General features: G+C 42.5%; 2 protein-coding genes across 3 annotated transcripts in view; both read left to right on the plus strand.

Annotated features, from left to right (window-relative positions):
• Positions 1-789, plus strand: part of SERPINB11 (serpin family B member 11) — a 14487-nt gene extending 13698 nt beyond the window's left edge. Inside the window, exon 8 of the mRNA XM_037035497.1 lies at positions 1-789. This exon is cut by the window's left edge and continues 120 nt beyond it. Within this exon, the coding sequence (XP_036891392.1) occupies positions 1-285 (285 nt within the window). The 3' untranslated portion in view covers positions 286-789.
• A 9929-nt stretch (positions 790-10718) lies between these two features.
• On the plus strand, positions 10719-53735 carry SERPINB7 (serpin family B member 7). Of its 2 annotated transcripts, none has more exons than XM_037035515.1 (8): positions 10719-10866; positions 34853-35038; positions 39642-39692; positions 40257-40373; positions 45376-45493; positions 47635-47777; positions 50608-50754; positions 52813-53735. In XM_037035515.1, the coding sequence occupies exons 1-8, from the start codon at positions 10783-10785 to the stop codon at positions 53209-53211; spliced, it is 1245 nt and encodes a 414-aa protein (XP_036891410.1). In that variant the 5' UTR covers positions 10719-10782; the 3' UTR covers positions 53212-53735. The 2 variants fall into 2 exon arrangements, with proteins under 2 accessions (XP_036891410.1, XP_036891403.1); XM_037035508.1 differs by lacking the exon at positions 10719-10866 and adding an exon at positions 30216-30369.
• Positions 53736-72089: the final 18354 nt, after the last annotated feature.

The following is a 72089-nucleotide window of genomic DNA, read 5'->3' on the forward strand; positions in this document are numbered from 1 at the left end:
TCTCTGCTAAAATCCCTCGGGATGACAGATGTCTTCAACCAGGTCAAAGCTGATCTGTCTGGAATATCACCAGCCAAGGGCCTGCATTTATCAAAGGTCATCCACAAGTCCTATGTGGATGTCAATGAAGAGGGCACCGAGGCAGCATCGGCCACTGGGGACAACCTCACGGTGAAAAGACTCCCCATCCGAGCCCAGTTCATGGCAAACCGCCCTTTCCTGTTCTTCATAAGGCACAGAGACACCAACACCATTCTCTTCTGTGGGAAGCTTGCCTCTCCCTAAGCGCAGGGGTGTGAGCGAGGCTCAGCATTGCAGAGGAGGTCCAGGGACGAGCCTGTGACTCAGAGCAGCTCACACCTCTCACGCATCTGCACCTCAGGTTGCTTGTCTGCAAAATGGGTCCGGGGTCTCTCCCAACTTATTCCATGAGTTGGTGAACCTTAAGATCATGGTAAATGGGGAAGAAGGTATATTTACAAAAAAAAGCTTTTCTAGCTCTCTTATTTTGGGGGCCTCCTCTGAGTGCTGTCTGGGTGACATAATCACGTCACTGAGGAAAAGCATAGAGAATTACAATCTCTTGACTTGTGTGTATCTATCTATCTTGAGCTCCCGAGTAAGGGGCTGCTCAGCCTTTGGACAACCAACCGAAGGACTTCCGCTTCGGTTGGATGTTTCAACGGTATGATTTGCCTTGCATGGGTAAATGTACCATTATGAATTTCAGTTCAAAATTCTGTACTGACTCTAATAAACGCATGAAATGCCTTAAGTTCTTTGAAGCCATTTTAGTGGAGTTTTTGGCCAAATTTCTGCCAAGCCCTAAATTGAATAATAGACTCCCCTTTTATCTCTTTCCACTGGTGGCACACGCTTCTCCTTGGTGTCAGCAGAGACAGCAGAGTACCTTTCCAGGGTGACTGACTTTAAAAGATTCTGGCCATTTCAGTAGTCACTGATGCTCTGGTTCATTTCTCGCAGAAATATTTCTGGAGCACCTACTAAGTTCCAACATCATGCTAACCCATAGGTATACACAGTGAATAACAAAGGGCCTCAGCCTTTGTCTTCCTAAGCTTGTACGTCAGCAGAGAAGGCAGACTTGGGAACAGCCTTGACCATGGCTGCTGTGCTAAGTCTGTCATCAGCAAGGAGCCACAAGGATAGAGTGATGGGCATGGGGTGGTTCCTCTCAGGGATGAGCCCTGTTCGCCATTTCAGAGCGTGAGGGCTCTGTTCTGAGGAAGGTGACTTGATTAGATTTGTATTCTAGAAAGATCACTTGGGCTTCCAAATGGCCATCGTTATGGGAAGGATGCATTATAAACTTTATGCAATAAATCACCGACGAGCATTTTCCATGTCAGTAATCACTTCGGTGGGCCTGGAGCAGTTTGGCAGTGGGGGTACGACGCCCGTTCATGGTTTATTTTGGTTACACGTAGATAGCATCTTTGACAGTTTAGGTGTGATCGCGGAAGGCGCCATTAGGATGTTTAATTGGGTGATGGAATTGTTCGGTAATGTGGACATGAGTCAGTCACCCTCAGCAGCTCTGATGCATTTATGCCAAGAATTTCCCAGTCCGGTCCCCGAGCACCTTTGACCATCCATGTTGAAAAGATCCTTTGTTAAGACGTAATAAGGCTGTTGGCTGACATTTACCAGACTGGGATTTGGCAGGGTTTCCAAATTCTCTATGCAATCTACAGATTTATTTTTACAATAGTGCTTTCTGTTAATAAAAATCTTTGCATGACTTTGTATAGTCTATGTCTCCCAGACTGCATGGAACTAGCAGTCTGCCTGTTGGATCTCACTGGTTATTGTGGGTCCTTCCGAGTCCCATGCTTCACTCCCCTAGTTCCACAAATTCTGTCTGGGGCTCCCCACCCTTCCCCAGCTCGGGGCTGGCTTGGTGTGGAATCTGCGGCCGCCCCCTGGTGCCACAGAGGGGTGCTAAAGCCTGTGACTTTGCCACCAGGTGCATGCAAGTATCACCCTCTGTGGGTGCTGCGCCCAGAACTGCGTTGGGCCAAGATGCCCTGGGTCCCTGGAGTTTGCTCTTCCTGCCCAGAGGGCCCACGGATTTGGTGTGGGAGGCCGTTCAGTGCTGGAAGTGGAGGCGGGGATGGGAAATCTCCCCCCGCCTGTTGGCTATATCCTATCCCATCGTTCTCAGGCAGGCCTCCAGTCTTGTTCAAGGTTGAGGGAGCAGCGAGCTGAACTGTCCCAGGAAGGCTTTCCTCTCTCGGGCCCAGGCTTGAACACGCAGGTGGGCTGTGTGCACAGATGTCCTTTGTCTCCAAACCTGAATCCTAATCCTTCGGTCATGGACACGCTGAATCCCCTCTTGCTGAACTCTTACCGGGATGGTCCTTGGTTCCGCACGCAGACAGGCTCCAATGGGCTTCCTTCCTACCCCTTCACACTCGCCACGCCACCCACATTTCTGCATGACTCCGCCCTGTTTCTTCTCCTTAGTGCTTGGTGCTCTCATTATGCATTTTGTTTATTTTGTTTATGGGGAATCTCTCCCCATCAGCATGTGAACTTGATGAGGTGAGGACTCAAAAAAATCTCTTTTTGCTGCTGTTGCCCCAGTGCCAAAAGTGCCTGGAGCATGATATATACTCAATAGATATCATAATAAATAAATAATTAAGAAATTAATTCCTTCAATACTTCAATGTTTTGAGTGCCTACTATGTTCTAGAGTTGGAAAGTGAAGATCATTGGTCTGAATAAGACATGCTGGAGGTAAAGCAGTGAACTTGACCCATGCCAGAGTTCAGCTGACAACTCTTTTTTTCTTTTTAAATATATTTTATTGATTATGCTATTACAATTATCCCATTTCCCCTGTTTATTCCACTCCACCCTGCATGCTTCCTCCCACCAGCATTCCCCCCACTTAGTTCATGTTCACGGGTTGTTCATATAAGTTCTTTGGCTTCTACATTTCCCATACTATTCTTAACCTCCCCCTGTCTATACCTACCATTTATATTTCTTATACCCTGTACCTTTTCCCCCATTCTCCCCGCTCCAACTCCCCACTGATAACCCTCCATGTGATCTCCATTTCTGTGATTCTGTTCCTGTTGTACTTGTTTCCTTAGTTAGGTTTTTTTTTAGGTTTGGTTGTTGATAGTTGTGAGTTTGTTGTCATTTTACTATTTTTTTATCTTTTTCTTAGATAAGTCCTTTTAATATTCCATATAATAAGGATTTGATGATGATGAACTCCTTTAACTTGACCTTATCACAGAAGCACTTTATCTGCCTTTCCATTCTAAATGAAAGCTTTGCTGGATAGAGCAATCTTGGATGTAGGTCCTCACTTTTCATGAGTTAGAATACTTCTTTCTAGCCATTTATTGCCTGCAAGGTTCCTTTTTAAGAAATCAGCTGATATTCTTATGGGAATTCCTTTGTAGGTAACTCTCTGATTTTCCCTTGCTGCTTTTAATATTCTCTCCTTATGTTTACTCTTAGGTAATGTAATTCTGATATGCCTTGCTGTGTGCTTCCTGGGACTTCTTTGGGTCCAACTTCCTTGGGACTCTCTGAGCTTCCTGGACTTCCTAGAAATCTATTTCCTTTACTAGATCAGGGAAGTTCTCCTTCATTATTTTGTCAGATGAGTTTTCAATTTCTTGCTCTTCCTCTCCTCTTTCTAGCACCCTTATGATTTGGATGTTGGAACATTTAAAGTTTTCCAGGCAGTTCCTAGGCCTCCCCTCATTTTTTTGAATTCTTATTTCTTTATTCTGTTCTGGTTGAATATTCATTTCTCCCTTCTGGTCCAAACCATTGATTTGAGTCCTGGTTTCCTTTCCATTGTTCTTGGTTCCCTGTGCATTTTCCTTTATTTTACTTTTCATAGCCTTCACTTTTTCCTCTATTTTGTGACCATACTCAACCAATTCTGTGAGTATCCTGATTACCAGTGTTTTGAACTGTATATCAGATAGGTTGTCTATCTCTCCATCACTTAGTTGAATATTTTCGGAAACTTTGATCTGTTCTTCTATTTGGGCCATTTTTTTTTGTCTCAGTGAACCTGTTAGTAGTAAGGGGCAGAGCCTTAGATATTCACCAGGGTGGGGCAACCCACGTCACTGTGTCGTGATGCTGTGTGGTGGGGGAGGGGTACCAGAGGAAATGATGCTGCTTGCTCTGCTCTTTGCCAGTTTTCAGTCACTTCCCCTACTACCCACAAGCAAATTGGGCCCCTTGGGTGCTGATTCCCAGGTGGGTGGGTTTGTATACATTCTTACACCCTGTGGGTCTCTCCAGCGAACTTTCCTGTGAGGCTGTGAGTTTCTCCTGGTGCCACCTCAACCCCTGCAGGTGTTTTCAGTCAGAGATTTTGAGGCTTTATTTCCCCACTTGGAACCCTGGGTTGTGTGGTCTGTCTCACTCCCCAGTTGTTCCTCCTGGTTCATCCACATGCAAATGTGGGGCTTCCCGCTCTGCCAACTGCCGCTCATCCTGGTCCTCCAGCTACCACCTCGCTGTGGGTCTTCCCTGTCCCGGTTTCCCATCCTCGCCCCTCCTTCCAGTCCGGATGAAGGTTTCTTCTTTAACGCCTTGGTTGTCAGACTCCATACAGTTTGACTTTCTGGCAGTTCTGGTTGTTTTTATTTTTAAATTTATTGTTGTTGTTTTTGTTGTCCTTCTTTTGGTTATGCAAGAAGGCACAGTGTATCTACCTACGCCTCCATCTTGGCCAGAAGTCCTCACTGGCTACTCTAATGGGATCATTCCATAATTAAATTAAGATGGTCTCAGGCTGTGCTGTTGAAAACAATGTTTTATTTCTACATACATAGTCTTTTCTGATGAAGGAGATGAGTGAATCCATATACTCCCACATACATCAGATGACTTATGATCTACCTTGTATGGAGCTAGGTTCCCAGGACATCTAAGCTACAGTTTAGGAGAGTCAGTGACCACTGTGGTCAGATGGCCCATTGCCATGATGGTCACAAGAGCAAGCGGAATTCCACGCTGTCTAACAGACTGCAAGGTGTTGATAACAAGGAGCTGAGCTGTTCAGTGTTTGCTGGTTTGTTTGGACACCATCAAATCAAGTACAATTGTTAGGGATGGTCAAGGGATTTTGGCATCTCCAAATCAAAGCTTCGTTGCATTAAATAAGGTAACCAATTTGGCCAGTTATTCAGTTAAATCTTATTCCAGTTTTTCACTGATGTTACCACCTCTGTGTTGATCAGTGTGTCTTGAGCTCCCCCTAGTGGGTGAGACGGTAACAGAGATGTTTGTAATAAGGTAATCTGGGCTGTGGGAGACTGTGACCCCCTTAGCAATTAGAAGTACCAGCGCTTGAGGTATTACCACACGCCACAAACCATGTTAAGCATTTTACCAATTTGATCCCCATGACTGTATGTGATGCCACCTGGTCGCTGCGACTGAGACTTAGAGAATGTCAGTAACTTCCCCAAGGCCACACTGTTAGCTGCAGAGCCAGACAAGATTTGAGCCCAAGCAGCTCGGCTTTGGAGTCCATGATTAATCCTCTGCGGTGTTGCTATAATGCTACTTCGCACATTTGTGGACCTCGGAGGGCAGATTCGAGTGGCAATTTAGAGACTTGGGCTCTAACTCTGCTTCTGCCACAGCTGCTTTTAAAATCCTATGGTAAACATTTTGAGCTGATTGAACGCTAGTTTGGAGCCTGATATATTACTGCAGTTCCTTATCCTATCACTAGATGGCAGGCTTGATGGCAGGCGGCGGATGGAGGGTATGTAATTTGTAAATCTCATCTGGAATCTTACTGGTAAAATCTGTATTTTCTTCCTTGTATAATGCGCACTCACGTTTTTGGCACAAACTTCCAGGAAAAAAATCTTTTAATTTTTTAATTGAATTTTAATTTATTTACATTTAGATTCTTGCTTTTTGTATTATAAAGGAATTTCAGCATTTATTTTTTAACATATTATGGTACAAGAAATGTTATGGAACAAGTAATTACAAAGCACAAGAACAGGTACAGGATATTTCAGGTACTACCCTGGTATGATGCACACCCTTATGTTTCCCTCAAAAATCTGGGAAAAAAATGTGCATTATACACTGCCAAATATCGTAGTTCATGGGCTATTTCAATCGGGCATTATAAATATCTATTAAATTTATACTCATTAAAGTACTTCTACTTTGTACTTAACAGCTCAGTTTTGTCTTTTTTATTTGTTCAATGTATACATGCAATATTTGCAAAAAGAGTGTAAGTCAGACAGTGGGGAATTTGCTTCATTCATGATTACGTCTAGAACAGTATCTGGCCAATAGGGACTCAAAAAATATTCGATAATTGCTTTTCTTTCATGTTCTAAGCACCTACTTTTGAAAATTCCTTATATTTTGAACAAATTTTGGTCTTACAGAAAATTCACACAGTGAAATTTCCTTTCTGTCTTTCACCCCATTTCCAGTAATGTTAACATCTTACATAAACACAATACAGATGTCAAGAATAAAAAACAAACATTGGCAGAGTCTTACTAGTGAAATTACGGACTGGTTGTTTTTAATTTCTACCCATTTTTTCTTATTAATATCCTCTTTCTGTTCTGGGGTCAGACCCAGGGGTTCATGTTGCCTTTAGTTATTATTTCTACTTGGTCTGTGAAAGTCCCTTGGTCTTTCCTAGTCTTTCATGACCTTGACAGCTGTGAGGAGGCTGACCCATTATTTACAGAGCACCCACTGCTCTGGCTCTGGGCGATGCATTCCAGGTGCAGGGGGTGATGACCTTTGGGCAAGAAAACCAGACGTGTGACGTGGTGTTTTCAGTTTGCCATGTCAGCGACATTCACCTCACTTGGATAATTCAGTGATTGCCAGCTTTCTCCACTATCAGTTGCTTTTTCCCCCTTTGTAGTAAATAAATACACTTAAGGAAATTTTTTTAGATTTTATTTATTTATTTATTTATCTTTAGAGGGGAAGGGAAGGAGAGAAGGAGAGAAACATCAATGTATGGTTGCCTCTCGTGAGTCCCCTGCTAGGAACTGGCCTGCAAACCAGGCATGTGCCTTGACTGGGAATCGAACTGCGATCGTGTGGTTCTCAGGCCCGCGCTCAATCCACTGAGCTACATCAGCCAGGGCTTAAGGAGATTTTTAAGGTTATGCAAATCCTGTACCCCCTCAAACTTTTATCCACAAACTTTAGCATATATTGTACATCTATCACCTGTTGACTGTTTTCCAATAAATATTTTTTTACTGACATGTAATTGTATCTCTTGACTGGATATTTCATCACATATTTTTAAAGTGAGAAGCTATATTCTAAAAATAAATTGGAAACAAAATGTCAACAATAGTCAATGGAATAGGACCTACATTCTTGAATCTGCTGAAAATATAAAGAGACTTGGTATTTACAAAAATTTACCCAATGGTATAATCATTACAAATTATAAAGCATAAATCATAAAAAAATAACTCATTACTAATTTTCCCCTTAAATGTTATCTTGTTAAAATTATGCCAATATCCTTCCATAATTTTTCTATGTATATATTTTGCATATATTTAAATTTCTATTTTAGAAAAGGTCATATTACATATACCAGGTTAAGCTTGATTTTTGGTCTTAACATATTTCGGACATATTTTTGTGTGCATAACTATTCTCTACAAAATAATTCTTAAAAGTCACACAGTATTCATTTGCAGGATACAGCGGGATTTATTTAAATAATTTTCATTATATATTTTTCCAGTTAGTTTATTTTTAAAGTTTTAAATGCATGAGATGATAGTTTGAGGTAATAGTCACGGGGTTACTCTCCCCCTCGGTTCCTCCCCCCAACCCTTGGGACTTTCTATTCACCTGCCTTCCTGAGAGAAGTCTACACTTGTGGGACAAAGACATTGATGAGGGGTTTCGAGGAATTTCCTAGACCACATCCCTGAGATTCAAACTTGAACTTGCATATACCTGAATTTGAAAGAGAGTAGGGTCTTTGAATTTACCCAGTGTGGCACTGAATAGGCAGGGGTGAGCGGTCAGAGGAGCAGAGTTTGTGGTCAGCTTGGTACGTGTTTCTGTTGAGCACATATACGGAAGGGTGACGCACTTTCAGAATGGTCTGGGAATCAGCGTTAGTAGACACAGCCAGAAAGTGTCATTCCGAACTGGGCTTTCCAATGGATGCTTCACGAGCAACACAGGAGAATTTCCTGTCCAGATTCTTTGCACACCTTTCTATTGGGTTGTCTTTCCTTTTGCTACTGATGTGTAGAATTCCTTTACACATTCAGATGATGGATCTTTGTCAAACATTTATTGCAATATGTTCTACCAGTCCATGGACTGTCTTTCCACTTTCTCGAAGGTGTCTCTTTGATGACTAGAAGTTCTTAATTTTAAATGAAGTCAGTCTATCCATCCTTTTCTTTATAACTCGTGTTTTTTGTGATCGGTCAAGAAATTTTTGTCTATGTCAACTTAACGGAGATATTCTACTTTGTTATCTTCTAGAAGTTTTAGTGTTTGTTTTCCATAAGATCTGCAATCCATCTGGAATACGTTTATATAAATGCTGTGAATTATGGTTTAAACTTCATTTTGAAAGAAAAGTATGGATATTCAGTTGGTCCAGAGCCATTTGTTAAAAAGATTCTTTCTCTCCTCTTCCCCCGCAAAATGGTGCCTTTGTTTTAAGTCAAGATCAGATCGATTGATCTGTTCCTGGCTTTTCTCCTCTGTTTTACTGGTCTATTTGTCTATCCTGCCGTCTTCTCATTCTGTTAATTTAGATTTTGGCATCTGCTAATGTGAGGCTGCAGCTTTATTTTTATGCTTCAATATTTTTCTCTTCCCTTTCATATAAATTTTAGAATTGACTTGTCAATTTACAAATACACACATATAAAAACTTGCTGGATTTTGTTTGGCATAACAAAAAGATCTGTGGAAAAAACTTGGGGCAATTGACATATTTAAAATAGTTTTTCAATGCATAGACATAATACATCTTGCCATGTAAGTTTTCTTTTATTTCTCTCAATTATATTCCTCAGTCTTCTATGAGGAGGCCTTACATGTACTCTGATTTTTGGATCCCTTTATAAATATCATCAATACTGACATTTGCTAAGTTAGCAGTACAAATGTCAGGGCTGGAGATGCGATTCGGAGTCATGGACAGAGCTGGTGGGGAGAACTCACGCCTGTGTTTTGATTGTGTGTGTGTGTGTGTGTGTGTGTGTTTGTCTTGTGGCATTGGTCGTTTTCCAAATCCTTGAGCTGATTCAGAATACTAGGTGGCCAGGCACCAAATCCACTTTTAACTAGAATAACTGTTTTATTCACCAATTTATAACACAGACTCTTTGGGAAATGGAGTCTTCTAAAATGTTGCCAATGGTGTATGTATCTTGGAATAAGTTCTAGTACCTTTGGTTTTCAAGACCATTTTGTCAGGCAACTACTGACTCGAAAGATGTGTTTCATCGTCTCTGGAAATCCGCCTTCAGGGCTTTCTGTCCTGATTGTCCAAGTGAGTTTCTAGGTCCCGCTCTGCTAGGGGTCTGCAGCCACAGTGGAGCATCGTAGAGAGGCACCCTTGGGCAGTCTTGCTGCTTCCCTCCGTTTCCGCCCTCTTTTTCATGTCTAGGAGTGAAGAGTAGGGTCACCATGCCTCCCACCCTCAAGGTCACTGCTCATGTGATTGATGGATTGGTGGATCTTTGTAAGTAAACTATTAGTAGTTAAGTTTTGGGGTTATCAAAAGCTATAGGAGGATTTTTGACTGCAGGAGTGAGTGCCCTAATCCTGTCAATGTTCAGAGGTCAACCGTGTATCCTGAGTGCTTTCCACAGATTGCCCATGACCCTCTCAACCACAAATGCACTGACATTCTCTCCATTTTTCAAACGAGGAGAGTAAGTCAGGGAGAGGCTGAGCGGCTTGCCTCGGGTCAGCCGGGTGACAAGGCGAGGAGCTGGGATTTCCCACCACCCCACACCTGCTGTGTTATGCAAGCAAAATGCACTTCCCAGAAGACATGTCCTGATGTTTGGTTCAGGGGACGTGGCCTGCGTACCTGTGTACCTGGCCTGTCAGCCCTTCTCCAAGCAGCACACTGCCATGTGTTATGGACAAAACCATCCTTATGTCACCAGCTCATTGTGAGATCTGGAACTGGAGTCACTTCATCTTTCAGGGACACTCTTTGAACCCTAACGGCAGCCTGGGAAGGGATAAGACCCAGGCATGGACCTCTGTTCTGGACGGAGGACAGGACCGGCTGACTTCTCCACCTGCCCCTTGGCCTCTCCTGGCTCTGGCTCACCCTCAGGGTTGCCTTCTCCCTGCATTCTGTTCTGCTGGCTCTGATTTCCGACTCTTAACCTATAATTGCCCCTTTGTCCAGATACACACAGTGTAGATGGGCGTGTGAAAGGAGAGTCTTTCGAATGCTTGGCTTCTGTGGGCTATTGGGTTTGCTTCTTCATGAACTGGTAGCAGGACGACTAACACCCACCACGGCACTGCTGTCTGCTTGCGGCTGAGCAGGGAGGCACCACGAGCCCCCCACAGCTGGACACTGAAGCCACCTGGTGCCTCTTCCCTGATTTGCCTCTGAGTGCCGTCTAGGAGAGGGGCGGAACTTCCACGGGTTGCTGTCACTGCTGCTGCTGTGGCTGCGGCCAACCTCTCCCTTGGGGTTGAGCCAATGGGACGCCTGGGACATTTTTCCTGAACCTTGGCAGGGGTGAGATGGGAGGGGTGAGGAGTCTTAGGAGGGAGGAGGCAGAACCCCTGAAGTCAGCAGTGAAGGCCTCCGAAGCGCTGTGGGAAGAGGTAAGTGGCATTCTCGCACAGGCTGGGTTATTCTTACATCTTCTAGGCTTCTGAGTGTTCTCAGGCTCCCCAGGGTTACTGAGCAGCCCCTGGAGCTGTCTGAGGGAGCATTCAGCTGCCTTCAGTAACAGCGTTGCCCCTAATGGCATGGCTACAGCCCCCACCTCGCTGTCAGTCTCTGCCCCTCTTCTCTCCTGGTGGCTCCTGGGTGGGGAGGAGCCGGCTCTTGACGGTCAGATACCCCCTTGCTTGGTGAGACCACAGCCTCCTGCACTTCCCAATCCCACTGCTCTTCTCTACACACTTGTTGTAGAGTGATCTTCGAGGCCAGAGAGAAAGTGGGTGGCAGCATCTATCACGACGGGCAACACATCGGATATGGGAAACCAGCACTGTTCTTTGCCTTAGGTGAAATACGCCTGCCAAGTGCTGAACAAATCCTGATGCTGATGAAAGATAACTTGCACGCTGAACACATTCAGGGCTTCTGTCTGAGGTTTCTATTGCTGGGAGTCACAGCAATGCTGAATCAACATGCATGGATGAATGAAATGAATGGAATTTTACAAGCGAGTCTTTTCTATTTTTTTAAATAGTAAATGAGACCTAAAACCCTGGTGACAAGTTATATGTCAACTCCTAGGTCAAAAACAAAACCAGAGACCACAATGGAATGATGGTAATAGTGCCCCCCAAAGTCTGCCACCTGTGAGACATTCCCTGTTGATTCTATTTTCATTACTATCAATGCAATTTGGCAACTTTAGCAGCAATGGTGAGAGGTCTGAGTTGGTAGTTGTTTTTTTCAGTAATATTAGACACTTTTGAGTACTTGATAAACTTATTCAGAATCAAAGGTTCTCCAAAATAAAAAGGGCAAAGCTGGGCACAACTGAGCTTTGGACTGTCTCTGTGCTGCGATTGTCTTCTTCCACAATAATCCACTCCCTGGATGCCTCTGCTGGTGTTCTGCACTCAGTAGCCGTGACCGGGACAGTGGGCTTCTCACGGGACCCTGTTATGGGGCAAGACACAGAGGAGAGGGAGGTGGACTGTGTCTATTTGTGAGGCCCTAACACCTGTGGGGGTTAGAACAGAAACAGTAACAACAGGAAGCCTTGCCTTTCATCACAGTTTTATCTGGAATTTTTTGATTCAAAGTCTGTGGCAGGATTTCCAACGCTAACATATTATTAGAGAAAGTTATACTCATACTGGCAAAATTGCCCTGATTGCTCGGTAGGAATTAAGTAAAACTATTCGGGATTATTTTCTCATAAAAAGGTGTCAAGTCTCCTGTTGGTCTGGAAAGTGCTCTAGAGATGTGTATGGGGCCACGTGAAAACCCGAGTCTCGCCCAGGGAAGGGTGCTGTTGTCTCCCATTCAACAAGTGAGCGGAGAAGGCTGGGTTCAGGTTGGCGGCAGCGCAAATCCAGGTTTCCTCCTTGTTCTTTGAGAACTAATCTGCTTGTGTCCCTGTCTGAACCTGGTTGTGTTGCCTCAGGTCATGCTGACCAGAACAGCAGTAAAGCTGTCAAAGTTTTGCAAGTGACACTTTGTGGGCACCAGTCCTGTGGTCTTAGAGGCCCCTGGGAGGAGTGAGGTCAGGGGTCAAGGTTAATGCTGGTCAGGGAGCAGTTCAGAGAGAAGCCTGAGCCAGGAGAACAGCAGTGCTGGTGACTGTCTGCTCCTGAGCCTTCCCTCTGGCCCAGGGGACCGCCCTGAATTGTGTCCTTCCTTCTGCCCAAGGAGTTGGAGCATCATCCTCACTCCAACACCCCCAGGACCCTCCACCTCCCAGAAGCACTTCCGGAGTACCTCCAGCCATCACTTTGTAGTCCAGTTTTCAAATTTACTTGTAAGTCATGGAATCCGGTGGGGGAAGGGAGCAGAGACAATGGCTTAGTAATTTCCTTGTGACCCAGTGTTTAAAGCAAGGCATTGAATTGAAGGTGGTGTTTAGAGGTTTCCATTCCCACCCCCCCCCCACTTCTTGTGAAATGAAGAAACACACTCTCTTCACTTTTCACTGTTTTTCCCCTTCTCATTTCCCACTTGTTTCCAAATTTTCTTTTTTTAAATTTTTTAAAAAGATTTTATTTATTTATTTATCTTTAGAGGGGAAGGAGAGAGAAAGAAATATCAATGTCTGGTTGCCTTTTGTGCGGCCCCTGCTGGGAGTTGGCCTGCGGGGAACTGGTCTGCAACCCAGGCATGTGCCCTGACTGGGAATGTTTCCACATTTTCTTTTCCTGGGAGAAGTCATGAGAAATTTTTGGACTGGAGGAGACATGAATAGGGACAAAAATGAGGGATAAAATGAGGCGGATCCTAGAATCTTCCATCCCTTTGGTATGTAATTAGGCCCCTTTAAAGGCGGACGCTGGAATTTGCAGGGTAGCTGAGTGAACTTCACCTGCAACAACATGACACTGAAAGGGGAGTTAGAGAGGCAAACGCTGCTCCGTGGGTCTTCACTTTGAAGTACTTTAACCGTCCTTGTTTGGGTATTGAGAAGAATTGCATCACTTCATAAATGAAGAAGCACCCAGTTCTCTCCATAAGGTTGTTATTAGGGCCTGCCAATACGTTCTCACCCAAGGTGGAAACACAGGGTAACAGATTTAGTGAGATAAATGTTAGAGACCTACACACGAACTTTTGGAGTTGAAAAGTAGAGGGATGCCTTTTTGTTTTTATAACCCAGTACACAGGGATCTTATGCAATGAGCGTGTGCTGGAAGGGGTGCAAAGGGCAGACCAGAGATGTTTTCTCACGCGTGTTGTTACCTGCTTCAGTGTCAAGTATGAACTCCGCTGTGTACCAGGTCACATAACATCACCATGCTATCGCGCTGTGTGGGTGTGTGGGATGTTGCAGCACGCTGTTTAGGGATGCATTGGTGTGTGTGTGTGTGTGTGTGTGTGTGTGTGCGTAGCCTATAGTGACTAGACAGCATTAAGTGAGCGCCGGTTGGTGAGTGGTTTGTCCCCAGACTCGCCTGTGGGACCCATAGAGGTATCCAGTGACAACACTCAGATGTGACAAAAAACTCAACCCAGTCTCTTGTTTAAGGTTTTTAAAGCCACGCAGCCATTCATTCCTTTATGACAGGGTGGGCTGGGGCCTCCTCTTGGTCCCATTTGAAGTCAGGGTGGGGGATGAGCAGTGGTTCCTGCCTCCACGCTGTGCATCCTTTGAGGGGCTGGCAAGGGGATTCTGGGAGATGAGAAGGCATCGAATGTCCAGGTCCGTTAGACCCACCCTGAGGCTTCCTCCTGGATTCCTGTTCTACATTTCGGACTTTGCCAGTTGTTTCCAGAGTCCTGGGGTAGAGTGTGGGTGTGCATGTGTGAAAAAGAAAGAAAAACTTACAAGGACCCTCTTTGTAGCTGGCATTATTGTAGGGTAAAAGCTTTCTCCTTAAATTCTCTCTCTCTTCCCACATTACTCCCCACCACCATCTGGGAAGTTTCTGTTCCAGGTTCAGAGTCAGTAAACACCAAAGGTCCGTGTGCCTTTTGTAGGAAGATCAGTTGGTCATCAGCTACACGGCGATCTAGATTGTGGATTTCCTGGTTCTTATAAAACCAAATGACTCTCTATCAAATCCATGTCATCCGTTAGAAGTGTGTACCTTTGCATAAATAATCAATAAGCTTGAAATCTTAATTTTCATCTGCAAAATAGTAATATTGGTGCTGATGAGGGTCAAAAGAGAGACTAATTTGCTATTACTTTTTTCTAGATTTTGTTGGTGCAATGGTTTTAAGATGTAGGGTCAGATACAGAACTTTCAGGAATCAGCTGTGTGGTTTGTCAAAGCCAAACATATTTGACCCCATATTTGACCTCCAGGGTGCCATGGAGGGTAGGGGTTGGCAAACTTTACCTCTTGGTCTAAACTGGCTTGCCATTTGGTTTTATAAGAAGTGTTTTATTGGAACACAGCTATGTCCTTTGTTTAATTTTTTTTTTTTTGCTATGCCTGCTTTCAGGGTACGACTGAAAAATTGAATCACAGCAGATGGCTACATAGCCCGTAGCCCCCAAATCGTTTGTTACCTGTAAGCAGAAAGCATCTGGCAACCTCTGCTCTCGAGAGCTCCTGATGAAACACATTCTTGAAACTGCAACGTGTTGCTTTAACTTTCACATAATCGTAAGCACTGGGCACTGCACTGGGCAAAATAGCAATAGGGCTTGCTTTCAAGTTCACAGTCTAGTTTGCCTTCTTGATAGGTTTCAGTCTCTGAGAGATCCTGTCTTGTTTGCTTGTCCACCCCTAACTGGCTCCCTCAACTACGAGTGGCTTTACCAGGAGGGTGTGTCGCTCTCATGTTCTAATAATTGTTTCTTCATACCTGGGGTCACAATGCCACATTCTCACAGCATTCTTTCTCTCTCCTTCTCTCTCTGCTCTTACACACACATACACATGCTTCGTACAAACGGCCACCATCGACTTCAGCATACAGAGCCGACAACAAAGAAAGGCATGACCTATGTGACCTCCACATGTTCACCAATATAAAACCCTGGAAATCTTTAATCATATCATGGCCGCGACTTAGCCCAACAGAATAGCCACGCCCACGACAGAACACCACCCACAGGGATTAGCTCTTTCCCTCACACGTGTGTGCACTTCCTGGCTGGTGAAAGTGGCAGGTGGGACTTCCGTTTCACAGTGAACAAATGCTTTGCTGTCTGGAACAGATTGGTTAATACAAAGCGAAGCAAAAAGTCATGACCTTCTTTCTTAAAGATGCTCCCTGGTTCACTGTCACACTGAAAGCTCTAACCGCCGTCTAGAAACTGGTTGTCACGGGCCGTGACTCATCACCAGTCTCAATTCTTCTTGTCTGACCCTTGGAGAGGTGGCAGTTGACCATGGAAGGATGCATGGGGGACAGTTCTCTGGGGCCTGGCCCCCCCCCCATAACCAGATCCTCCTTGTCTGGGTTTCTAATGTACGCAATATAAAGCTGGAAAGAAAATAGTCCCAGGGGTCCCAGTGCCTGTGTGGGATGGGCCCACTCCTTTCCAGCACCCCTCCCTCTCACCAGGAAGACGAACACTAGAGGATTTGGCAGAAAGCCACGTCTTCAAAGGCATCTTCCCAGGGTCCACATGCATTTAGTGCAAAGAGCAAGCACCTTGCTGAGGTCCGGGTCTGAGAGCGTGTGTATGAAGCCTTCAATATTTAAAAGAGATTTCAAAGGTATGCCAAAACTGGAGTGGAATCAACATTAGATGTGGACCCACTTCTTGGTCAGTGGGTAATCAAAAGTAATTTTGATCGTGCCCCCCAATACCATTGTCACTGATCACATGCATGCGCACCCATGAGACAGTGCTTGCCCCTCCTGTGAGCCGTGCCTGCATCCTGTTTTAGTCTCTGCATCTGCTCTGCTATATCCTATTTCGTGCTATGTTATCATGTCTTACTGTATTTCACTTGAGAAATGCTAGCATCCATCCGCTGAATTTATTTCATTTCTCCCAATGGCTTGTGACCTGAAGTTTGAAGAATCATGTTCTTCATGATAATGCACAGTAATGACTCCTGCCTCTTAACACTGACAGGTGCGCAACAGTACGTATTTTCCTTCACACAGAAACACGACTCAGGGACATAAGTGGGAGCAGCGGGCTCTCTGGGTATACTCACTTTTTTTTCTTCCACAGCTGATTATTTTCAAATCTTGATTTCCTTTTTATTTCATTACCCAGCTCACCTCTTTCCTTATTTTTCCCCCATTCGGACTCTTTAACTTTATTTTTCCTGCCTTTGACCACTAGCTCCATTGGTCATTTGAGGGGCAACCCTGTTCTCTGCCCCGAAAGGCTGCCTGTGCGGCCCTGGCTGCTGTCTGCCCCTCCAGGCCCGACCACGTCCAGGTTATCTCATGGGTCTAGGTTTCTCGGTGATCTCTGTTCCTTGGTTGTTCAGACATTACCCCCCTGGGGCACATTTCGTGCTGCCTTGTACTTGCTCATCAGTTGTCTCCTAGCCCAGACTCTGGGGGTCCACTGAAGAAGATATTGTATCTTCCTTACCGTGGTATCCCTAAGGGATGGCATCGGGCCCATCACCTTGTCGGCCCTCGATGTAAATCTGTTGAGTCAGTGAGTGGATGAATGTTGAATCAATGGTGGTGGAAAGATGCAGGATTTGCATGGGCAACTTTGTTAAAATAAGTTTTAGTATAGTTAACACTCTTCTTTGGCTTTGTGTGCAATGCTAAAATGTCCGTGGAATTTCCCCCTGAAATAAGGCTGTGACGTTTTCCTCTTCTCTCTGGTGATACAGGTTTTGTATCCTGACTCAGGTCTCACCTGCCCAAGGCACGCCTCTGTTACTGAGTCCAAGTTTCTGATGGTTACGTGTACCAGTGGGGTCAGGCCAAGGAGACACGGCAGCCTCTTTGGTGTGTTTACAGGCAGAAGGGCACTGGGAAGAGATCATGTTTATTAAGGATTTTCACTTTAGGCACATTCCTGTGTCAGGAGTCTGATCTTCATGCTTTCCTTGGCATGGTTTGGACCTGTGTATTATGGCTGTCTTGGCCTGTTCCTGTGATTAGTAGGTGCATGCAAGCAAAAATTTGCCTTGTTCTCCAGTGTATCAAACATCAAAGAAGAGGTGTGCTTCCTAATAATGGCATTTTAATTTCAAATGTTATATTGATTTACTTGGATTAATCCTCTATCACTGGGAAGTAATTTAGCAACATTTTGTAAATTTAACTTTTCCACAGTTGATGAAATTCAGCTAACTCATCATGGGACATGACACTTCTCAGAATAGTCACCAACAAAAGGAGATCCTTTTGTCCCCTTTCGTCTCTGTAATTATATTTATTGAAGAACCATTCTTAGTGTCTATCATGCTAGGATAGAAGTTCTCTTAGCGACACAACAGATCCAGACATTGCCTTCATGGAGCCTGGATTGTAACAAACATTCAACAGATAAGTAGATACAATTAAGATCATATTCACATGTCCTTGTGGGGTAAGAGTTAGATACATACTGTAGGGGGTACAATTCAACTCATTCCAAGAGTTAGGAGGGAGGAAACCATAGCAAGAGTTGAGAGATGACAAATGGAAAGACCTGAGATATGTTTTGGAGGAGGAATCTGTAGCATTTGGCAATGGATTGAATAAGAAGCAGTGGGGATGGAGATGTCAAAGGTCACTCTCAGATTTCACACTTGCACAGCTGAACTGATGCGAGTTCTGTTTCCTGAGAAAGGCAAGTCTGGGGGGAATAGCAGGTTTGGGGAAAGATCGTGGGGGCAGGTGGGCAGGTGGGACATTTGAGATGTCTCTGAAATGTCACGTGGGCAATGGAATAGAGGAGATAAAGGAGAGGTTGTGTCTGGAGAGGCAGAGGTGGGGTCCTCGGTGAGGGGTGGTCTGGAAGTGATGGGAATGGGTGAGGTCTTTTGGAGCGAGAGTGGGAGGAGAAAAGGAAGCAACAGTTGGAGCATAGAGGGAACAGAAGGAGCCAGTGGTGGAGGCTAAGAGGACGTGGTATGGGCTCTGTCTGATGTCCATCCCCCTCTGGAGAAGACGTCGTGGCCTTTGGCAAGTGCAGGAGACTAAGTACCAGGAGGCCTGAGTGTTGCTGATACATCGCACGTTCACTTGTTCTCTGGTTTTGAGCATTTGCTCTCTTTCCAACCAAGTGCTATGAACACTTTTCTTTTTAAACAGGCATGTACAATAGCAGTTTCATTAATCTTTGCCTTTTCATGTACCAACACATAGGGAAAAAGTCCTTTAATGTGATGGCATATTTCACGACATTCAGCAACATATACTATATAGAGTGGTCTTTATGTCTCAATGATCAGGTCTTTGGTCAAAACCAAGAGTTATATAAATATAACAAGAGGATGTTTTTAATTAGACATTGAATTAGTCCTAGACCCGTAATATAAGCAGATAATTGTAAACTAAGAATTTGATGAGATTTGTTGGAGGTTAGGTTGTATCCTTATTTTTAGATTATATCAGAAAACCGTGGAGGGTGTTGGGATTCAGCAACTGTGGTCTGTTGTTAAAATTATCCCATCGCCTTGGGGTCTGGCCATGGTTAGTCCCAGACTCACTTTGCCGTCATTAGTGGAAAGGACTGGAGAAGCGGATGGAAACCCTGCTCTAGGAGGAGACTGCGTGGCCTCGCCTCTGCTTTCCACATCGCAATGCTAACGTAATTTTTTCTGAGACCCTCCAGAGAATTGTTGAAAATTTTGCCACCTTTATGCAACTTTGTGCTTCAAACTTTTCTGCCACTAGTTCATTTTTGAGCAAAGACAGATACTATGCTAACAAGTGGAAGCAACCAAGACATCTCTCAGACGGAACTTGGGTCACTGGAATAAACTGTTGGTAGGGTTTCTGTTGTTACGACTTAAATATTTAAAAATTTTCAACTGAAAGTTGCTTTATATTTGAGCTGGTCTAACATTTAACATTTAAAAAATTGGAAAATAATACCCTTTAAATTGCTGAAGGGGTCTAACATAGGCTTTTATTATTTTAAAAGCATCCTGGTGGAGTCCCAGTCAGAAGCTGAATCTGGTGATACTCAGATTTCATCAGATGCTTGATCTAATGCATGATTACTGGCCCCGAATTTAAGTAGTTGGTGTGAAGGCATTATGGAACTATAACGCATTTATGAAGAGTACTTTAAATCACAGAAAGTCAGGGAAGGAGATGAGGGGCTAACACACTTGAACGAGGTGAGTTTTGGCCTTCACACTGATTTTGGTTGAGTGGCAGCAGAAATGACCGGCAACTGGGCAAAAACTACTGAAGCTGCCTTCCTTTGGTAACGATCATGTCCTTTGAATGTCCACTCACTAATTCCTAGACCAAGGACTCATTTTTGATGACTTCGATTCCAACACCTCCCTGTGCTGTGCTTTGAGAATTCCATGACTCGGGAACGTATTCCAGGCCAAGGGAGCCAGACAGGAACAAGTCGGACCTGTGTGCCTAAGTGGGTCACTGTAAACAACCGCCGTGTAGTACAATTACAATTGTGTGGTGTTCCCCAGTTATGAAAACAGAAACTCTGCATGCCATTTATGTGGCATGATGTAGATTGAAGGCAGGTCCGAGAGTGAAACTTACCCAACCTTCGGCGTAGAAAGAAAAGGATTCTCCCAAGACTTCGAGTCCAGATTGGTGGGGTTTAGACTAATTTTCCTCAATGACCTATGGACTCCATTAACTAATCTAAGAAGATGCTCAATCTCTATTCTTTTCTAGCTTGTACCTTTATTTCTCTACATTTGGGGTGTCAAAGCCAAATTTACTTTCTCTCTGATTCATATTCAAGTAACCATTGAGTGACTGAATGGTTTGGTTCTTTCCTTGAGGAAGTCGGGCTGTGCTTGTTTGAGTGCTGGATGTCTCTTTCCATCTTTCCATCCTACACTCTTGGTTTCCTGCCCCTCCCAAGCTGCGGGCTGAAGTGCCCGGAGGACCCTTTGTACCAGTCTTCCAGGAGGTGCTGTACCGCTCCCCAGAGGCTCTGCTCCTTAAAGTAATGCGTGACTCCGCGTGGCTTTAAGTCACAGAAATTGATGCCACTGTACATTTTATTGGGAGTTTTTTCTTGAAACATAAGTGTAAAAATTGCTGTGGAAAATTTAAATAAGTGAAAATAGTCAAGAATGTTTTGAAAACATGAAGCCATTTTGAGGGACTTGTCCTATCAAATGCTGAAATAATTTCTATTAAATAGTTTTAATTGATTAAAAAATGGACCAATTAATGGAACAGAATATAGCTCAGAAATTTATTTATGTAGTTACAATTTAGCTTGTGATGAATGGGAAGCATGCATAGTTGGGGGAAAGAGTTCAAAGAAATAATAGTAGAATAATTGATTATTACTCTAATTAAATATGTAGATTTTTACTTCATACAAAAAATTACAGAAGGAAATAAAAACAAACCAAATTAGCAGAAGACATGGTCCGTTAGGCAATGGATCTCAGAGAAGAGGAGTTTCTAAGCATACGCGCAGAAGAAATCATATTTTGAACTGCACATAAATTTGAAATAGGAGTGGGGAGGAGGGAGGAATGACTGTGTGGAGCACAGGAGGTGGACATTCAGGGCACTGAAACCACTCTGTATGGTATTAGTTTGGTGGCTACGTGTCATGCATTTGTCCAGACCCGTGGAACGTACAACACCAAGAATGAACCCTAAGGCAAACCATGGACTCCGGGTGATGATGGTGTGTCAGCGCAGGCTCATCAGCCATGACAGATGGAACGCTCTGCTGGGGGATGTTTGTTACGTGGGGGGGCTAGTGCATGTATGGGGCAGGGGCTGTCAGGGAAACCTCTGTACTGCCTGCCGAGTTTTGCTAGGAACCTAAAATTGGTCCAAAAAATGAAGTTTATCAAAAGCTAAGCATTTTTATTCTGTGAATTGCCTATTCATGTCTTTTCTACATTTTTTTCTGCTAAGGTTTGGTACTTTGGGGTTCCTCATGCTTAAGAGTTTTTACATAATAGAGATATAAGCCTTTGTGGTGAGTGTTGTGAATATTTTCTCTAGTTGGGCTTGGTTTTGGTGTTTTCTGACATACACAAGTTTTATTTTTTTATTTTACATTGTTTTTAACTTTTCTCAATTACAGTTTACATTTAACATTATTTTGTATTAGTTTCAGGTGTACAGTATGGAGGTTAGACAGTCATATACTTTAGTGTATGATATTTCCAGTGGCCACCTGGCCCCATCCATAGCTATGACAACATTATTGACTGTACTCCCTGTGCTGTACTTACATCCCCATGACTGTCCTGTAACTACCAATCTGTACTTCTCAGTCCCTTCACCTCCTTCTTCCAGTCCCCCAAATGCCTTCCCCTCTGGCAACCGTCAGTCTGTTCTCTGAATCTATGAGTCTGTTTCTGTTTTGTTTATTTATTTATATTGTTCTTTACATTCCACAGATAAGTGAAATCACATGGTATTTGTCTGACAAACACAACTTCTCATTTTTATTTTGTAGCAAAATGTATCAGTCTTTCTTTTTCTTTCTCTGGATTTTGAGCCCCAGTTAGGAAGCCTTTTCCTTCACAGACGTTAAAGAGTAATTGACATACATATTTTTTTTTTCTAGTACATCCACCACGATTTTGTTTGCTGCATTGGATCCCTAATTCATTGGGAGTTTGTTCCTAGGTATGGGTGAGATGTGGCTACAACTTTATCTTTTCTAAATGGCCACCTAGTTCTCCCAGAGTTTTTTACTTAAATATCCATCTTTATTCTATTGATTTGAGATGTTGCCTTTCTCACCTCCTGACTTTCCATAGGCATTTTGGGGTGTAACTCTGGGCTTTCTACTGATTTTTGTATGTTAGTTTTATACCTGTTACTTCACTGAATTCTTTTATTGTTTGACTTGCTTCTATCATTAATTACTATGGTTTCCCACGTATACTCTTACATCTACAAATACAGATAATTTCATTTATTATTTTGATTCCCTCATTTTTTCTGATTGACTTGCTAACATAGTCACTGCAATGCTCAGTAGTGACAGATATCAGGTGTCTTTTTATTTTCTTGTGTTTTTAAAATTTCAAAATTATGAATGGGGTATTGAATTGTGTCAATGGCTTTGTCATCTTCTATTCATATAATCATAAGAAGCAGTTCCAACTGCTTCTCGTTTGAAAAAAGCACAGACTTTCCGAGTCCTTTGGGGATGTGCCCTTCATGACTCTGGTGACCCTGTCAAAAGGGGGAAGCGACATGGCACAAATACGTGGGAGTCAGTCGGGCCCCCAGGATTTAGAATTCTGGTGGAAAGATGTTCTAGGAAGTGCCAGTGATTGCCTTCCTTTAAGTGTGTGAGGAGAGTACTGTGTCATAGTATTCATTGCCAAGTGAAAGCCAAGTTTATCCATTTCAAAACGAAAAGAGAAGGAGGAGTGCAGAAGGCAGAAAGAAAAGAAAGAGAGGATAAATAGGGACATGTAAATAAGTGCTGTAGACTGACTGAATTCCTTTATGCCCTACCCATCATGAAACAACAGAGAAAATGGCAAGAAGTAAAAATAGACCTAACATTCAGAGTATTTAGAATGAATTAACCATGACACAACATGTAATTAAGTCATGGAACTTGCTAGTACGAGATTTTATTCAAATAAATGACGTAGATGAGAAGGATTAGATCTCATAAATACAGTTTATATCCAAATTTCAATCTCTGCAATTCAGAACAAACAAATAGACACCAAGCAAATACTTAAAACACGAATGACTTTAGCTTTCAGGGGGTATTCTGATATATTTTAGGATGTGAAGGGAATTCCTCTTGACTGATGTTTTATTGCTATTCTTATTGCTGGATTTTAATAATTACCTCCAACAACAGTGCTTCTGAGTAAAGGACAGTCATGAGGGAATACAAGTTTGTTGCTTTTCAAAGATGAAACTCAAGGAAGTAGTCATGTGTGTATTTTAACAATTAGTTTTCCTCATCTTAATCATGCAAAGAGAAACTTCGGGGTGGGGGAAAGCTGAAAAAAATCTTACATCAGTGCACAGAAGACAGTTTTCAGCCCATCTTTATTGCAGTTCCCCCACTCCTCTCACACTCTTGCTTCTGCCTCTCCATACCCTTCTGATGCCTTTAACTGTAGGAATTTCCCCAGGAGTCTTCCCAATGAGTGTTTCTCCTTCTTGCTCTGGACTCTTTGTCTGGGAATCCCATTTATGGTTTTAATGATAACCTATGTGTGAAAGGCCCTCAAATTAACATCTCTGTCACCAACGACTTTTATATAGGGGCCTGAATTTCCAGCTAGACATCCCGTGGGCATCTCAAATTCAATAAATCCAAAGCGGAGCTTATTATTTCTCCTCTCTCTGCCATGCGGACTTTGACTGATGAATTCTCTGTCCTTGTTAACCCCATCCTCATGCATTCAGGCAACAGAGCCTGATGTACCATCACCCCATGACACTGTGTTACTGGGTGTTTGCTAGCTACACCCAGGACACAACACATACGTGAATTCCCACAGGTTGTTACGGATGCTGTTCTCCTTGGAACGCTTCTCGTCTTTATTTTCCAAGTTCCAGATCAAATGCTCACTCATCAGGGAGGCCCACTTCCAACTAATTGTGATGTCCTCAGTGCTTTCATTGGCTTGCCTTTGTGCTGTGACACTTATTTTACTCTGGGTCCTTTTATTCATTGAATAACTTTGATTAAGGCTGACATTATCATATACACAGGAGAAGAAAGGGAAATAAGTCTTGGTTTCTGGCTTAAAGGCGTCTCCTAGTATCTAGAATATATAGCATCTAGTAGTTACACACACACACACACACACACACACACACACGGAACTCCCTTGTGAAATTTAATGAAATATTTTTTAATTTCTAAAAAATGAAAAAAATGTTCAGGTAGCTGCAGAACTACCACAAAAAATAAATAAAAATAAGGATGCTTTCCGAGATTGGCAGTCATGACATTGAAACTCTGTGGGAAAAACACCCCTCTCCTTGTCGTGTGAATGTGACCACGAGAAAGCAGTGCTGGCACCAAGCACCAGGGTTTCCCCTCCTTACTTAGAAACTCACCCCCTGGGGTGTGGGACACCCGCCGTCTGGAGCAGAGAATGACTTCGGGTCTAGGTGGATGATTTTGCTTTATTTCCTGGCCTTTTTGGGGGAAGGGTGAACATTTTAATTCACTTTATATTATGCCTTTAAAAAGAAGATATGGCTAGTGGTTCATGTGAAGATAATAACAGTAAAATACATTTCAAATGAAACCTTTATAGAAACTGTTAAAGATGGAAAATTCATTAATAGTAGAGAAAATGGGTCATCAGATGGCTTGGCAGTGCCCCAAAGTGCCTATTTACAGTAATAGTTCACTTCCTTGAGGCGAGGAACCTACAAGAAAGATGTGAACGCATGGGTCTTGGTGGGTACAGTGGGCAAATGAAGGACCACAAAGGAATCTCTGTTATCTGCCTGGTCTCAAGGAGGAGCAGCAGCCAAAGAAACCATATAGATGTTAAGCTCTGGAGGATGTAGGTGCAGCAAGCATCTCTGCTAGATCCTGGCAGTGAGGTGTAAGGACGGGGAAGGGACCTTCTTCCCATTTCTTCATGGGACCAGATGAGGGTGCTGACACCCTGCTTGGAGTCTGTGATGGCACTAGGAAATAGTACTCTTTGTGGGCACACTGGTGTGCTCTCAGTGGGCACCAGCAGCAGGGACAAAGGTGAGGGAGCCCTCCAAATCCTGGGGATGAGGATGCTGATAAGGGCCTCTGCATGGGAGAGAGACACTGAAGGCCTATGTGGCGGCCACAGGGGATGAGCAAACTCCACAGCAAGCATCAGTTCTGGGTAAGGGAGGGCAGGAGATGGTCAGATGAGCTTATTACAGCTCATGTGGCCCTATCTGTACTCATGAACTGGTAAGGGCCTTGGAAATTGGGGTTATCATTGTACGGCAAAGGAGAAGAATGTGTGTGACATACTAGTTCCCATGGCTGAGTTTCCTTCTCAGACTCATGCCATTTGGGGATGGGTTAGTTGGGAGTAAACTATAGTAAACACGGCGGTGGGAGGGTTGTCTGGATTTAAGTGGAGGGAAAAACGAAAGGTGACAGGGGCCTTAATTACAGCTGGCCCTGGTTGTTCCAGGAGGATTTTCCGGTGTGTACGTCACTCTGGCCCCTTGCCTTTTACCTACCGGTCACTTCACCACTTGGAAGTCCTTGGCCCCTACCGTAGGGAGTCTGTGGAAAGGTTGTAGATTTAAAAATCTTGCAGTTCCCTCTAGTCAGTGATAAGTACAATCAGAATCCAGAGAAGAGGAAGTCCATTGGTAAGCTTACATTTTTCAACAGAAAATTGACTGCCACCGCTAAGTCAAGATTAATTTTCAGACATTATTTGTGACTTTATTTTCCTCAAACATTATATTACTCATAAACCACCATGGAATGAGCAATAACTGCTCCATTGGGTTTTGGGTGAGGTCTAGGGTCCTGTCTGCCCTGCCAAAGGGGCCCAACTAGACCAAATTGAGAAGCAACTATAAGATGATGGTGCCTTCAGATTCCGATGGCTTTTCCGAATAGAGTGAGTGTTGGCTACGCTTTAGAAAACATTCCGCTGGAAGAACCGGGCCTGCTCTTCCTTCTGTGCACGGCAGATGCAGGTGGGTGCAACTCCTAGCACAGCGATGTGATGCTCGAGCCAAGACTGGAAGGCATGCCCCTGTGTGGCCTGTTCTCACGGCAGTGACTGATTGGTCCTAACCTACCTTTGCCTACACCTGGCCACTTACAAGGGGAAAACCCTTCTGAGTGAACTCTGGTCCGTACCATCCAGCAGGGAGGGTCTGGGTGTTGCAGATGCGACTTGCAACTACCAGGTCAGAAGGGTGGGGAAGAGGCTGGCAGGGTAACAAGAATGAACTAACATCTCAAGTTTCAGCTCCTATCTGAAGCTGCTTCGTGCAGGTAAGCATCCAGGTGAGATTACTAACCCGACAGGTAAGGCTTTGGAAAATTCCAAGTTCGAGAAAACAGGGAACAAGATGGAGCTGGGGAAGGATGGCGAACAGTTAAAAAGAGAAGTCACAGTCCAAATAGTTCAGGGTCCAGATGAACATCTGAGTTTGAGGAATGATGAAGATCCCATATTCAATTCTATTTTAGGTCCCTGTGCCAAGCCCTGGTGCACAGGGTAGGGCTGGAAGGAATTAGAGCCCAAGAGCTCAGTGATATGATGCAGTAAAATTTCACACCAAGCTCAAAGTCACTGCTGTCTTGCTTTGGTCTGAGGATGCTCCCTCTCACAGAGGGTATGTGCTTAGACAAACTGACAGACACTAAGGACCCTGATGTCTGTTTGTTTGGCTATATTAACCCATGAGCATCATAAAGAACAGAGATGGGCAGATTGCCTCTTCAAATCTGGTTCATACAAAGAAAATGGACCTCATAACGACCTTCTTAGATACCAGTTTGAAACCCGGTGCAAAGGCAAAATGCTCATAAGCTCCTTTAGGGGCAACCCTTGCTCTGAGTTGCAGTGAAACCATCCCAGAAGCTGGGTCTACACATCAATAAGCAGGTATCCAGGCAGGGTGTTGGCTGTACCTAGAGACAGCCTTTAAGACTTTGTTCTAAGGATTTTAGAAAAAAAATCGGTTTAGAAATGCTTGCTTGGTTTCATTAGATGGTGGCTAATCTGACTACCACCTGGCTTTTCATTGTTGACTTCCCAAGCACGTGGGCAAAACATTTCTTTTGTGAGTGAGGAGGGATCACTTTGGGAAAGCAGATCAGATTTGCATCATTGCTTCTACCAGATGCGGTGTGACTACATTATTGATTTCCATGTTCATACAGACTTCTCCCATGTCTCCTGCCTTAGGCGAGAGATAAGCTCACTACCGAATCTGGAGAAAACCAGAAAACGGCCAGTGACCACAGGCAGAAGCCTGAAATCTCTCCAGGGGCTTCTCTTGGAGGGGTTTGCCCTTCTGGGGAGGCAGCCTGTGTCACGCAGGAATTCTTGCTAGGGTTAGCAGTTGCTGAAGGGAACGCCGTGAGCCCTGGTTTCTGCCATGCGTCCTGTCAGTCAGTACCAATGAAACCTCTTGGTTTTGTTTGGCATTTTATTCCTGAGCTCACTGCCATGGTGCTTACCCCGGGCTAAGGTCCCAGCCCCTGCACCATCCAAACCTACTCTCAGGAACAGATCGATGACTAGTTACATACAGATGCTGTGATCCTACCTTTGAGGCACCTTATTTCTTAATATTTTTGATTGACTTTTAAAAATTATGAATCCTAACTTGAATATATCAAAGTGCATTCAATATAAGCCTGCATATTAACAAATAGAACATTGCCAGACCCTCTGAAGCCTCCCTCCCCCATCCTTTTACTAACAACATTCTCCCTCCCCACGGTAAGTAGAGACAACCATCTTCTTCACATACCCTGCCCATTTGCATAAGCATCCTTGAAAACACAGTCTCGCTTGGCTTCAGCTCCTCATGAGGGTACCCTTCTCTGCATCCCTTTGTCCTGATTTATCTGGTTCCTGTGCCTGACTTCTGACTGTGGCATGGGACCCCATGGCTCCCCTCATGGCGGTTTCTGGTATCGGTGAGCAGAGGGACATATTTTGGGGCGTTAGGGATGCATTCTGTGTGCTTTAAGGCAGCAAGAATTGAATGACCACGTGATGGTGTGATGGCCAGATTTGGGGTGCCTGAGATAAATGATTGTGTGGGGGGAGCTCTGGGAGCTGCGGTCAGAGGGAGGAAGCATCCCCCTGGGCATTTCTCTGGGACTGAGGGGGTTCCCAGGATACGGGACTTGCTAAAACCAGCAAAGTCCCAGGCAAATTGGGTCACGTTAGTCACCTCAGTCTTTCCCTTCACACATCAACCTCTACGTTGTCAAGCCCTCACCTCTCCTGGCTCTAATCTCTGCGCTTTCACTCACATCCGCTCTCAACTCCTACTATGAAAACGTTCCCGATGAAGCCAAGTATCATTTGACTCAGAGGGATGGAACTATTACCCTAAAGGGTTAATAGCAATAAAACTCCAGAATCTGGGAGGTAAACGCTGTATAAAAATGGCTGCAGGGATCCAGTATCTTATGTTGTAGGTGGTAACATATGATACAATATAGCGCATCTTATGTTGTAGGTGGTAACATATGGTGCAATATAGCGCAAGCTGTGGGAATGGAGGGCGGGCGTGAAGGATAAGAATCATTGAAGGCCTATCCTGCACCAAACACCGTGCTGGTGATTAGATACTTACACGCATACTTACGTATAGTATATACAGACAAGTAGGTAAAATGAGAATACAATAAAATTGATCTGAATTCTTATTTTATGGAGGAGAAAATGGGGGCTCTGAGAAAAGAAGTCACTTGGTCACACAGCAGGTAGAGTTGCTGAGCTTGGATTCAACCCCCATGTCGTATTCTGTCCTTCATCCATTTCAAGTTTATATCACATCTGACCTATGGAGCGAGGAGTCCAAATGAGGCCGAAAAGCACATCGCCCGAAACAGCAACCTCCGCCCCACCTCCCACTAGGCCCCGCACTTGACAGGAAGAGCAACTCTCAATTGCTTTCTTTAAATTGCTTTCTTGAGATATGATTGATTGGTGGTGATGGTTTCACAGGTGTATACCTATCTTCAATCTCAACCGCTTGTAAAATTCTTCCTCCAGACGTCTAAATAACATGCCAATGCTGGCCTTTCTTTGCTTTTTACTTTTGGAAACTCACTACAGACCTCCTTTCCCGGAAGGACCATGTGCCTCTTGCATACTCTGTACCCCACCCCACCCCCACAGTTTCTTCCTCAGACCACTACAGAGATATACCATAAGTTTTGTCCAGCTCACTACCTACTATTTAAGTCATTACAACTAAGAGAACATTATCTGCAGTTGAACTATAATGGGTGGTATGATATACATTTCACTGTGTAATCTTTGTTTTCCCTGGAGTTACTCATTATTTTTTCATTGTTTTGCTTTCATTGTTCCCATCACAAATATGCTTTTTCTGACGGAGGCAGAGGGCTCTCTGGATGTCCAACGTGGCTAACACATCTGTCCCTCTTGTAGAACATTCGTCTTAGAGAACTTCAAGTGGTCAAGACATAAAAATAGAGTGTTAAAACATACAGTTAAAGACAGGGTGAGCAAATGCTTGTGGAAGGATGTGTGAGGTAAAGTCGGAAACACCATGCAGAGTAAAACCTATCTCTTCTGCAAGGGTCAGCTAACTTATCTTCTTCAAATCCAGTGGTCCCCAGGTCCCCAAACAGAGCAGGGCTTCGCCACGGCCCACCCAACCCCCTTCTCCAGGACTTCCCTCTCCTCCTTTCTCCAGGACTGCCCTGAAGCTCCTCCGTGATCGTTGCATTCAGACACGCTGAGAAAGGAAACCTGGAAAGTGAGGCTGTGATGTGTTCCTCCTTAGATGCCAGAGTTGGAGGAGGAGGAGGAATTGAACAAACAATAACAAAAATCAGTGACTGGACTGTAGCAGCATGCCTCTCCACACGTAAATGCTAGTTGTACCACAGTGTATGCACATCTACACACCCTCTGCGAAATTACTTCGTGATGTTACTATCAACTGAAACAACATTTTGTGCTGAAATCTGATTTATTAAAAAATATCTATTTTGACTTCTTCAGATTGGATCTGTGGCTAATACTTCACCCACGTCTTTTAATTTGCTCTAGGAAGGGCCTGAACACAAGCCCTTCTTAATGACATTACTGAGAACTACCACGGCCATCACAAAAGGCTGCAGGGAGTGTCTGAGTCAGAGGCTTTATATCTCAGAGCAGTGCAAGGCGCTCCTCAGACTCACCCAACCAGCTGCCAACTTCCTCTATGAAGAGAGTCAGGTAAATATTTCTAAAGCCTGCCACTTAAAGTCTGGCCGGACACTTCTGAGAGAGGGAAGTGAGTGAATTATGGGGGCTTCTCTGTATCTGAGAGTCTAAACTCTTCAAACCACATCAAAATTGCTGCCTGGTCCTGTTCTCAGGTTTTCTATGGGACGGCTGTGTCTATGACTGTCTCCATGAGGTGACCCTGGGAGGCTGGTGCACACACCGGGTGGCGGTCAGAGACCCACGGGACACTTCGTGGTGCATTCTTGGAATGGTGAACAGCATTTAGGGAATGATGTACAAATCTCGAGTCTATATGTCCAGTGTTCTTATTTAAGGCATTGCAGGTTGAAATATACTAATTTTGAGATTAGAATTGAACTCTTTTAATTACATAGTAAAGTGCCCATCTCATTAGGGATTTGTCAATATTTGAAACCACATTTTTAAATAGAAATAGAAAGCTTTGAAAGTATTTCTATAGAGGAGTCACTATAGCATTCCACTTAACTTACATGATGACAATTAAAATTAAACACGTGAAATAGTAGTTATTTATTTTTCCTCTAATATGTGTATTTTGGTTGGTTACACAAGAGTGTTTTCTCCATCAATAATATGCTGTGAAATATGATTATTTTTCTTTGTACAGACAAAAATATTCTAGGATTAGATAATACCTTGATCAAATATTTAAGGCATAGAATATGATTTATCAGTTAAGAATACTATGCTTGGGTACATGAAATACTATCATTATAATTTTGTTTTGTTGAATGTGTTTTGTCCCTGGATTTTCTTAGGCTTTATTTAAAATGACTTTTCTTTCTTTGAATTAGGCTTTTAAAGAGTGCTTTAGTGAGAACATATTTACCTTTTGCGTTGACAACAGAAGGAAGTGTAGTACGTTTTCGAGACTGAAATACACTGCAGGCTTCAGGCTTCCATGGGCTTTTCGGTCCTCAAGTCTCTTTGGCACTGAAAAACCTTCATGAGTTTTACTAACTTGGAAGTTATAAATCAACCACATATCAATATATTAAGCCAAAAATGCCTATATAAGAAACATAAGAATATAGTATATTTGGAGTGAGATGTAAAATTAGTTGAAGGCCAAGTTTTTACCACCCAAAAAGAATTTTTCTTCATTGTTATGTCTGAACAGTGGCATACTGGACAATATCATGCCGATGTTATTTCTCTAGCAACAAAACTTTCTTTTTTACTTTCCTTTAGTTATTTAGCTAGGACCCAAGTCATCGTATAGTTGTTGATGGCTCGTTGTATTTTGTTGTTGTTGTTTTTAAAGAGTTGCTGTGAAAAGAAATTATAGGAGAAAGAAAAATCACGGTTTTGGTGTCATGTAAATATTTACTCATCTTTCCCCTGATGGAAATCAAGTCAGGGTTGAATTTGTGAGCAAGAGTCGGCATGAGAAGGAAGGAATCTTGCTTTCATTTCTGGAACCCACAGCGTACCTGCATACAGCTTATAAAATCAATTATGTGGAGTGAACATACTTTTTGGTATTTGTTTTCAACATGTGTGAACAAGAATGCTGAAAGATATATAATCTAATGCCATTTATCACTTTAAAAGCCATTGCCTGAGAATGGATGATGGTCTAGGAATGTCTAGGTTCCTATCTCTCCATAATGATGATTTTTCTACTGTGGTTTCTCTGCTGAAGTGATAACAAATATGTACTTGACGCCTGAATGCACCACCTCTTGTGTAGCTTCTTTTCTCTTCAAAGTTTTGTGAAAGGCACCGGAATGACCAAAAGAAACTGAAAATGGTGGAGTTAGCCCTGCCTGGGTGGCTCTGTAGGTAGGTCGGAGCGTTGTCCCAGACACTAGAAGGTTTCAGGTTTGACCCCTGGTCGTGGACGTATCTAAGTTGAGGGTCTGGTCTTTGGCTGGGGTACATAGAGGAGGCAACTGATCGATGTTTCTCTCTCACATCGATGCTTCTCTCTCTCTTTCTCCCCCTTCTTCTCTCTCTAAAATTGATTTAAAAACATATCCTTAGGTGAGCATTAAAAAATTGTGACTTAAAGAATTAGTTGAAAGAGTTTTTTCACCCTAGGGAGTAAAATACTAAAACTTAAATTCATAAAGCAATAAGACAAGTTGGAGCTTGACCAGGGAAAAATGTATTGAAAAGTGTGTTTTTGTGCTTTGGGAATGTGCTACTACCAAGTAGCTTCCAGACCACATTGGACAAAACAGGTCTCCAAACAGGGTCATTTAAAAATCTTTCAGGTCTCATTCTGAAGATTCTAGTCCATATTATACCAAATGTATTAAAATATACCTACAATTCTCCATTAAATATAATTTCCACTGTAAAAAGTTTAAAAGGATTATTATGATTTTGCGTTTAAAGTTTCTTTCCTAAGAGTGATTAATTTCACTTATGATTTTCAGCAATCGACATGGAGTTTTGGAAAGTGTTTCAAAAGAATCTAGCTCACATTTTCTCCCTAAAATTAGGGAATTTTTTATGATTTCTAAACTTAATATAAAAACCAACTTATGCTTCAATTTAGTGTATTTACTTGTATATTCATTGATTTTAATCTTATAATTTTTCATAGTTTTAGAAACAAGACTTACTTTTTTAGATGTAAAATATGATTTTGAATCCCTGAAAAGTTTGAGGGACATGGAGAATGCTAATATTGCCCACTGGATTCTGTATGAAATCAGTTAAAATTTTTCTGGACTGCTATGAAAAAAAAGGTAGATGTTTGTTCTTGGAGTGAAGGGTATGCGGAAATGTGGAATGTGAATAATTTCCTCACTCTTTGTTCTTGGGGATATAACTGTAGAGTGGGACCCACAGTAAATTGAAAGGTAGCTGAATTTGACCTTGAAAGACAGTCTCATTTACAGCCTAGTGCCTCCATGATGCTCTCAGTGTTTGGAATTTCAAAGTGCAGAATATGGGGTCCTCAGAACACTCTGGAAATATCTAAGTTGATGCAGGACAAAGAAGAGACCAATGAATGTAGCAACTTTAGTCCACTGGCCGTCTATAATGGGTCAGGCATTATACAGAGTTGTTTCTCAATTTCATTGTTAAACTCAAGCTCCTATTTGGTAAAATAGAATTGAAAACATATTTTAGTGTCATTTTTAATTTTGCAAGGCATTATGTTTTTGTGACGTCACTGAAATAAGTGTGATGACAGTTTTAGAATATTCTTGTTGCAAACCACCACAAGAATATTCTGATTCTTGACTGACTCTTTTTTTGTTTCCACCCCCCACCCTGACATCTCACCCCAAATGCCCCGATGCTGTGGTGGGGGCCTCTTACAGGGGTAAGGGCAGACGGATACATGTTTTTCTGTCCTTTAAACTGATCATCTCACTGAAGAAGGTGAAACTTTGAAACTCGGAGAAGTTAAAGAATTGACCCAGATAACACAGATACTAGCCACAGGCTTGGCATTAGGATTCAGTCCGTTCAGGGTTCACATCTGTTGGGACCTGCCACACCATGGGGTATGATAGCACAGGATATTCAAAAAAGAATAATTTGGAGTATTCACGTTAATTCACATGGCCCGAGATGACTTCTACTGTGGCACTGGGACCTATCTGAATATTACGTAGAAAGTCCGCAAGAAAAAAATACCAAAATAGATTCCTGAAGAATTCCCCTGGGGGGTGGGCAGGAACAACATTAAGAATTTAAGGATACTCTCATTTTCATTCTGGATTCTAAATTTGCTTCCGTACCTCAGGTTCTCTAGTAAGAGAAAGACTTCTGTATTGGAAGGTCTTATGCATGTTTGTGATTCATAATGTGACCATTATATTTCCATTCCCAGATGAAGCAGAAAAAATCTTGAAAATAATACATATACTTATAGGCCCAAGGGTGCATAATACTGGAAATTAGGATGGTCCCCCCAAAAGTTAGAATGTATGATTATTCTAAAAATGTGTATCCAAGGCTGTAATGGAGAGAATGACTAAGAAAGTGGTGTATTAAACCTCCCGGACTAGAGCCCATTTAACAAACAGACTGCCTAATATTATAATATTTATTTTACTGCAGACAGTACTTTTTCTTTATTTCAGCTTAGAAATCTAGGGTGATTTTAGAATAGACCCCATGAATGTGTCTGCTTAGGGCTTAAAAATGAAGCAATCAGAGGCCGCTCGATAGAAATGCCACATCAAGAAGAAATGGGAACATGTCCTAGGTGTGAATAGGAGACCATGGGCAGAAACACAGGAACGTTGCATTAGACCATATTAAGGTAAAAAACGAGTGTATCCTATTCTTGTTGCCAGAAGAGAGAGTTTTGGCATGTTGGCAACAAGAATACTGGAGCAAAGGAACATGTTTTTTTGTTCTAAGTTATTTACGGTTACATCCAAGGCTGAAGAAATGAAGTGTTTAGAAAGTAAAAGAATATAAAACCCATGACGTTGACGGAAAATGTCCCCGGAACCCATTTTGTGTCTTCATTCTTCAGGTGGCACTCCGTTTCACGATGGCCTCCTTCGCTGCAGTGAATGCAGACTTCGGCTTCGACCTCTTCCGAGAGATGGATAACAACCAGGGAAGTGGAAATGTATTCTTTTCCTCTCTGAGCATCTTCACAGCCCTGGCTGTGGTCCGGTTGGGTGCGCGAGGTGACTGTGCTTCTCAGATGGACAAGGTCAGTCTCAACCATGGCTTCTGCAGTTTGCCTCAGGGCAACTAGTTCTCCCCCAGAAAACATTTGGTGGCGCTGGTCCCAGGGCAGTGAGGGCATGTTTACCAGCCCCTCTCCAGATGTGAAGAATGCACACAGCTGGCAGGCCTTGTTTGGCAGCTGGGAGACAGCGCTAGTATTTTCAGAACTGCAGCTTTGGTCCTTTTCCTTAGGACAGGTTCGTGAAGTGCATTTTCCAGACCAGCACCAACAGCCTCTGCAGGAGAGCTTGTTAGAAATGCAAATGCAAATGCTTGGACCTCCCCCAGACCTACTGAGTCAAAACCCATGGGCTGGTGCCCAGCACAATCCCGGTTTTGATAAACTCTCTAGGTGCACAGGAAAGTCCGAGAACCAGTACCTGAATAAATACGGATGAGAAAGAAGAGTTCCACAGATACCAAGGAAGTCCTAGTTTAAACGCTGGTGACTGGGCACAAATGGCATAGTAGAACATTCCAGATAACAGCAGCCTGCCTAACCACCAGACTGTCACCACCACCTTGAGAAAATGCCTATTCATTCACTCTTGTAAACTGCCCTGAGCCAGGCTGTATGGGGAAGTAAATGGTCACTGTTTCCCTCCCTTCTCTCAGGAATATGTCACCACAATTCGGTAGCAGTAGAGACACCGGGTCCAGGATGCATGTGGAGGCCGTCATTACCCCTTTCACCCAGGGAGCCCTCTCATTGTGGCTTCCATCTATGGGTCTCTTTGAGGCACTGCCATGGGCCAAGAGTCTTCTTTTCTTTTTGATGCTCAAATGGTCATGGTTGGGCCAGTATAAATCCCTTTAAACTAGCCAAAGAATGTGTATGTGTATATGCATGGCCCATGGACACAGACAGCAGTGTGATGTAGGTGGGGTTGGGGGGGCAGGGGCTTGGTGGAGGGTGGTGGCGAGGGGTGGGGAAGGGGGAATCTAGAATAGTGTCAACAATAAAAAATACATTAAAAATTATTGAAGTAAATAAATTCTTCCAGACGACTCTAAAATACCTTTGCTTATAGACAACAAGATGTTCTAGACCTGTCTTGAATTTTCTTGGCTCAAGGAGGGGTCAGCTACTCTCTAGGAAGCGTGGTTCCTTTACCAGATAATAGTGTGAAAGTCCAGAGTCGGCCTGAGTAGTGAGGTTGCACAGAGTCAAAGGGAGCTGGGTGCTGCTTGCCATCTTGGGGAAAGAATCAAAAAAGTATATTTATTTACAAGATTGGGTGTTCAGGTTTATATTGTTATTTAGCTGTAACATTACTGTACTTTTTGGTTTTCATATCACATTTTAAAAAATTTATTTATCTTTTTCTGAGCTTCCTTCCCCTCTTTTCTCTTTCATATAACATTTCCAATGAAATGCAATACATCATAAATTTGTATCCTAAGTCATGTTTTTTGTTACAATATTACTTAAAAGTTATACAAATTTAAATTTTCTAAAACACAATTAGGTAATACAAAAAAGATCTGACTTATATGTGACTTATATGACATATGACTTTTATGATATATGGCTTGTTTTACCACCTCTGTGGGGAGATTTGATGGTTTTACCATTTGGCACAAAAATGTAGGTGGAAGCCCACTGGGACACAGGTGTCTCACAGTTTCTGTTTTTACCCCAATCCTAATATCCTGGAACTTCTAACACTGTATAAACCCCTAATATGCCTCTTTTTGCCATCATCTGAGTATGTTACCAGTTACTTAACAAGAAAAAGAAATTTTAATTTTTCTGCATAGAAACACTAGGGCATATGAAAGTACAGGATTCCTAGCAATTTGAATTATGGTAGATATACCATTTGAAATTTCATTTAATATTGATCATATTTAAATATGTACTAGTATCATTATTCATCTTTAGCTATGGTGGTTTTATCATTTAATTTATAATTCCTTAGAATTTAAAAAATATAAAAAATAGATGCATATCACCTTGATATAGTACCAGTCTAGTTAAGTCAACTAGAAATGTGAGAAGAAAACAACAAAATTAATATTAAAATGGAGTACAATTAGAAATAATCAAAGAGTGCTGTTAGGTATTGATACTTACTAAAGCTTTTCTTAAAGATTAAGAAGAATGATTTCTGGAGATTTGTATAATTTTTATAATATTGTCTGGGTTCCATGAGCGTTAGCTCAGAAAGACATTTGGATCTTTGAATCCTCGCACATTAGGGTGGAACCTGTTTTTCTAGCAGATCCATATAATTCCAAATACCAATCTCTCCAATGGTAACTTTAGGACTTTTTTTTTTAAAAAAAGAAAACTATAGGAGATTTAAAAAGTTAGTCTGATTAAGGAGGGGTTTTGGCCAAAGGGGAGGGGAGATTTTTTCCTTCTTGCTAGGCTTCACATTAATTATTAGCTTCTCTTTAGGAGGTAGTGAATAAAATGTTTAAAACTCGGAGGAGCAGACATTGTTCTAAAGGTTTTCCCATAAAGCCACTGATATTTTACTCATGATTATATATAATAATCATGACTCCCAATGTTTTCTCGGATTTCTTTTGGTTAAATCTTTCTCCCTGAGTGGTTTCAAAGCTCATGGAACTAGGTCCTCCCATCCCCAACTCCTCATCTAAGGGAGGAAAGACACATAAGGACCACTCAAGTGCAAGGTCAAGTTCAAGTTCAAGGGCACCATCTGGCTTCTCTCCCTCTCCATGCTATATTGAGGTGATCATTGGTGATAACTTCTGTTTGCAACATTTTCATTTTCATTTTGGGGATACTGAGAGATAAGTTTTATCTGTTTCTAAGGTAAATGTTATCATACAGAATGAAAAAATTATGATGACATTGTCCAAGTTATAAGGACTCATTCTTTTATTTTCTGTCCTTGTAACAACAAGATAAATGATTCCATGGAAATGAAGGGTCCCTATTGAACCTTCCTCTCTTAATGACAAGTGACCAACTCCATGTCCACCAATAGAGGGGTCACAGTCACAATGAAATTGACCACAAAACTGTGAAGCAGAATTGTCCAAGGACCCTCACAACTCTATCAATGGGGAAGAGATAATTACAGTATTTTTTAAGTTGTTGCAAATCTCCACGTTTGTCCAAAGCAAAATGAAAAAGGGGGCTGATGTTCTTTAAGCTCTACAACATCATCGAATTAGAGAAAAAAGTGATGCTAAGGCTGCCAAGAGGGCGCTTTGATGCCTGCAAAGACCACGCTTGTGATTTGAAATTAACTTCTAATTTGTATATTAAAGTGCCTTGTTGATTTGGCCTATCTCTCACTTCATTGCACATTATTATTGAAGATTACGAGGATGTAGAAATGAAGTAAGTTCCAAATCTCTGACCTGGTAAGGGTAATAGTGGTACTCCCGGCCCTGTTAAGTTTTCCTGTCTCTTTCTGAGCTGTTCCATTTCCCATAGCCAATAAGGTGGTGTTCCGAATTGGGGGTCAGAAGTCTTGACATCAAAAGCTCCCACAGAGGCACGGATAGCAAGGCTGACTGGCTTAATTAAATTTCCCTTCTGCCTACTCTCACTCTCTCTATAGGTGTGGTCAAACATAGCATACAGGATCCCTTAAGGAAAAGCTTCACACTGTATTTCTACAAAACTCCAACCAATAAGATTCTAAGAGTCACAAACTGAGACAGTCGAACAAAACACCATTGCCTGGTGGCTACCGAGACTGTTCCAACAATTGGTTGGAGGGACATACGTTGAATGAGTCCATGATTATCTCTGTGTCCTGTCCATCATGCCTGAGAGACAGTGCACATGCCATCTTTTCTAGTCACTTGCACAGGTGACTGTCATATGAGCGGCACACTTTTGTCACTCCCTCGTGGAGGGTTTTCATTTTAGATCCCGTGGACATAAGGATTTGAGGGGTCTTCAGATAAAGTGCAGTAGAAATTCAAGACGTGGGCATAGAGCAGTTATTAGGCTGGTGGGGCTGTGAAAGCCACCATGAAAAAGGAAAAACGTGAAACTGCTTACTTTCAAATAATTGCAGGGGCAGAAATTGTGTCTCCCAAGTCTCAAGTTAGCTTCAGCTTTAGGAGTTTCTAGATAGTCAATAATTACTTTGTTTTATGCTTTGATGCCTATGTGGTTAGCCTCCATTTTGCCTCCTACTTGATTAAACAAAGTTTTCGTTTTTTATCTGACCTCTTTTTATCCTTGTCTAGGTTTAATTAGTAAGTAATTATTAAAGTACTCCCCCTGAATGAGGAAACTAAAATAATTAAACACATTTCATTTGTAGCCATTGATTTTACTTTCCCAGTTGGTACTTTCCCCAGTGAGGGCCTGTTTCAGCTGAGGAAGTAGGGCAGCTGCACATTTCATTCCTACCCGGTGGGCTCGCACACAGGCACGCACACACTCAGCCAGTGAAGTGCACATTCGTTTCTGCCCCAGGGGCTCACACACACTCAGCCAGTGAAGTGCACATTCGTTTCTGCCTGGCGGGCTCACACACACTCACACACACACTCAGCCAATGAAGTCTCCACGCCTTATTCTATTTCGCCAGGTCCCTTCCAGTGGAGCACTGTCTGCTAACTGCTTTCTCTGCACCTGTCTGCAGGTCCTTCGCTACAACAGACTCTCAGGACGTGGAAACTCTTCTAATGCTCAGGTAAAGGCCATGTTTCCCATTGAAAAACAGGCTGCAAGACTAGATTTAGAACAACTCTTGTCTTGCTGATATATTGAATTATGCGTTCTCCTTTAAAAGCAAAGGAACCTGTTATATTCAGATTTCCATATTGTGAATATTTCAGACATGATTTTTTTGGTGATTTCTTTGTTAATCATTAATTTACCAATATTTTACTTGGGTGCCAGCCAGCTTTGGGCAAGATTGTGCAGAACTAAATATTTTACTTTTATCTTGGATATTCACAGCCAACTTACATTGGTAAAGTGAATTATTCAGCACACATTTTAGCCAAATTCATTATCTTCTGTTCATAATTTTATTCAAAGGTTAGTCATTTATTTTAGTAATCTTTTAATTCACTTTGATTAGACACTATTGTGAGAAAGAGAAGAAACTGTTGATTTATATAGCAGTTTGCTGCTTCTATAGTGTTCTTATTTTTCAATTCTTTTATAATATGATATTTTATTTTCTACATAAATAAGAATATGCATGTATTTGCAGTCCAAGAATAAATTTTATACATCTTTTTCATAACAGCAAGGACTCCAATCTCAGCTGAATAGGCTTGTCTCTGACATAAACACACCCCACAAAGGTTACGAACTCACCATGGTCAATGGCGTTTTCGCAGAAAAAGTGTTTGACATTCATGAGGTAAGTTCAGTCTCCTGTCTTAGAAGGTTATTACCACTCTGGGCCTGAGTCTTGTCCAATCCAGCATCTGAATAAAGACTTTCATCTTTCTACTGAGCCATACAAAGGTGACTTTGTCCTGTCCTTACCAATTATGTTCTTGGGTGTATTCAAAATACCATCATCCATTTTTAGGGTACTACTTCACCTGAGTGATCCACATATTCGGAGTCCCCAGCTGGGCAACTTCCAAAACCAAAGAGAACTTGTCATTTGGGTAAGGGAAGGACACTGCCCACTTAGGGTGTCCATGGGAAGTAGGGGAAAAGTCTGTCTACCTTTTCTCTGAGCTTTGTGTCTGCAGGGGTAGTTTCATTTCTCCAGTGTTGAATCCACCTCCTTTTTTCAGTTGTGCCCTTTCACGTCTCCTTACAGCACTGAATTACTCATCTTTTCAGTAAGATCCTTTATGAAGAGTTCCCAGTAAGAGACCCAGCCCGAGGAGGCCAGCCATTGCCAGGGGAGCCGTTCAGGCTGGGCGCAGAGGTGGGGAATAGGCTCTGTGGAGGTCAGCAGACTAAATTGCAGCATTCGTATGCGGTGTTTGTATTATCAATTCACTCACCCTAGTATTGTGCTCATCCAAAGACCAACAGAGCAGGATGCACTCTGCTCGTTGCCACGGGCAGCACATACTTTAGAGCCATTGTCGCTGTGCCAACCAACCATAAACTGGCGAGTGCAACACAAGCAGACACAGTGGCCATGATTCTCTGGGCATGTTTGTCTTCCCTTTCAGTCCTCCAATTCAGAGACAACTATTCTGTGACATCTCTGGACTCATTGCCACTTGCATCTTCCCAGCTCTCTGGGTTCCGCCCAGCCATTATTGTCTCCTCTGTCTGTCACCCACTCACATTCTTTTCCCCTTCCCACACCACACCCGAGTCCTTTGGCAGCTTGCCAGTTAGGAAGCATTAGGGCTGTTTATTTTGTAATCTTCCCCAAAGAATCCTAGACAAGTGTTACAGGGGCTACCCTGTCTGTTCAGCTCCACATGCTGTGTCTCTATTGCCACGCATACTGCCGTGTCCCTGAGGGGCTGCCGACTCTCTTAAATTGTCAGTTGAGGTGTCTAGCATGCTACTATTTATAGCAGACTCGCACGGTCCCTTGTCTGGCCCTTGGTGTGTGTGCAGAGCAATGCACCTAGAAGCACCATAAAGCATAAGAACTGGGAAAGTGGAGACAAAATCTGCTCATTGTTTGTTAACATGAAGATGATTAACAGTGAGGCTGATAGAGCAGTTGGTTCTTACAAACCAAAAGCCACACACTTTATCTTCACTAAATGTCAAGGGAACTGAAGGTTAGCATGCAGAATTTACCCAGGTGTTTTTGCTTCAAAGGGCACTCTTCCCACTACAAGTTGAGGACCATTGGATATTTTCAAAAGTGAGAGATAAGGAAGAGTCTAAACATCATGATACCATAATAGAACTTTGATTCATGAAAGCAATTTATTTAAAAAACATTTTTTTTAAGAGAAAACTTTTTCCTTGCTCACAAGATAGGGAAATCTCAGTTAGCCCCCTCTGCTTACCGGGACACAAGAGTCAAAAATCTTTAATTCAACAACTCAGCCAGGTGACTGCATCCTTGCAGAGCCCAGAGAAGAGTACCACCCAGACCACTGACAGTGGGGAGAAGGGGAGAAGGAAGAACCATAGCCTGTAGGAGGACGAGAACTGTCAGAAACATTCTTTCCAACCCAATGCCCTGTGGTGCTCTGTGTAACCAAAGGGTCTCCCAAATGACCGAGCCACAGATCCACTGTTTAAAGGCATTTGGGTAGAATCAAGAGACTGCCAGGTGGAGAGTCGAGTTTACCCGAGTCCTAACTGTCACTTGATTGCTGCTCTTCATTTGTCAGTGGATATGTCCAAAGCTCAGTTCTCTTGTTGATAAAATAAGAGAGTTTTACCAAATAGTCTTTATGGCTCTCAACTTTTATGGTTTAATTTGTAATTTTGGATCTTTGAAAATGAAAAGTATGCATCATTTTGTTATGGAAGTTCAAATTAAAGTGGTGTTAATGTACCATCTTCAATCAATACTCAACAGCCATTTCCTGAGCATGGACCGAGAGCCAAGAACCATGCAGATATGATGGGGAGACAGAGATGACTGTGAGATTCAATGTTGAGTTCATATTTAAAGACCAATACATGTAATTCACCATCATGGGAGATTTCCATGGATGCAGAAAACGAAACTCTCACAATCTAGAAAGAGAATTTTCTATATAAAATATTCTTGGTAAAATGTCAGATGTTTCTGCCCTAATACTAGGAACAAGAAGAGTATGTTTTCTGCAGTATCACCATAAACATTTTACTGAAGTACAAATACAAGCATTGAACTGGAGGTCACAGGCAGGAAGAAAAGAAAGTAAAATGTATTTTAATTGGGAAGGAGGAAATAAAATAATTATTGTTCACAGATAACAATTGTGTAGGTAGAAAATCTAAAAGATTTCAGAAATCAGTTATTAGATTTAATAGTGAATTTAGCACTGTTTAGCATATAAACTTATTCATATTTTTATGCCTTATTCATAATTAAAAATAAAATAAAATATAATAACATCTACAATGACATTATAAAACATCAAATACCAGGACTAAATCTAATGAAATACGTCCAAGAAACAAAAAAGCCGCAGAGAAAGAAGAATTTAAAAACAAAGGATGTATTTTGTTTATGGATAGAACACAATATTATAAACATATCTATTTATTTATAGATTCTAAAACAATTGATTTTGGAGAAATTGATGAGCTGATTTTAAAATTTACATGGAAATGCAAAGAATTAAGAAAAGTTAAGGGTGAAGAAAAGGAAAAAACTCAGATGACTTATATTACTGAAAAATTAAGGCTTAAAAGCTACAATAACTAAGATTTGTGACATTTTTGCAAAGATAGACAATAAATCAGTGGAACACAGTGGTAAGTTCTGAAACAGACATATCCAGAGACACTTGATTTATGATAAATGTCTTTGAAGAGCAATAAGGAAGGGATGGCATTTATAATAAATGGCTTTGGTTCAACTGACTATCCCTGGAGAGAAATGTTTGTGGACACCTATCTGTAAACAAAAAAAATCAGTTCCAGATGGATCCTCTATATAAGTGTGAATGGTGAAACAACAAAGTGTTAGAAGATAAATACTACTCTAAAGACCTTGGAGAAGCAAAGATTTTTTAAATCCTTGTTTTAGGATACATAAAGCACTGATCACACAGGACAAGGCACACAGGATAGATGGCACTAGAATGAAGAATTTATTTTCATTGAAGGACATCACGAAGAGAGTGAAAAGGCAAACCACAGTGGTTGGACATATTTGCAGTTCACAGAAGCATGAAGACACTGACGTCCTAACCAGAAACCTCTACAAGACAGTAAAAAAAACCCCCACAAACAGCCAGGTGGAGAATCTTGAACTGACATTTTATGAAAGAGTATCTTTAAAAGGCCAATAAACGTATGGACTGACAGTCAGTCTCAATAGTTTGCTTCTTTGTCATTCAGGTTTCATGTATCTCTTTTTAGGGGAACAAGCAGCAGCACTTGAAGGGGGGTGGCAAGGCCTCCTGGCTGGGCCAACAAAAATTATATGTAATGCGCGCGCGCACACACACACACACACACACACACACACACAAATTCTTGGTGGTTCAGAGCACTTCCAGAATTTTGTGAAAATGCTGACACTCTGCTCTCATCTTCTCTGGCCAGGGACTGGTTCTTCATACTCTTTGTAGCCAGAGTCAGACTAGAGGGGTAGGTGGGTGGATGGATGGATCAGAAGATGAAAACAGCCTTATTCATGGAAACTACAGGGAAAGCCTTCTTTAGACAGAACGTGAATATCTAACCAACCCTCAGTATCAGGGTTGGAAACCCTGTAAAATTTATCAGGCTCTCCCTTGACAATACACACCAGGGTATGATTTGCAATGAATCTTATTTTGCCCAATTATGAAAATATTTCCCTCATGAGGTATATGTGTGTGTTTTTTGTACTGCTGGTGTGTTGCCATATTAGCTTGCTGTGATATCTTCTTATTAAAAACAGTAAATATTTCTTGAGCCCTGACTATGTGCGAGGCAATGTACCAGGGGCTGGGAATGCAATCATAGGTAAGATCTATATGGTCCCAACTTCACTGAATTTCCTGTGTTGTGAGGGGCTCCGGGAATCTTAGAGGTTAGTAAGATGCAGTGTGATAACAGCTGGTGAGGAAATGGAGCTGGAGGGCTATTGGAGGACACGGGGTGGGGGAGGCCCAGAGAAGACTTCTCTCAGCGAGAGGCATCTGTGCTTGGAACTGGCAAACGAGTGAGACAGAACCATGGGCACCGCGGGGCACTCCAGGCAGGTGGATGCCATTCAAAGACCTCCAGAGAGACAGGACGCATGGCACTTCTGAGGAGCTTCCTGCAGCCGGCTCTGGCGAGGGAACAGGGGATGAAAGGGACAGTGGCCAGAAGTGAGGGAAGTGGGGTGCAGACCAGCAGAGCCTTGCAGGCCAGGTCTGGGGATTTGGGCTTTATCCTAAGTGCAGAAAGCAGCCTCGACACGTTTTTGGTAGGAAGGGGTGACATGAACACGGGACACAAGTTTGGAGGCTCATGAAGTGTTTATGGTGAGAAAGCAGCAGTGAAGGCAAGGGGGTGGGCATTAGCCATTACCCCTGTTGGTCCTCCCCACTTCGTTCCAGACAAACTTAAATTCAGCTGGGTGCTTGATCTGTCCCGTTCCCCACTAGCCAGAGTTCCCTATTTCCAGTGGTATTTCCCTCATCTTTGAGGCAGGAATGAATCCTTGAGTAAAGTAGTGAAAATAAAGAGGCAAATTCATGAACATATTCTTTATGTGCTTAGTTGGTGGTGATTTGTAAATGTAAGAACTGCGTATTACTTACAGAACTGTATATTATTTGTATTTATAGGACTATATTAAGTGTGCTGAAAAATTATACCAGGCCAAAGTGGAACGAGTTGACTTTACAAATGCAGTACAAGAGAGCAAATACAAAATGAATAAATGGGTTGAGAATGAGACACATGGTGAGTGCAACGCTTGATTTTTCTACAAGATTTGTCAGTTGTATGTGAAGGTCAAGAACTGTCAATGTTCAAGTTAGAAGTCTTTTGTGCATAGAAGGAACTGCTCTTCCCTACAACCCAAAGCAATGATTGTTGTTATTTAAAATTGCTTTAGTATTTGTCTGCAATGTGGTGTCGCACCATCCTGATATACTTTATATTTCATACTTTTAAGAAGTCTTGGCTATTACATTTTCCCATTTGATTCTGGAATAATCTTGGGAGACAAAGAGATTTTATGATGACCATTTCATATGTTAGTGATAAGTTAAAGTAATTTACTCAGTTATCCTCAATATCTTATATCTGGCTAGGGAACAAGTCTAAGAGTAGGTTACAGGACATTATTTTTAATGACCACAACATAGTTCATTCTAATGACCAACCCTGCATCTTACTGTTCCTTCTTGGACTGAAGGGTCTTATTAAAATTATGGCATCCTACTGTCTAAGAAATACATTTCATATCATTGCTTTTTCTAAGTATGCATACTTTATCTTTAATTGAAAATGTTCAAAATCAAAATAGTATATATAGCATATATAGTACCTTCAGGAAAAAGTATGTCTTTTGGGGGAGACTTTTACAACCCAATGTTGAATCACAGCTAATGTTCTGTACAAAGCAAATAAGGAAATCTACTCCTTGTCATTCCGTTCACCGACTGACTCTAAAGCTAGCCATTTCTCTAGCTAAGGCTTGGCTTTGTTCTATACTCTGACCCATACACGTATATTTGCTTACCTGGCTCTGTGTTAGAAATACGACGCATATGATTCGGATGGTTAAATGCAAACATTCAGCAGCATACGATCGGCCCTGGGAGCAAGAATACAGTGTCTCAATTTTCTTCTTGCTCATTAATTCATCATAACATCAGTAGAGGGCTACTTTGACCATGGCCACCACACTTTTCCAATATCTGCTATTCACGTATCTAGAGAAAGTAGGAAATTTCCTTTCTAATAACCGAGAGGGCTTCTATTTACTCTTTAGTATCTAAAGGTATCAGATTACTAACACTCTCCTCTGTGCGGACCATTTATTATCTCTGCTCCTTCTTTTTCCGTGATAACATATGTGTACATATGTAATTATTCTCACTTCGATAAGCATGTATACTCAAGACTCATTTGGGGAAACACTTCAAATGTTGCCAGTATTTCAGCAAACCCACCTAGCTTTTACAGCCCCACGTCTCCCTCGCCAGTGTTCCATGCACGACAAGAGCCATCCTCTGGAAACACAAATCCGATCTGTCATTACCACGCCCATTTTTGTCTTCCAATGAATCATGAACAACAATTCTCCGCTGTCTTCAGGATCATTCAAAATTCTCACCAGACACTGAAGGCTCTTCATTATTTGGCCCCTGCCTCCAACTTCTCCAGCTTCGCTCTTCCTATAGCATCAGGCTGTCCACAATACATTTCACTCTTCCCAGCTTCCAAGTCTTGGAGCAAACAGTCCCTCAGCTCAGCAGGCGGCCTACCCAGAGAGGGCGCCTGTGGCCCCCACCCCACCCCACCACACACTGAGTGTGCCTGCTCTCAGCAAGCTGCAGCTGCGTGTGGGGTGTGCACCCACGGAGGACATGGACTGTGTCTTTCACTGGCGTGACTCAAGTATCCAGAATATGTAGTGCAAAACATTTAGCAAAAATCTCATGACTGTGGAATAAAGGAAGGAATCAGCTCTTTCAACAGGATAGAGTGCTATGGCCTCATCCTCGAATAAAGGCTGTCTGGTGCCTGTGAGCAGGGAGAGGGTCTGGGAATTGTCTCTTGGATGCGAATCCTCTCGCCAGGACTTCTGTTGTGGGGCTTTGTACAGATCACTTACCCTCTCCCTGCCCAGTTTCTTGGACAGGAACCGGAAACACCTGCCGTGCCCACTTCGCAGGGATTTTGTGAGGGGTAAACCAAATATTGCACAGAACGCATTTAAAAAGCGCTGGACAGAATCCCTGCGCATGGAGTGCTACGGATATAATAATTGTTATAATCCCATGATAAGAGAAATACGCTCATGTCCTCTTAAATTTGTAAAACACACCTTACATTAAAATGTTAACTTCTCCCCTCAATTTATTTCCCGAAAGGCAAGATCAAGAACATCATTGGCGACGAAAGCTTCAGCTCGTCTGCGGTGATGGTGCTGGTGAACGCCGCGTACTTCAAAGGCCTATGGGAGTCGGCCTTCCCGAAGGGCGACACCCTGCATTGTCCCTTCAAGTCTCCCCAGGTATGGACTCCATTTCACGCGGGGAGGCTTTTTGCTGATAGTACTTCTTTACAGCAATTGTGGTGTCTACCTAGGCAAATGCTGGGCTCGCCCACGGTTTCCTCATTTTTCTACTCTATTAACCAAGTATGATATGCACAGGCGGTCCAAGCTGCAGCTGGGCCCGGGGCCCCGTGCAGCCCAGGATGGCTATGAAGGAGGCTTAACATAAAACCATAAATTTACTTAAAACGTTGTAAGATTTTTTTGTGTGATTCTAGTTTGGAATGTATTCGATGTGTGGCCCAAGACAATTCTTCTTCCAGTGTGGCCCAGAGATGCCAAAAGGTTGGACACCCCTGTCACAGACAAGTGTTTACAAAAGAAACTTTCTGTCTTCCTGCTAAGGCAGGTTATGGAAACATACAACGGGAGGCATCCTGTAAATCTGGTATTTCTTAAAATACATTTGAAATTGAGAAAAGTAATAATGCATGAATTTATCTGAAGATACTCCACTAGGGGGGCCGTAAGCAGAAAATGTGGCAAAAGTGTAAGTTTTATTTTTCAGGATTCTAACAGCAGGGTACACAGTTAGAGTCATTTACTATCATTGATTTTTCCTGAGTCAAAGCAAATATATGGCCCTGGCTGGTGTAGCTCAGTGGATGCAGCACGGGCTGCGAGCCAAAGGGTCGCCAGTTCGATTCCCAGTTGGGGCACATGCCTCGGTTGCAGGCCAGGTCCCCAGTGGGGGCCATGTAGGAGGCAAGCACACATTGATGTTTCTCTAACTCTTTCCCTCCCTTTCCCTGTCTAAAAAATAAATAAAATCTTTTAAAAAGCAAATATATGTTTTCTTTTACAAAACATAAAATTATGTTTCCTAAAGTTATCCACTTCTAAGGATCAGTTATATCCACTTCATCATTTATTTCTCTTTGATTTAAAATCATCTTTGTAAAATACATATTCTTTTTTTCTAAGCCAATTTGTACATAATATTCTTAGTATAGTAGGAACATCAGAGGCCTTGGAGTCAGAAATACCACAGTGGGGTCCTCGCCTTGCCTCGTAGCAGCTGCCTTGTCTTGGCACGTTAACTCAGCCCTTGCAGACCTCACAAGTGAAGCAAGGGGTTCCGTTAATTCTCGTCTCGTATGCGCTCAGTCTTATTTTTCAAGTGGAAAATGCTGCTGAAATGCTCTCTCTGCATTTCCCCACGCCGGAAGTTTAAGACGCAAGAGTGCTGAGGGCTAGTATAAATGAAAGGTCACTGGGCCAGTGGGGAGGTGGGGCATCAGAGGCCACCTAGCAGGTGGAACCACAGGAGCGTGGCGGGAGCAAGGCATTTGGGAAGTGTTTAAGAGGAGACTTGAGTGCAGAGTAGACAGGGACCAGGGTGACCCCGAGGCTGGCTCTAGCGACTTGTCCTGCACCTTCTTGCATGGACAGCAGCCAGCTGTGCCTCGAGTCCCTGATGACAGCAGGGTCCTAGGGACAGGCCCGAGGAGCAAGTTCACCACCAGGCATCTCTGTGCGAGTAAAGAGAGGAGCACAGAAATATTTTTAAGGTATAATAAATCCTAATAAAAATGCAGCTCTGTCTTTAGAGACATTATCTGTATAATTGCAACAGGAAGGACATTAGGCTGTGCTGGAATTTTAGGGACAGGGCTGGCCTTGTTGACAGAGTGGGCTGTGTTTGTTGGTTCATTTGCTCTGATGAAGACGCAGTGAGCCTGTCCTCTGCAGTTTGTAATAACTGTTTAAAGTAATTTTCCTGCCTGTCTTATGCCCTTTATATTATAGTTACAGTGCAGAGCTTCTGATAGACCATAGACTCTATATCAATGATATTAAATGACCTCTTTGCCAAAGATGCCTTTGCCTCTTTCCAGCATAACTCCACTGTGTGGTTCTTGCCCGGTGTGAGAATGCAAGACTGGGTCGTGCTGTGCCAGGCCTTGGTTGCACCAGGCTCCCTTGGGCTGATCTGTCTTTCTACCCAGGAGCTGTTTCCCCTCTGGTGCTCCAGCCTTGTTCTTTCTGAGGTTCCAACTCTCAGTCAGAAAGGAGGTCCTTCCCAGAGGGAGGAGCCTTTGGTTCCAGCACAGATAATAATCTATCCTCCTGCTGCGGAACTTCCTGCACTAAAGGAAAATGGGACAGGCAAGGTGACAGGCTTGCAGAATCACACCATCTTTTAGGAAAAGGATGGTTTATCACACCTCCATGGTGTTTCCAAATCCACAGATGGTGTCCTCAAGGTTAGAGCTATTGTGTTTCCTCCAAGTTAACTTGGGCAGTAGTGTCAAATATTTTATAAGAATTAACTTTTTAATAAGAATTACACAATTCTTCAATTGTGTAATTTTGATAGTACTAGTCTGTATTCTACCTTGGATGGAGTAGAAAATCAAGAGCATTTATTTTCAATTGTAATGCTATTTAATGACTATCGATTACTTATTATATAGACATTTTCAGAGGAAACACTCCGTGCAAAGCAGTGTTCCAAGTGCTAGCTAAAGTATTAGCTCTCACAACCCTTACAATGATCCTGTGCAGTGGAGACTGTCATTACACTCATTATACAGATGGGGCGTGGAGGCACAGAGAGGTGAAGCGACTTGCCCAAGGTCACACAGCTGGGGAATTGTAATCTCGGGCAGTCAAAGTGTGTGCTGTTACCACTGAGATGTGCACCAACCCAACCACTATCGGTAACTTGTAGGGAAAAATCTTCAGGAGCAAGTGAACAGAAGCCGAGGTCATTCTTCCTTTCGTCCCTGGCGAACGAGTGAGACAAGATGGTCTCTTTAACATGTTTTTGTGACTTGACTTCCAGTGTCCTGGGAAAATAGTCGCCATGATGTATCAAGAGCGGAGGTTCAATTTGTCCGTCATTCAGGACCCAAACATGCAAGTTCTTGAACTCAGGTACCACGGGGGCATAAGCATGTACGTAGTGCTGCCCGAGAGCGACCTCTTCCAGGTAAGTTGTGGCTCCCACTTTCACTGGTAGGGATGGCTTTTAGGGTATTGTTAATTGTGTGTTCATCCGTCAGCTTTAAGATTTCAGGTTGTTGGACTATTAGAGGCTGACCTGCTTGCTCACTTATTTGACAAATATTTAAGGAGTACTTACTATGTGCCAGGTGTGGTTACAGGTGTTGAGATCACCTTATCCCCCCAATTAACGCAATTTTATTTAAATAGTTGTAATATCGGAGCGCTCGCATATCTCAGCTATGGCAGGGAAGGGGCTTGAGTTTCTGTCTTCTTTGCCTTTGGCCATGAAAACTGTCCTGCATGTCTATTGAAAGTGTGTCAGACTAAGCATTTTCAGGCAGGAATGATGTGATGGAGTTTTAAAGTCCTAGCCCTTTAAGAATTACAATGTGTGCTCTCACTCTGTGCCACTGTGTCTCTAGGAAAAGCGAAGGCCAGGGACTGCCCTGTGACTGATGGAGCAAAAAGCAACCAACCAGCACAGTGCAAGGGGCAGATGGTGGTGTTCACACGAGCCAGACATCATCTCTGTATCTCAGATCTCCATATTCTTTCAACCCTTTGTCCTCTCCTTGTCGTGAGTTTGGACACCTCACTCTGCAGCCTTCACTCCTAGAAGCCTACATCTCATCTCTCTGCTTGGTACTTCCAACCAGGACAATTTATTGAGCACCTACTATGTGCCAGGTTCTTCAGTTATATTATCTTGTTTGAAATGAACAGCAAGTGAAATGTCATAGTGACATTTAAAAATTGAAAGTGTGGTAATATAAAGTGTTGGTACTCTTATTAAATTATTCACTGGACAATCTTTATATCCATGAGATTTTAGCACACATCAATTATTTTAACTTCAAATATTCTGCAGTAATAGAAAAAGGAGCCTAGATAGAACAAGCAGGAGGTAAGTCAAAAGATAGATTTGTCCTGGTACTTATTGCCTAAGTTGTCTTTTTCCGTAATAGATTTTACCCAATGTGTGGGTCCAATTAGTACATGTGCACATGTCTGTGTAACCCTCCATTACTAAATAGTGCTGGGGAAGTCGGCTTTGCAGTGGGCTAAATGAGAAAAAAACTCTACCTCAGAATAAAAAGTTATGACAGATTAACTTCAAACTGGATAATATACACAAAGAAAATTTGAATGAGACTAAATTTGATTACATAAATTTGGGTTCTTGATAAGAATACAGAGAAGGTTGAATAGCTATGAAAATCTGTTTAGGATTCCAGCGAGCCTGCATTTGGGAACGAATGCTCATATGTAAGAACTGCAAACAGTGCAAATGAAAACAATCTTCCCATTATATGCCTGGAATAATCTATGACTAATTCTCAGGAGTTGGTGAATTTAATATGTGAGTCACTTAAGGGCAGATGCTGTTGGAGAGAGACATGTGCTCCTCGCTGTGTTGCTAAGCTTCCTAGCTGTGCCCGTGGGCAACTCCTGGAGTTTGTCTGGAGTTTCAGTCATCCTGTGTGGAGCTGGAGTGTCCATTTGGATCCCTTGATGACAGCGTGGGTGGGTGTGCCGGGAGATCAAGGTCATCCGGGTCCTTGAGGCTACAGCTCTGTGTTCTAGAGCTCTGTGTTCCTTGCCTCAAGTCATCTGGGGCTTGTTCCATTGGTTTACTCCTGTGAGCGAGGCAAACATTACCATTTTCTGTCTTCGTAATGAGGAAATGGTCGGGTAACACTGATTTAAATGACTGACTACTGAGCTCTTTTCTCTCTCTGATGGTCTCTGAATCCTGAATTCTATACCTATTCCTATGTGGGCAGAGAAATGAAACTCCCTGTAATGCAATTATACAGCTACTCGTTGTCATAGCAGAAGACATAAAACATGTGATTCATTAAAGAGTGCTTACAGTATGTTTTCATCATTTCCCATTTTCAAACCCTCCAGAACCCACCCACATCCTTACACATAAATACAGTACCCAGGAGAGGATCATTATGGGAAACCATATCTTTGTAGTTCTTTCATTTGTTTCCTCACTGTATGGTTCTAAAGTGCTTTGTACGTGTTCCTACAGATTGAAAAGCAACTGACTTTTGAGAATCTAATGAAATGGACCAATCCGCAAAAAATGAGCCACCAGTATGTCAGAGTGTTTCTTCCTCAGTTCAAGATAGAGAAGAATTATGAAATCAAATATCATTTGAAAGCCCTGGGGCTGACAGATATCTTTGAGGAGTCCCGAGCTGATCTCTCTGGCATAGCTTCAGGGGGTCGCCTGTATCTGTCAAAGCTGGTACACAAGTCACGCATCGAGGTGAACGAGGATGGGACCGAGGCGGCGGCTGTCTCCGGAAACAACATCGTGGAAAAGTTTCTCCCTGAGTCTACAGTGTTCAGAGCCGATCACCCATTCTTATTTGTCATCAGGAAGAATGACATCATCTTGTTTAGTGGCAAAGTCTCTTGCCCTTGACAGTCCAGTTGGTTTCCCTTATGGTAGTCCCATCCACACCAGGGAACCGCCACCAGTGAATAGATACAGTTTAATGGGAAGCATGTGGTGTTTCCTTTCATTCACTTTTTTTTAACATTGGTCAGCAGATGATTTTGGTAACTTGACTCTTCTCAGACACCTGGTTGATTATCCCGATCTTGCTCTTAGCGTTTCTACCACCATCTGCCTCACCTATTTATGAAGTCGTTGTCTTTCTGCCTGCTCTCATTTCTACCAGTCTGCCCCATAGCTCTTTGGGCACGCATCTGGGCATGGCATCTGGGGACGGTGGCCGTCTGCTCCGCTGCTCATGGCAACAGGGAGACGGCCCTAGAGATCTTTTCTGAAACTCTGTAGGTATCGCAGACAGTCTGGTTTTACTGGAATTGATGTAAGAAGTAAGCCCGGCTGCTAGAAATAAGGGTGAGGGATAACTTTTCCTTGCTGACCTAAGAAGACATTTGAGTTGCTTTGATGCTGATGTGAAATCAGTCTCTAAATGCAAAAAAAAAAAGGAATTTGGGATTGGGGCCACCCATATTTCATTAATAACTTCAAGTGAGTGAATGTGTTTTGGCTTTTCCTTGATGGAGACTTAATATGTACATAGTGTTTTCAAATATTAAAATATCTTTTAACTGTTGTCAGTTGTTATTTACAGTATATTATTTCACATACTATGTAGTTTACATGTGTTTTTTCTATTTATCAGAATAAAGAAATGCAGCATGACTGTACAGGGCGATCATTCTCCCACGACCAATGGTGGGACTGGCAGCATTTTTTTTCTAGGTCAAGCAAGCAAGCAAGGAAAAAGAAAAAATGCTTTCCAAATATGAATCTGATTTTGTTGATGTTTTCCATTTACTACACATGAAAGTTACTTTTATAGCTACTAACATTGGGCTGATGAGCTCATTTTAAATACTAAAATTTAAATTCATAAGAGGAAAGGATTAGCATACATGAATATTTATAGTAAGTCACAGGGAGCTTTTCAGAACAGATCAAAAATAAATTGAGAATCAGTAGACCATGCTGAACTTCCTGATAGCCTAAGGCATGGCTCTGTGGTGCTCTAGACCCGGCAGATACTTGACTTTCAACAAATATTGTGGAATTCATGACTATGGCATGAATGAATGAATGGATGTGAGACATAATGTAAAAGATGTAGAGAAGCTGCTTATGAAAATAATTTGGTAACTGACCTGCCACACCTGAAATGACTATGATGTCTTTCAGAGATCTTTGCAGGTATGTTTTGGGTGGGGAGAAACTGGCTTTTCTGATTAACTCCATTCCCACTGATTGCCATTCAAAAATAACATGCTCCTAGACCCTGTTCTTAGGGGGACTTCGGTACCCTCATTTGTAGGATTAATTTGGGGACCTGATGGTTTTCTTCTCAAGTCTCTGACTCTTATTTAAGTTAAATCCATGATCCCTACAAAGGTGCAGGAAAGACAAACATTACTGAATAATTTTTCTCTTTAGAGTCTTCATTTTCATGATCACATTTAACACAACATCTTTGTCAGGTTTCTTCTATTACCCCTATTTTATAATTTACATATCTTGCTGTGCATAATGTGCAGTTTTTTTGCCCAAATTTTTGAGGGAAAAATAAGGATGCACATTGTACATGGGTAGCCCTAATTCTGTCTCTACATAAATGTTTTAAATTCTTTTATTTATGCTAACACATTAAAAGTGTAACTCTAGAAACCCATAACAATATCCACATGCAAAATATAATACCCTGGAATATGATCATTGGTTTTGTTTCTAAATATAAATAAATAAAAAATTGAGTTAAATAATTAACATGAAAGATTTTTTCCTGAAAGTTTGGGCCAAAAATGTGGGTGCACATTATACACAGCAAAATACGGTAGGTGTATGACAAGAAGGAAAGTTCATGTTAACATTCAAGTTTGATTTAAAAGCTCTCTGTTGTAAAGGCTCATGCTAGGCTATTTCAACTGGCTGTCCTTCAGCAGAACAGACATGTTTTTTTGGACTCTGTGGACCCAAGTAGAATAACCTGATGTAGCCGGAGGAAGGTTTTTGAGTGTAGGGCAACCATGTGAATTACCAGAGGGCAGGCTTCCTAAACAACTTAGCAAGGAGGTAAAAAAACCAGTGGGTCAAGTGCTTGGCAGACTGAGAAACAGGTCTTGGTCTGTACATTTACTTCTGTTTTCTTGTGAACTGAACTCATCTCAGCCCCATTTCTTGCCCACTCCTTACTCCGTTCTTAGTTATCTAGTTACCTATCTGACGATAGGCAATAGAAATACACCGATATCTTACAGGATTTGACTTCCAAGTCAATGTGAAGAGATTAATAGCTTTCCAAGCAAGTGGCAACATTTCTATAAAACGTGATCCACTCTGCCAGCCAAATGATTCAAACTTGCTCTTCTCTGTGTAGGAGGAAGTCTTCAGGCTGCTTTACCGGAACCACACCCTTTGGCCTGGAGACATGGCAGTTGGGTCTCCGGACACTGGCCAGACACTCTGTCAGTTATGTCAACAGAAGAAAGAATTATGACTTTTCTATTTATGTTATCACTCAAAACCAGTTACTACAAGTTTTTCTTTTAGATGCTCTTTAGGAGCCTCACCATATAGAGTCTCTTTCCCCTTTTAGAACATCAGGACAAACAAGGCATTTTCCTAAGACCATTTGACTTCCCTAAGACTGAGATACTTTACTTATGCCAACAATAGACAGGGGGAGAATTTCACTCTAATGCCAATAACTTAATAAGCCCCTTATGGTGTCTGAAGTGCAATATAAGATAATGGCTCAGCCACCCAAATGTAGACTCTCAGCCTCCTTTTTTTGAGTTCATTTATTTTTTAAAAATATTTTATTGATTATACCGTTACAGTCGTTCTATTCCCCCTTCATTCCCCTCAACCCTGCACACCCCTCCCCCACCATTCCCCCCTTTAGTTTATGACCACGTGTCTCAAGTTCTTTAGATTCTATATTTCCCCCACTATTCTCGCCCTCCCCCTATTTTCTACCTACCATCTATGCTATTTTCTGTGCCTTCTCCCCCCTTCTCCCCCTCCCACCCCCCTGTTTCTAACCCTCCATGTATTCTTCATTTCTATGGTTCCACTCCTGATCTAGCTGTCCTCTTGGTTTGCTTTTGTTTTAGGTGTGGTTGTTAATAACTGTGAGTTTGTTGTCCTTTCACTGTTCCTATTTTCATCTTCTTTTTCTTATATAAGTCCCTTTAACATTTCATATAATAAGGGCTTGGTGATGATGAACTCCTTGAATCTGATCTTATCTGAGAAGCACTTTATCTGCCCTTCCATTCTAAATGAAAGCTTTGCTGGATAGAGCAGTCTTGGATGTAGGTCTTTGGATTTCATGACTTGGAATACTTCCTTCCAGCTCCTTCTTGCCTGTAAGGTCTCTTTTGAGAAATCCGCTGACAGTCTGATGGGTACTCCTTTGTAGGTGACTGTCCCCTTATGTCTTGCTGCTTCTAGGATTCTCTCCTTCATTTTCATCTTGGCTAATGTAATGATGATGTGCGTTGGTGTGTTCCTTCTTGGGTCCAAGTTCTTTGGGACTCTCTGAGCTTCCTGGATTTCCTGGAAGTCTATTTCCTTTGCCAGACTGGGGAAGTTCTCCTTTATTATTTGTTCAAATAAGTTTTCCACTCATGGCTGTTTCTTTCCCCCTTCTGGTATCCCTATAATCTGGATGTTGGAACGTTTAAAGATGTCCTGGAAGTTCCTAAGCCTCTCCTCATTTTTTTGAATTCTTGTAACTTCACTTTTTTCTGTTTGATCATTTCTTCCTTCCTTCTGGTCCACCCCCTTAATCTGAGTCCCAGTTTCCTGTCCATCACTATTGGTTTCCTGTGCATTTCCCTTCATTTCAATTAGTTTAGCCTTCATATGTTCCTCTAATTTGTGGCTAAAATCAACCAGTTCTGTGAGCATCCTGATCACCAGTGTTTTGAATTGTGCATCTGAGAGGTTCGCTATTTCCTGGTCACTTAGAGTTATCGGCTCTGGGGCTTTGAGTTCTTCTTGAGCCATATTTTGGACTGTTCGTGCCTGTTACATATGAGGAGCAGAGCCCTAGGTGTTCACCAAGGCCAGGCCATTCAGTCGCTGGGTTGTGACACTGTATGTGGGGGCGGGGTCAGAGGAAAGCAATGGCGGACCCTGGGGCCCACACGGTCCATCCTACTGCGAGTGAATGTGCGACTGTGGTCAGCCCACTGCTGCTGAGTTCTTGGCTGGGGCCTGCGTGTTCTGTCCCACTGCTCACTATGCTGGTTTATCTGTGTGTGAATGTGTGACCGCAGCCAGCCCGCCGCCCAGATTCCTCACTGGGCTCGCCCGATGCTGGGCTGCCTTGGTGCCTGGGGTTGGGGGATCTTTCTTGCCTGTCCCTGCTCTGCTGCTGGCTCTGCCCCTCTTATTGGTCCAGTTGAACCGTTGGTTGTTGTCGGACTTCCGCATAGTTCAATTTTCTGTTCTTTGGCTGTGTCTTTGTTCTCCAAACCTTTGTTGTATTCAAACATGGTTGTGGGAGAAGGCACAGTGTTTCCACCTATGCCTCCATCTTGGCAGAAGTCCTCTCAGCCTCCTGTATCCAAAACCCTGACCAGGTACTCCAAGCAGGGTCAGTAGTAAGGTGAGGCAAGCCAAGGTCCAAAGGGAGCAAAATTTAAGGAGGCACTAATTCTCAGGAGCTAGTGTTTGTATGACTCTGAGCACAAGTGCTTCCTTAAATTTTGCTCAGTGGGTGGCTTGTTCTTAAAGAGGTGGTCACTTCCAGGTTCAGAGTTGCAGACCATGGAATCAACACTTAAGGTCAGAGCTTCCTTAAATTTTGCACCCTAGGGTGTTCCTTCATCCTCATCCCAGCATGAATTCCAAGAGGCCATCAACTCCAGGTGGTTCTTCCAAATCAGCCCTCACGGGAAGGGAGATGCAGGATGTGATTCTATGGTAGCGGGGGTCCCATGGCCTGCCCTCCTGTACCAAACATCAGGTTGAAAAGGAAATGCTGATCTCTATTTCAGTTTCTTTGGTTATATTTTGCCTTCTTGTTTGTTTTGTTGCTTAAGATCCTGTTAGAGGTGAGATCATATGGTATTTGTCTTTCCCTGCCTGGCTTATTTCACTCAGCATAATGCTTTCCAGTTCCATCCATGTTGTTGCAAAGGATAGGAGCTCCTTCTTTCTTTCTGCTGCATAGAATTCCATTGTGTAAATGTACCATAGTTTTTGGATCCATTCATTTACTGATGGGCACCTAGGTTGCTTCCAACTCTTGGCTATTATAAATTGTTGCCGCTATGAACATTGGGGTGCATAGATTCTTTGGATTGGTATTTCAGGGTTATTAGGATATAATCCTGGCAGTGGAATTGCTGGGTCAAAAGGCATATTCATTTTTAATTTTCTTAGAAAATACCATACTGTTTTCCATAGTGGTTGTACCAGTCTGCAATCCCACCAACAGTGCACTAGGGTCCCCTTTTCTCCATGACCTCTCCAACACTTGTTTGTTGCTTTGTTTATGATGGCCACTCTGACCAGTGTAAAGTGGTATTTCATGGTGGTTTTAATTTGCATCTCTCTGATAGCTAGCAATATTGAGCATCTTTTTATTTGCCTCTGGATCCTCTGTATGTCCTCCTTGGAGATGTGTCTGTTCAAGTCCTTTGCCCACTTTTTAATTGGGTTGCTTGTTTTCTTAGAGTGGAATTGTGTAAGTTCTTTGTATATTTTAAAGATTAAACCCTTGTCTGAGGTATAATTGGCAAATATGTTTTCTTATACAGTTGGTTCTCTTTCTATTTTAATACTGTTTTCTTCAGCTGTGCAGGAGCTTTTTATTTTGATGAGATCCAATTTGTTTATTCTTTCCTTTATGTCCCTTGCTCTAGGGGACATATCAGTAAAAATATTGCTGCATGAAATATCTGAGATTTTCCTGCCTATGTTCTCTTCTAGGACTTTAATGGTGTCATGGCTTATATTTACATCTTTTATCTACCTTGAATTTATTTTTGTGTATGAAAGGAGTTTCAGGGGAAAAGGGGAAGGATTTACAAGAACAAGTATAGAGGACACATGGACAAAAACAAAGGGGGTAGAAATGGAAGGGAAGTGGGAAGCACTGGGGGGTGGGCTGGGATGGGAGTGAAAGACAAAAAACTGTACTTGAACAACAATTAAAAGAAAGAAAGAAAGAAAGAAAGAAAGAAAGAAAGAAAGAAAGAAAGAAAGAGAGAGAGAAAAGAAAAAAAATGCTGAGGTTTCCCTATTATCTTGTAGCCTCATTCCCCTAAACATTGCCCAGGGAAAAAGAGGGTTAGTGCATGAAAGAAGGAAGGAAGGTGGGAAGGGCAGGCTAATGCTTCTTCCTTGAACACCCTTTGGAGAGGCTTCTGAGCCTCGTGTGGCTGTGGACAGCCTCCTGCAGGGCCCAAGCTCAGGTGGGTCCTGCCAGCCCCACATGCCAGGACAGGAAGCTCTGTCTTTCCTGAATAGATATTGGAGGATGATTTCATAGAAGAAAGTAGGATAAAAATTCTGTAGGATTATAATGTGCTTAGCTATATTTCAAACCCTCTTAAATATATATATATATATATACCAATGCTCTCCATTATATATATTAATGGCAACACCAAGCCATGGGGAGACATACCCTTTGAGATGTTTCTGCAATGGGGGCAATGGGCTTTGCCTGCTGTGTCCTCATCCTCTCTCTCAGTCAGTTCTTTGGTGTGTTTTTGAAAACTCAGAGAGGTCATGTGTCCATTAGGATTAAAACTATAACCTGGTACATTTTTGTTATTATCTAAACCAGTGAACTTACCTAGGCTGACAAAAACAACAACATTAATGAAAATACTCGCTGATGTGTTTGACCACCTACTGAATGCAGGCACAGTTCAAGCAAACATTATGAACATTACGTAATTTGATGCTCATTCTAGTCTTGTAAGAAACCTGTTACTTAGCCACTTTTGCAAAGTAGAAAATTGAGACTAGAAAAACGTAAAAAAATGGCCCATGGTTATAAATATAGAATGTGGCAGAGCTGGAATGCATTTGAGTCCAAAATCTGTGTTCTTGTTGCTCTTACAAAGCCTCATTTTGACCATTTTGGATTTTACAAAATAGAAATAACTCTCCTCCTAATTTGAGATAGACTGTTAAGGGTGGTATTTTGACCCGTGTTGTTGTTGTTGTTGTTGATTGCCTTTGTGTTCCAGGGCCCAGGTAAAGAGGTGGGCTCGCTCAGTGCCGCAAACGCATAGTTCTGCTTCGACGTCTTTGAAGAGATGAGCTCTGAGCACGTAGCTGAGAATGCCTTCTCTCCCTTACGTCTGCTGTCCACCCTGGCTGTGGTGCTTTTGGGGACTGGAGGCAACAGTGCATTTCAGATAGAAAAGGAATGTCCCACACTTGTAGTTGCACCTGGAAGACAATCAAGTGATGGTTTCAAACCCCTGTCGTTACGGAGACTTCACAGAAGCCCAATTCTTAACAGGAGAACATATCCACCTTCACTTTAGGTGACCTAGCACACTGGCCCTTTAAACAGCCGGTGCTGGCTAGTGGCACGTCCCTCAGAGGGACCCGGTGGTGCGCATTTCCGAGAGACCAAACCAAAGCGATGGCTTTCAAGTTGGGTGAGGTAGTCTCGTGATTTAATTTGTTTTTCTCTTACAGGTTATCCTCAAAGTGTTTCCCCCTAAAAATATGTTAAATGACGGCCTTGGTAGGAAAGTTATTTCCAAGTGACTATCCTTACATACTCAATAAAGTACAGGTTTAGATTTACAAGACATTTAAAAAATATTGAACCTTTACAACAAAATTCTCCATCGTGCTTTTATCCTATTTTGGAAGTAGATGTGTTGTTTTTTAGCTCTCTAGTTGTAAAATGAAGCGCTGATGTAAAATATAGACCTGGATGAGCTTCTACAGTAGGTTTGGGCTTTGGGCTGAGCTTAACTCACCATGAGGTAGTTTACTTACTACAAGCTGGAAGGGAGCTTGATACAGGGTGCAGCCAAAGGGGGGGCCCAGGAAAGATTTGGAATAGTGTCCAGAACTCAGTGAATAGGAATGTTGGAGAGATGTATAAGGTGTCCTCACCCCTTCCCCCCCACAGGTGTGAGTTGGGGGGAAGTGACACATAGATCAGGAACATGCAGGGCCATTTTGTAAAGCCACAGCCCTGCAGCTAATCCATGGCCTGGTCATTTAACATATCAATAGCCTTTGGCGGGTCACTTGGAAATGTTAAATGGCTGTGGCCATGCTTGGCGCTAGGGGGATGAAGTCATTTCCCCCCAAGATGTGACTGGGGGGTAGATCCCCTGAGTTACAGTGCCTGCCTGCGTGGGAGCTTGGAGGAGAATGGCTCTAGGACATGGGACCATACCTGCCCAGACTAACAATGGCAGCCCAGTAAACTTGTAATAATACAGAAATACTGGCAGGTGTAACTGATCATGGGAGGAGTTGGAAATAGGGGTACAGAGGAAGATGGGCATGGGGGATTTAAACCCAGACACGGCAGCCATTGGGGGAGAGACACGCGGTTTCAGCAGAGTTAGGACCCCCTGTAGCCATTAGGAGAGAGAGACACGCGGTTTCAGCAGAGTGCAGACCCCCTCTTGGCCAGGTAAAAGGGAAAACCACGCAGCTTTGCCAGAATGGAGATCCCTGCGGCTAGGTGAAGAAAGATGTGCTTTTGGTGGAGTGCAGCTTTGGTAGAAGAGGCCCATGCGGCTTTGGCGTGCTCCCTTTGGCTGAGTGGCCTGGAAACAAGGAGAGACTTTGACTGGAACTTGGTACAAAGAACTCTTGCCAGTAAAAGGTGCCACATGACTTTGGATTAATTGGAGATCCTGCCTGGACAGGCAGGCGACACAGCTCACGTGCCAGCAACCTGAAAAAAACGGATGTGTGCTCTTTTCCTGATTTACGGTACCCGGAGTTGGGACAGTGGGAGAAGGGAGCGCTGTGTGTGTGTGTGTAGGTGTATACCCTTAAAGACTTTAGTATTTTAAGGAAGGCATTAGGCCTGAATAGCATTAAATAAACATTTTGTTTCCTTTTCACAAATCTCTGGCATTGAGAGATGTCTTTCCAATTGGCGGCGGACAGAAGAGCCTAATAGATATTAGTATACTGTCCTTGGGAGGGGCCCCTGTTTTCTGAAGCAGTTTTTGGCATCCCTCGGTGGGCCAAGTATTGCCCCCACCTCGGACCCTTGTTCGGTAACAAGCTCAGGTGGTGGGGAAGACCTAATAGACATTCCTGGAATTAAGAGGCAGGCTATGAAACTAATGAACTATTGGACGTTAATTGTAACTGAACATTTCTTAATTTAAAAAATATTCAGAAAAATACAGGCAGGTTATTTGTAAAATGAGTATGATCTTATGAATCAAATCAAAGCTGGTGAAAAAACTTCCCAGTCAAAAGAAAAGGTTCCAGGCAGGCTTGTCCCATTGCCCTCAGTCTTCTGACTTCTTTTCTTAGTGCCTGCAAGAGTGCTCAACTCCAGGCTGTAATCCAAACAAAACATGCCATGTAATATGAAAGAATGGATCTGTACATTACAATTAAGTCCCTAAGCTATCAAATGTATTCACTCTCTTAAAGGTTTTACCAACAAATGCTTCAAATTATCGGTTCCTTTAAAATTTGTTATGGTTGATTATAAAAATAAAGAGGGTTTATTCTTGTGAATTAATATTTTTCATGCAAAAGAAATAGTGAATGACTTTAAGGAGAAATGTAATACCCTAGCCAAACACAGTAGTCACATCTGTAAGTATCTAGAACTATCCTTCCAAAGAATATTGCCATCAATTCTTGAAGTCATAAAACAAATAACGAATGTAGCATTTTTAAAATCGGGGAATCCAGAGCCACATTCCCAAAGCTTCAGATTTGCAAGAAATGCTTGAGTATATTCATTTATAAGTAGCCCTTGTAGGTCTGTTCAAGGATCAGCCCATAGGGAGGCTGAAGTATAAGGAAAATGGAGTGAGGCATTTTTAGCAGGGTTTGTAAAGAGATACTTGAAGGGATAAAAATAGCCCAAAGCAAACAGACTTGCTAGAGGAAACAGTTAATGCAACAGAATCTTTAACTTCACAGTAAAATCTGGCCTATTTGGTTGACATACACAATACTGATATCTTTAACCGGTTAACCAGCCTTTCAAAGAGAAAAACATAAAATGTGGTTGCAGTCACAAGTAAATTTCCTTAAATGGCTTCATTATACAGAACTCAGCACTTTGTTACATTCTTAGCTAATTTGTAATCTGCAACTCAATGCGGGCATTCTGGTCTGATTTTACTTGAGATGGAGAGATTCCTAAATTATATTCTTGAAAGGGCCTATTTGACTTTCGAAAGTGGTTATCCGGATAAGATCTTGTGGTGCATATTTCTCAGCTCTTTGAAGTGAATTAACAGCTTGTGGGCATCAAAAAAAAGGGCAGTTGGATAAAAACAGAATTCCTTTGTACTTCAATAGCTACTTTGTTTAGGCTCTTCACTTTGAAATCATCAGAATAAGGATGATATGCGATTCTGTGAGAAGATGGATGGATTTTGTTTGGATTTTGTTTAATCGCCCTTAGTGTGGGCAGTTTGGGGGGATGGCTATAAATGTGAATTTCCTGTCTTACATGGAAAAACAAGAAAGCATCGGCTTTGTTGTTTCAGTTTTTACATTTGGAGTTCCAGAGCACAGCTGTGCGGACGACGAGGCTGCAAGACCACTGGAAACTGGGCTTTGCGAAGGAGCCAGGGGTCCAGATCCTTGAAGTGCCCCTGCTGAGGGTGCCCTGAGTATGGTCATCTGCTCGCCCAGAGAGGACACTGGACTTGGGACCTCAGCCTGGGACAGGTAAACCTTTGCAGCCACAGCCACAAGAGAAGGCTCTAGGCTTGAGAACTAAGCAGGCAGAAAGCTAGAGTATTTAGAGTCCACCGCTCACTGCAGTGCTAATGTCCACTTCAACGATAAGCAGAACCCCCAGGTAAAGTGAACACCCACGCACTTGAATGCGTTGCTTGTGCTTGTAAAAGTTTATGACTTTCGACGCACAGCCATGAACTTCCTCTTTTAGCCTTACTGGTTGGTCGTTGTTGTTTCTGTGTTACTTCGATATAAATTCAATCTCTGTGGGTGCCCGATAATGAAAATTTTGAGTTGAACTGAGGTAGACTGTTATATTGGACCATCTGGAATTATAATTTATGTTGTCAGAATTGGAGGATCTCAGGTTCCAATGATGCCTTTTACGTATTATTGTTATTATTAATCCTCACTTGAGGACATGCCAATGATTGTAGGGGGAAGGGAAGAGAGGGGGAGAGAAGGAGAGAAGCATTGATGTCAGAGAGACACATCTACCTGTAGCCTCTCGTACACACCCCAAGTGGGGATCGAACCAGCAACCTAGATATGTGCCCTGACCTAGAATCAAACCCATGATCTTTCAGCTTACAGGATGACACTCCAACCAACCGAGCCACACTGTCCAGGAATCAAAGATGTCTTTTTATGTGGCCAACAGAAAAGTTTGGGCACTTATATAAAGTGTATAGTTATAATTCATAAGTTGAGCAATTTCTAGAAGAATCACAGGAGGAAGAAAAGTAGAAATGATAGGGGACTCAATAGTTGGAAAATTTTAGTTTAAGGTAAAAAGTTATAAGTCTAGCAGGTAATGTATATGTTAAAGCTTTTGTTTCAGAAACTACAGATAAGGCCCATCCTGGCTCCTGGGAAAACAGCAGACCACCTGAGGCACTGCTAGAAATTACCTCCTGGGGGCAAGTTGGAGGCACCTGGGCCTTTGTGTTCCAGGGAGAGAAAGACGACCACCCTCCCCTGGGAACAGCTAACTGCCCAGGACAGGGATGTTGGAGCTTCTGTCACCTAATCCTCCCTGAATCTCAAAGCCCTTACCGCACATTGTTCATTCCCTGGTACGAAAGTGTTGGCCTGGATAGAAAAGACAAGGTGGTCTGTTAGGGTATAAACCCGACATCCTCTCAGATCACTGGCCATCTGAATAAAGTGCCCATAAAGATTCAGTCACTCTCATTGCTTATTGTGCAGCCCAAATGCCGGTGTCTTTTCCGGTTTCAGGAACTTTGCATGTTCATCTCTGTATTTTTCCGAGTGGCCCTTGGATGGTGTACCAAGGTCATCCCTGGATCACAGATTCCAGGCCTGCATGCTTTGACTGCGATTCCTGCCCATGGCCAAATTTCCCCCACTTACTCTGATTGCTTCTGCTTCCCAAAATGACAGTGAGAGGTAGCCTTACCCGTATGTAACCTCACATCCAGCCCTTAGGACGCTTCATGATTTGGTATGATTTTATCTTTCTAAATACAATTTATTGATGTGTTGCTTCTTGCTTTCTGTCCCCTAGGCTGTCAAGAAGCTCAGGGGAAACTAAAAAAGTGGCCAGGCTCAGCTGACATGGCAAACACAGCTGTGGTTCCCCACCTGCCTCCGCTGAGACTGCATGTCACGGGGCTTTGACTCCATACTGGCACCTTAGGGAAGGACTGATGTCTTTGACCACCCAGGGCTACCTTGTCTGGCATAACTGCCGAACTAGCCTTGTGGTCCCTAAGATTGTCCAGGGTGACTCAGAGTGAACCCCTACCAACTGAACCAGCCCAGTGAGAAGCCCTCAGATCTTCAAGGTGGGTCATCCTTTCCTTTTCCTTATCCTTCCCAAGGAGACTAGTCTTTCCTATGGCAGAATTCTCACCCCTTAAGCAAGAAAGTAAATGTATATGCAGACGACTCTGTGATTCTTCAAGTTAGCTGACCTTTACTCACAGAAAACAGGGCAGGTGCAACTGAAAGAGATAAACCATGCTTCTTAGCAATGTTTTTATTTTTCTACTGTTTCACAGAGACTGCCTGTCCTTGCTTTGGTTTGCATTGGTTAAACAAATCATAGCATGCCATTAATTGTACTTGCTCCAAAATTATGATCAACACCACTTCTTTCTTAGGTTACCTTCAACTTGCTCGCAACGTCATTTAAAGGTTGCTAAACCTCAGAACGCCTTTTTCCAAAGGAACTATGTTATTTAGCATGAACGGAACTAAAGGTACTTACTCAGTGAGCAGAGCTAACCTTCCCTGGGGCTGAGGCATGTACAAGGCACTCACACCCACGGCCTAATTTAATTTTCACGAACCCCTCCCAAACCAGGAATTATTGTTTGTTTTTTTCCATATTAAAGATGGGAAACTGGGACTCAGATTTAGTTCTTTGATGCACAGTGACTGACTAGATTTTCAAACCCAGAAAGTCTGACTCAAGACCCCAGCTCTTAGCTCTGAGAGCTGGGACCTCTACGGTAGAAAATGAAGTGGGAAGAAGGCAGGGAGTTTTCTTCCCCTTTTTTCTCACAGAGGAATGAGCACAGGTGAGAAATTACACTGGCAGAGTTTTTCCAGTTTACAAAGTTCATACTTGCACTTATTTCATAGGAAAATGTGTTTTTACTTTAAGAAGTGTCCCTCCCCACTTCTTAATTCCCACTTTCTGATCACCAAACCTTTCTCACTCCTGGCCTCCTGCCGGGTCATTGTGTCAGTCCCCCTGGATGTGGCTTCAGGAGCTCTAAGCCGAACACCTGACTTTGTGCCCTTGGTTGGTGACAAGCTTGGGTGAGGCACTCACATCTGAGGGCTCAGTCTCCCCCTCTGCAAAATGGGCATTCCAATCCTGCCTCCTTCCTGAGGCTGCTGGGAGATTCAAAAGTTAACAGCAAAGAAAATGCTTGATAGTTGTTAACTTTATAATCACAGGCTGCCAAGATGTACTGCTGTTTACGGACACAGGGAAGGGGCCCCTCGAGCCCTCTGGTGGGGGGGCACTCCTTCTTTTGTTGGGCCTCTCCCTTTCCTCCTCTCTGCTTTCTCTGGTGGGAAGAGTTTTACTCCTTTGCCTTGTTTTGGGGCTTGTTTACTGCCAAGTATATTCCCTGGGGTATAATTTTGCAATCATTCTGCATTTTTATTTTTATCTGGTGGCAATGATTCAGAGAAACGGTTTTGAGTATTTTCCCCAGATATGCGAAATTTGAATCCTAGCTCTCCCTTTCAGTGAGTTCGGGACATACTCCACTTCACAACTAGTTCAATACCTCTGCTCATGTCAAAACTTAAACGTTTGTTTTTTTAACATTCAACTTTGAATGAACTGATACAATAAATCTAGCATCAACCACTTCTCCTAACTCATGTGTTCGGAAACTTCCATCAGGTGAACCACTCCGACCACACTGGCTCCTTGTAATGAGACGGTTTCTCAAGCCCCACTATCTCAGAATTTAGATTTTTAATGACTTTATGTTGGATACAGCTGTTATGCTGGACAGAACTGAGCAAAAATGCTGTAATGCATAAATCCTGATAAAGTATTGGTAACATGGTACTATTAAACATTTGCCAGTTGCCTGGAGGACTTTGCACTGAGTCACTTTGCCTGCCCTGTTCCAGGCAACTGACGGCCTCCACCCTAGTAACACAGTCCCAGAACTCGTTGCAAATACCTTCCATTGCCCACACTGACCCCCGAGTCTCCAGCTTGCAGATGCAGTACTGCCAGGAACAGCCAGTCACGAGTGGTCAGGCCAAGGACATCGAAGGAAGGTGAAGGCCAAGGGCAAGTAGCCCATCAGTTGAAACATTTCAAGTTTAAATTTTGTTTCATTTTAATGCTGGGAATTTTTCTTCTTATTAAGCTGTTACATTCATGCCCCCTACTCAGTGATGGTGGGGGGTGGGGGAGAGAAAGAAAAGAAAAAGGAAAAAGAAAACAAACTGGGAAAAATGGGGCTCATGTAGTTCAAAGAACTTTTCTGTAAAAACAAAATTCTAAGAGTCTAATATAGTTCAAACGCAATGCACGCAGGCTGCATTCTAAACCAGTGCATCACTGAAGTAGAAGAAATGAACAGCTCTCTTCCCCAAAGCTTTCCTCGCTGGGCACGAGTTTCTGGAGGGTGTGGCCGCCCGCTCTGCCCAAGGGGGCCCTTGGTCATGGAGTGGTAGCCTGCTCTTCCCAACGAGTAGAATCATGAAGGTCAATGATTGGGCCATGATTTGTCATGGGCTGCCTCGGCTTCTGCTAACTCAAAAAATGTGATTGGTTCAAAATAGATACGTTTAAGTCATTTTAGCATTGATTTTTTCACACGTGATTTACTTAATGCCTGGATTTGTCCCAAATGAACCCGGGGACTCTACTTTTGGAGCCTCTGCATTGGGTTGTGTCATCAGTGACTTGATCAGGTGCCCTGTGACCTGGGTAGCACCGTTTTCTCCTCCGAAATTCAGGCCATCGCACCTTTCCTCCTGGACTTGCGTTTCTATATTAATTAGATGATTCGAGCACTTGATTTCATCTTCATCAACTTGTATTATATTTTTCCTCACGATCCTCTGCCTTCTTCCCTCAAAGAATTACTCAGTCAATGCTCAGAGCACACATTTCCTGGCTATGCCTCCCAGACCACGTTTCTGTCCTTCTCCACCCTTCCTTTTTATTCTCGTAGGTGTGTTCATTCTCTGCTTCTCCTTGGGGAAAGAGAACATTTACTGGGTCCACTGGGGTACTAATTATTTCCTTACAGACTTACCTCCCCTAAAAACAAACTGAAATATTGCTTAATAATACTAAATGAAGCCAAACATTATGTAAGAATCAGACATTTTTCTTCCCATTGTGATGGATGAGAGCTTCACTTTAATCATAAAATCATTGCTAAATAAGTAGTTTGGCATCTTTGAATCATTCACTGTGTTTTAAACAGCACAGGATACGTTTGATACAGTGAAACACAATGCCATCAGAATTAGATTGCAGTTTCTATTTCCTGAAAACAGGTACAGGTAAGAATGTTGCATACAGGACATGCCAAGAGTCATACAAACTAAGCACACTCATGAATATTCTTAATTTCTTAGCACCCCAAGACAGGAATTGTCAACAGAATTCTGTGAATTCCACCTGCCTGATGAAGACAAATAAAAACAAAACAGAAGAAAAAAATATATATATAGAGAGAATATCTATGTAAAATGAAATATATCCCAAAGACAATCTTTAAAAAATATGGAAAATTTAGAAATCTGTATAAACATCATGTACAATGACCTCTAACAAACACTGAATTTTGAAGATAAACCTTTTTCGTTATTTTAAAAATATTTAGTTTTGAGTAAATATTACCCTTATATGACTTCACTCAAAAAGTACAAAAGAATATATAGGGAAAAACTCCTTCTCACCAAACCCCCAGCACCTCAATCCCCAAAAGCAACCGATGCCGTGAGTTTATGTCTCTTCCCAGAGGCATGTGAACCACATAATCAAATTTGCTTAGTTTTCTCCTTCCCTTTCCCTTTAAAACAAATGTTGACATTTTTCACTTGGCTGTATTCACTTCACAATGCAGGTTAGAGCTTCTCTCATTGTAGGTTAGTATAACTTAGCCATAAAATGCAAATCATATCTTTTGGGTGCATTTTATATACATTTGTAATTTTGACACACATCACCAAATTGTGCTTCAGAGAGACTGTATAGATGCATTTCTTGCATTCAATATTATTTGGTATTAGTTTCAGGTGTCTAGCATAGGGATTAGATGGTTATATAATTTCACAAAGTGCTCACCCTGATATTTCCAGTACTCACCTGGCAGCACACACAGTTATCACAATAGATAAATACTCAAAAAGAAAAACCTAATTAACAATGGCTGTGGTAGATAGCATGGGTTAAAGGAAAATGCCTTTACTTCAAGTAAAGGAGATATGTTTCAAAAGAGCCTGGAATGTGGGTGGAATATACACAGGCAGGCGAAACTGACTATGGAGTTACCTACAGGGCGGGGCAAAAGTAGGTTTACAGTTGTTCATATGGGAAATACAATAATTAATAAATAATAACACAACTGCAAGCCTACTTTTGCCCCACCCTATATTTGCATGATTAATAGGTTCAAAATTCTTATTTGTCCTGCTAAAAATATTTCATTTCTAGTCATCAACATTCACATCTTTACATGCCCCATCTTGTAGACAGCTTACTTGGCTTATTAGTTTCCCAGTTACATTCGGATTTATTGACGAATCAATGACAGTATTAGAGAAATTAGCCACCCCCTGCTTCGGGATTGACAGGGAACATGGCACCACCCAAAGACGTCTCCTCCTCCTTCAACAGAGCAATGAGGAGACTCGGTTGCTCAAGGAAGCTTCACCTCCCTCCCGGCCGTCATTCCAGGGCAGAGTGCCAGAGGGCTGTTGCGTGTGCAACTCTGTTCTAGCTGATAGATGCTGGCTGCTTTATTGTGTCTCTCATTTAAGAAAAATATGGCATATGATGGAAGATAAAATTTGAAACACAGTATTTTATGAATTAATCTCTTTGATCTTGACATTACAAAATTGAGGGCCAAGAATGAGAGGAGGAGATAGGCCAAAATAACAAATAAATCGTTATCAGTAAGTTGAACATTTAAAATAAGTGTCACCTGGCGTTGTCTTGAACCAGACACCCAGATGGTCGAAGCGCTGAGGAGTGAACGCTTGCAATTAATGCTGTGGTAGTGATAAAAACTTCAGAACAGATAATCGCATCTTTCTTGATGAAGAACAATATCGTCTGAAAAATAAACCTTCCATGGTTCCACAAGTTGTGGTTTGGAAACAAGCATTCTACATAGGAATTGTATCTAAAACAAAGAATCATAAAACATACTTATGCAATCCCACATCGGCTTCCTCTCCTTCCACCCTGTGGTGATGGCTCAGCAGACTTTTAACAGCCTGTGACCATCATTTTGATGAGAAACTTTACTGTGGGCAATAAAACTGTGAGAGTGAGCAATCATGATAATGATTAAAATAAAAATAAAAGGAATGCCGTGTATTTGCTTCCAGTTTTAATTAATACTTTTATCTGGGTCATGATTTCCTTAGGTCAGAGGCTGGCACTAGTTATTTCTAAAATGGGGCCATGCTTTTGGTCTGGGAAGAAACACAGAAGAAGTAAAATGAGAAGGTTGAAATGAGGCACATGCCTTGAATTTTCGCAGCTCTCCAAGGAGCTGGAAACCCTTCCTGGAGTGGTCCACGTCTTCCTTCCCAGGACACGCGGCACTTTCTCTTTAAAGAAACCACCCAGGCCTGAGTGCAGTTTCTGAGCTGGCCAGGCCTCTGAGTTATGGCATTCTTTTCATTGTGTTGTTACTCAGTGGGAGTTAATAAAGTACGAGTTAATAAAGTGAGGAAAGATATTTAAAACTATATTAGTATCTTCTTTTGTGTACAGATTATTTCATTTTATTTTTTAAAAGTGTTTTTATTGTTGTTCAATTACAGCTGTCCACATTGTTCTTCCATGACTCTCCCCCGCTCTGCCTACCTCCAACCTTCCACATTCGATCCTCTCCCCAGTTGCCTTTGTCCCTGGATCCTTCATACGCGTTCCCTGAGGACCCTCCCCCTTCTCTCCCCTGTGTACAGACTTTAGGGATAAGTCAGAGAATTTAGTTTTTGCATAGCTTTCTTTTGCAACAAGCTCCAGTGGAATGTATAAATACGACTCCATATACTCAACCTTGTTATATTGTTATACATTACTGTAACACATTACAAAAATATTTAAGGCATACATTATATATATATTGTTATATATTTTAGTACGCTAATTAGGAAGTTGGGTGGGGATCCTCGGGTGTAAAATCAAGAAGCAGTGGAGAAAA

The sequence above is a fragment of the Sturnira hondurensis genome, unplaced genomic scaffold (assembly GCF_014824575.4).
Source record: "Sturnira hondurensis isolate 20B ecotype Veracruz unplaced genomic scaffold, ASM1482457v3 Scaffold0001872, whole genome shotgun sequence".
NCBI lineage: Eukaryota > Metazoa > Chordata > Mammalia > Chiroptera > Phyllostomidae > Sturnira > Sturnira hondurensis.

Bases quoted from the DNA above. Each gene is read 5' to 3' on its own strand.
- SERPINB7 (XM_037035508.1), top strand. From the start codon at position 30,229: ATGACATTACTGAGAACTACCACGGCCATCACAAAAGGCTGCAGGGAG. The intron at 45,494-47,634 runs GTGAGTGCAACG...ATTTCCCGAAAG, and splicing joins GGTTGAGAATGAGACACATG to GCAAGATCAAGAACATCATT. The intron at 50,755-52,812 runs GTAAGTTGTGGC...GTGTTCCTACAG, and splicing joins CCGAGAGCGACCTCTTCCAG to ATTGAAAAGCAACTGACTTT.